Source organism: Pteropus medius, unplaced genomic scaffold (genome assembly GCF_902729225.1).
Source record: "Pteropus medius unplaced genomic scaffold, Ma_sr-lr_union100, whole genome shotgun sequence".
Classification (NCBI taxonomy): Eukaryota; Metazoa; Chordata; class Mammalia; order Chiroptera; family Pteropodidae; genus Pteropus; species Pteropus medius.
This window is the reverse complement of record NW_024342647.1, coordinates 5,383,819-5,455,907: the sequence shown is the minus strand read 5'-3', so window position 1 is coordinate 5,455,907 and position 72,089 is coordinate 5,383,819. Positions and strand designations below refer to the sequence as shown.

Here is a 72,089-nt window from a genome sequence, read left to right as displayed (position 1 = left end):
TCTACTAAGGAATTTGGGAAACTATTTCACAGAAGAGGTGCAACTCCTACCGTGTTTTGCAGGAGGAATAGGGCTCTCTGGCAGACAGAGCACGAGGGCACTACGGGCAACCGATATTGGTTGTGTAAGTTCGTAGATTCTTACACAAGCAAATTGGTTCCTGCCATACGATGATGTCAGATGATCTCAAGCAAGACAAAAAGAATACACACACATTACATGCATGACACTCTCAAGTCTGCCCATATAACTATCCATACATAGGGAGAGCTAGTCGGGGATGGAGATAGTAGGGGAGCAGTAGGGCTGGAAGGAGGGGCAGGTCAAGTGAGCTGCACTGGGAGACGAAGTCCTAGGGAGAACAATCATGAAAAGCATGGCAAACCATACAGAGAAGGTTTTATCTGTGACTCGGGGTATGTATTTTGACTTCTTTGTTTTCCAACCTATAAAATTAAAGCAATATAAGCTGCAGATGTTCAAAGATAGAAGAAATAAATGCGGTAGGTCCATATAACTCTCAAATGGCACGGTGCTTGGGGGATGAGCTTTGTGGCTTCCTCGAGAATTTCTGCCAGTTTATTAAATAAGTTGATTCGCTGAGCTCTATTGAGCACAGAATCAGAGGTTGTAGTAGTGAACTAAAATATTAAGCAAGTTTTATTCGAGGCAAAGAATTTATTGATCACAAAAGATATGCAAACCATTGTGTTGGGAATAAGGGGTAAAAAGATAAATAAGACATGGTCCCTATCTTCAAAAATCTCAGGACACAAGGTACAGGATAGAGGAGATGGAATGGCTCCAATTCCTTCAACTGCTCACTCCATTTGTTGAGTTTCTACTATGTGAGACTCACTGACTATCGAGCAGGGAAGGACACAAAAACTGCATCATTTACTAAGTAATCACTCGTCTTCAAGAAGCTCATGGTGTGTTGCCTAAATAATGTACATAAACAATAGAAATGTAAGGAAAATTATAGACAAAAGGGCTTTGAAAGTGTTTCCTTCAGAGTATTTTGAATGACGAGAGAAGATGGGATAATTATTGAGCATCCTCTATAAAGCCAGATGTTTTACAAATACAAGCCTTCATAACAATTCACCAAATTGACATTCTTATCTCCATTTTATGACTAAGAAAATAGCTTTAAAAAATAACTTGCCTAGAGATAACCATTGCTACAGATAAGGACTTGAACTCAGGTGTTTCTGGTTATGTAGTCATGTTTTCCCCTACTCTATATGGGCTATGTGGAATTACGATAAGTTAGAGAAAGATGTGACATTCAAGAAAACCTGATTCTGACATTCTCATAAAGACAGTCTTATGTCAGAGACTTGGTTCTTTTAGTAGAAGCTGATAAACCTGCTGCATTGTCCAAAGAAGTCAAATTTAGATACAATTGGCAGTGGAAACTCTCAGATTTAAAATGTTCAAATGGTCTCGTGGGCAGATGTGAGAGTGCCACGCATGTAATGTGTGTATATTCTTTCTGTCTTGCTTGAGATCATCTGGCATCATCATATGGCAGAAACCAGTTTGCAACCACTCTTATTTGCTTTTTGAACATTTATAGTAACATCAGAATAATTAATATTAGCCTATGTGCATTGTTCCTTGCCAGAGAATACATTAACAGAAATCTCCAGTACTCTAAGCACAATTTTGGTTGAGAAAACTTACTATAGTCTCTGGTATTAAAGATATTAAAATCTGAATCAGGCTTACAATGTGACAAGACAGAAAGTAAATGACTTTAGTTTGAAGGCCTGTCACTTGAAATGTGGACAGAGCCATGAGAGGCCTTAGCAAAAAAATAAACTTGGGATTGTAAATAACGTCTGACCTAACATTTCTCTTGTGCAGACTCCGTTAATGGGGCCCAGCTGCCAACATGATGTTTCATTGCATTGTAAGGAAAAATAACATTTTTTCAGGCTGATACTCTGAGTTAAGATCTACGGCTGAATGCCATTTGTTTTTGTACTTTACAACAATTCAAACCAGATTATTTTATACCAAAACCACGAAAAAACAATCTTTGCTGCCAGCCCCCATCTTTCCTCTCTCCTGACAAATCTGCTCTTTTGTTCTCAAAATATAGGTTGTAAATGGGAGCTGTGTACTAAATTTTTCTGAGATTGCATGATGAAAAGCTTTCATAACTGAGCCTGAAATGCTAGGGATGCTTTTAATCAGTGTGTAGGATTCTAATTAATTCCAGGGTTGCCCCCTCTCCCAGAAGTTCAGGTGCAAGGCTGCATTCTCTTGGAGTTATGTTTGAGCACAGGCTAAAAGACCCTTTCAGAAAAAAGGATGAAGAATGCAAAGACAGAAGACTGGATTTTATCTTGTTTCTGTTTTCATGGGGTACTTGCCCCATCTGCAAAATAAGAACATTTAAGGAAGAATGACTCCACAGCTGCTGTTTCATACAGGATCCTGTGAACATATTCAGGAAGGGTTTGAATTTAATTTTACCTGTATGCTCTGTAATCACTGAAGTCAAAGGCTAATGTTATAGTCTCTAAGATCTACTCACAGTTTTAGAATTCATAAATTCAAATCTAGACAGCTATACTTAAATGGGTCATTAGATTATTCTGTCTCAATGTCCTTATTTGTAGAATGAAAGGATGGGTCTAAGGGTCTAGATAGACTCTATGGCTTCCAGGAAAAAGTTCAAATTCCCTAGACTGGCATTCAAATCCCTTCATGATCTGGCCACATGACACCACTCCAGCTATACCTCCCTCAAGCCCTCTACACATTCCCATGCCCTCTGTCTTGACCTCAGAAATCTATACTACATTATGCTTTTGTGCCTTCTGATAAGTTACCGTCTTTGTTTAGAATTTCCTTATTTCCATATTAAGTCGGAGTAATGAAAAGCATATTCTATAGACAATGGTATTTTCTTCCGTGAACTCCATGAAACCAGAACCATAGTTGTTTTTTGTTTTTGTTTTTTTTTTTTGAGATGTTGAGCTTGTGTTTTGGGAAAAGGGTAGGAACTAAGTCTCAATAATCAAGAAATCAGGAAGAATAATGTTTATTCTACCAATCACTTGAAAAACCACAAGACAGATAAATATAATAAAAATTCTGAAAATAATAAATATATTTAAGCCTACATTTTCCAAATGCATGTGATGACAAATTCCCTCTCCTACATAAAAGCTACAAATACCTTCCATTTCTAGCACCTCATCATTTCAAAAAGTTACATGAATGGAATAATACAGTTTATAATCTTTTGAGATTGACTTTTTTTTTTTTAACCAGGAATAATTCAACCATATGCAAATTGTTGCATGTTCAATAGTTTGTTCTTTTTTACTACTGAGTAGTTGCATTCTATGGTATGGATGTATCACCACTTGTTTAAACATTCACCTGTTGAGGGATATCTGGGTTGTTTCCAGTTTTAGGTTATTATGAATTGAGCTGCTGTAAACATTAGTGTATAGGTTTTTCTGTGTGAATACAAGTCTTCATTTCTTTGGATTTAATTCCAAGAAATCCAATAGCTGGGTTATAGGGTAATACTACACCATAGCTTTTATTGTCATTATTTTTATTTAAGCTATTCTTATAGGTGAGTGGTGATACCTAATTGTGATTTTAGTTTGCATTTCCCTAATTGTTAATGATATTAAATTCTTTCCCTGTGCTTATTTGCCAAGCAAATGTATTTTTTTTTCTTTAATAAAATATCTCTTCATGACTTTTGCCCATGTTGGACTATTTCCTTTTTCACTGTTGAGTTTTTAGAGTTCTTTATATATTCTAGGTACATTGTTGCCTATGTGGCTTGCAAGTATTTTTTTTCCCCACTCTGTATCTTTTCTTTTCTGATGTATATGCTTTTTATTTCCTTTTATTGCTTTATTCCACTGGCTAGTACTTCTAGCACAATGATAGCCATCATCCCTGCTTTGTTTCTGATCTTAAAGGGAAAAGCCTTTCGGCATTAAATATACTATTGGTTATAGGTTTCTTCATAGACGCTTTTTATCAAGTTTGGAAAGTTCTCTATCTCAATTTTTAATGATTTTTTTTTAAAGTTTATGAATGGGTTTTGAGTTTTGTCAAATGTTTTTCTGCATTTATTAATATGATCATGTGATTTTTCTGTGTGACCTGTTAGTATGATAGATAACATTGATGGATTTATGAAGATTTTTCCTCTTTATTTTTAGATTGCATAGTTTTACATTTTACATCAATGTCCATTATGCATCTTGAGTTAATTCCCATATTAAGTGTAATACTTAGATTAAGGTACATTTGTTGCCTCCAGATACCCAATTGCTTCGCACACGTCATTGAAAAGTTTATCTTCCCTGCATTGGGGGCAATATTAGCTACATAAAATCAACTAGAAGTGTTCCCTCCTATTTTATTTTCATAAAGAGATGGTGTAGACTTTGTATGATTTTTTCCTTAAATGTTTGGTAGAATTCTCCTGCAAAACCATATGAACTTAGAGATTTCTTTTTGTTGAGTTCTTAAATTATAAAAGTAATTTCTGAAATATTACAAATTATTTCATATTGGATAATAATTTCTGTTTTTCAAGGAAATGGTCTATTTTATCTAAGTTATCAAATTTATGTGTCTCAAGTTTTTATAGCTTTCCTAGCTTTCCTTTATTATCTTCTTTTTTTTTTTTTAACAGCAGAAAAGAAAAGCTTTATTAGAAGGGAAAGTACACTTCCAGATGTGGAAGTGAGCCTGAGCAAGAGAAGCGTGGCTCAAGGGCCCTTTACTATCTTTTTGATGTCTGCATGTTCTCTAGTGATATCCCTATTTCATTTCTAGTATTGGTAATTTTTCTCTCTCTCTCTTTCTCTCTCTCTCTCTCAGACTTGCTAGAGGATTGTCTATTCTACTGATCTTTAAAAAGAACCCAGCTTTTTGTTTGATTTTTGTATTGTTTTCCTGTTTTCAGTTTCATTGATTTCTGTTATTATTATTCTTTTATTCCCTTCCTTCTGCTTGCTTGAGTTTAGTTTGACTTTTCTTCTTCTCTAATGTATGCATTTAATGCTATAAATTTTCTTCATGGTTCTTATTTAGCTGTGTCTCACAAATTTTGATATATTGTATTTCCATTTTAATTTAGTTCAATGTATTTTTTAAATGTCTGTAAGAGTTCTTATTTGACCCATGGACTATTCATATGTGTGCTGTTTATTTTCCAGGTGTTTGGATATTTTCTTCTCATCTTTATGTCATTGATTGCTAGTTTGATTCCACTGTGGTCAGAGAACAGTGAATAATTTTAATTATTTTAAATTTGTTGACAATTTTTTTTTTTTGTCCCAGGAGGTGATTTATCTTGGTGTATATTCCATAGACGCTTGAAAAGAATGTGTATTTTCTGTTGTTGAGTGTAATTTTTTTTAAATTAAATTATTTTTATTATGGTGAGATTCATTAATGAAATCCAGTAAGTTTCAGGGTGTAATGTTTTTTAAATGTTGATTACATCCTGTTGTTTGATGATGTTGTGAATTCTCCTGTATACTTCTTTTTATTCTGTCTAGTTGTTCTATCAATTGTTGAGAAAGGAGTGTTGAATTCTCTAACTATAATTGTTAAATTGTTAAATTGTCTTTTTCTTATTTCAGTGCCATCAGTTTTTGCCTCACATGTTTTGCAGCTCTGTTGTATGGTGCATACACATTTAACATTGCTATGTCTTCTTGGTGAATTGACACTTTTTTTATTATATAATATCCCTGAGTATCTCTGATGATTTTCTTCACCCTGAAGTCTTTACTGTACATTAACACAGCCACTCTTGCTTTCCTTTCATTAATGTTTTGTATGATATATCTTTCTATTCTTTTACTTTAAACCTGTATATATCATTATATGTGAAGTAGGTTTTTAATAGACAGCAAATAGCTGAGTCATATATTTTATGGTATTCTGCCAATCTCTGTCTTTTAATTGGTATACGTAATCCATTTACAATTAATGTAATTTTTGATATTTTAAGGCTTAAATATGCAATTTTATTTTGTTTATTTATACTGGTTTTTTCACTTCTGTTTTCTTTTTCTTACTTTCCTGGTGTTTATAGAACATATCTTAGAATTACAATTTAATTCATCTATAGTGTATTTGTGGTTTCCCCAAGTATTACATTATATACACATAAGTTATCACGGTCTAATAGGGTCATCATTTTATCAGCTTAAGTGAAGTATAGAAAACTTATTTTCCTTTAATTCACTTTACCTTCTCCTTTTAAAAATTATTTAGACTTTTTTTCAATATAAATTTAGAAACATATTAGACAGTGTTAAAAGTTTTGTTTCAACTGTTAAACTTAATTTAGAAAACAGTGGGAAAAAACCTGTTGTATTTACCCATATTTTTCATTATCGTGTTCTTTCTTTTTTTCTTATGATCTAAGGTTTAATTGTTTTCTTTCTGTTTGGAAAACTTCCTCTAGCTATTCTTTTAGGGTAAGTCTGCTGCTGACAAATTTTCTTAGTTTTTCTTTATCTGAGAATTACTTGATTTTTCCTTTATTCCTTCAGTTAGCTCTCATATATCCTGATCCTTGGATCTCTTACCATTTTTATTATTCTCTCTTTCAGTCATCAAGAATTCCCAAAACTCCAAAGATAGACCAATGGTCCTGTAGAGAGCGTAGTTTACAGTATGACTCTAAAAGTGAGTCATAAGGATATTTTCAGTACAAGTCTTTTTTTAAAGCACTTCAAAAATATTGTAGCACTTCTTTTTGACTTGTCTGATGTCTGATAAAAAAAAATTCATAGTCTTTCAATTTATTTTTTCCATATAGATAAGGTGTCATTTTTCTCTGGTTTCTTTCAAGGTTTTGTGTTGTTTTCAAAGGTTTAATAATAATATATATTGGTATGGATCTCTTTGGGTTTATCCTGTTCTGGTTTGCTCAGATTCTTTAATCTATAGGTTTCTGACCCACAGAAAATTCACAAAATTTTCAGTTGAATTTTCTTTGAATGCTTTTTCAATTCTACCCTATCTCTCCTCTCCTTCCAGTGCTCTGATGATACAACTGTCCACAATTCTCCGAGGCTCTGTTCATAATTTTTAAATTGTTCTTTGGATTGAGTAATTTCTATTGATCTCTCTTCCATTCATTGATTCTTTCCTCGATCTCCTCCATTCTACTGTCTATCCACTGAGTTTTTCATTTCAATTATTGTATTTTTCTGTTCTAATATTATCATTTGCTTCTTTAAATCTATTTCTTTGTGAAGACTTTCTATTTCTTTGATAAGGTTTTATCTTTTATCATTTGCTTCAAGACTGTTTGTAATTGTTCATAAAAGTATTTTTATTAGGTCTGCTTTAAAATCTATAATGTTAACATCTCGGTCACCTAAATTTTTCCATCTATAGATTATCATTTTTTATTCAGTTTGAGATCATCCTGGCTGTTGGCATAATGAGTAATTTTCAATTAAAAGTCAAAGATTATATTTTAAACGGTGGGTCTTATTTAAATCTCCCATTTAAAATAAGAATTGGCTTTCTCTGACATGGTTCAGACAGAGGGGAAGGAGAGTACCACCTTGTAACTGAAAGATGGAGGTAAAAGTCTGGGTTCCCCACTCGGTCTCTGTTGATATCCAAGATTGAGAGGCTCATCATTATTGCAAGGCAGGCGTCTAGCTCCCTATGTGATCTCCATGTACAACAAAGTGGGGGGCGCTTCATTATTTGAGGGTGTCAGTGAATGCCTTCACTCTCCACCAGGCTTTCTCTGACATGTTCCCATGGGGAAGGGAATGGTGGATTGGGGTAGAAATCCAGGCATCCTACATTGTCTCCAGTGACACCAATAGGATGGTTCTTTATTGGATGATGGGGATGAAAGCCTGTTTATAAATTTGGCTTTCTCTGATACACCCCTGTTTTGGGGTGTTTTATTATAGCGTCATGAGGGTGAAAGTCTAGGCTGTTCCTTGTTTGGCATTTGTTGGCATAGATGTGTGTATCACAGTTTTTCTATGGTATTTGGCTATAATAAATTGGTTATTGCCTAAAATCTTTATGTCTTGCTAGTCTGTCCCTTTACTGGCCCTTTGATTGAAGTTTCTGTTGGTGCTTTTTCCCCCCCACTCCTAGTGTTCATTGGCTTTTCTAGGTTGCTGGCTTCTTCATCTCCTGGTTTTAGATATATGATACAAAAAAGAATATCCAGGAATTCATCATCCTGCCATTCATCGAGTCCTGGTATCCTTGGTTTGTCTGCCTTCTTCTCTTCAACTTTCCAAGTCTTCTTAAGCATGTCTTGGGTATAATGTTTAGAGTTTGTAGTTGTACTTATTAGGAGAAAGTAGTGTAGTCTATCTTCTCAGAGGTGGAAATTGTTTATCAATAATTTTCAACTGGCATTTTGAATGCTTATTACCTCCAGGCATAATACAATATTCTTTTTTTAGATTTTATTTTTTAAAGCAGTCTTAGGGAATATAATATTCTTTGTATACATTATTTTATTTTATCCCTAACAAACAAGGGGTGAGATATTATTATCTCAATTTAACATATGAGGAGTGAAGTTCAGAGAGAGTAAAAGTCTTAGCTAAACAAAATACAAAATCAGGATTCAACTCTGATCTCTTGCACATATTCTTTTCTTTACAGAGCTGACTCACTTTTAGAATTGCGCTATAAACTATGCTCTCTACCGGACCGTTGGTCTACCTTTGGAGTTTTTTGGAATTTTCGATGCCTGAAAGAGAGAATAATAAAAATGGTAAGAGATTCAATGGTTACGACATATGAAAGCCAACTGAAGAAAAAATATGTATTGGAGATAAAAGACTGTATCTTCACAAATTTGAACAACTCTCAGATGGTTGACATGTTGAACAATTAAGTGGGTCTCAAGAGACCATGACCGGGACTAATGATTAAGTGTTACAAGGGTACCAAGTTCAGCTTAATTATACAGAAGAATAGTTACATATGTCTAAAATGAAAATAAATTGTTTCTGCTCATAATGAACCCATGTTTTTGAATGAGTACAAGCAGGAGCTGGATTAATGTCCTGTTGCTGAGAAGCATTCAGAGGTTTGGCAGATATGATCCCGAAGCCCTATCTACCTCTTACAGTCTTTAATGCAGGCTCTACCATGTGCCAGCTATGTGATATTGAGCTCATTACTCCTTTCTGAACTTAACTTTTCTCTTCTAGAGAATGGGGATAATATTAATATCCATCTCACAAGAAGATTTTAAGGATTAGATAAGATAGTGGGTTTAAAATGTTTAGTGCTGTGCCTGTCATGTAGAAAGCACTGAATAAACATTAGCTGTGATGATGATAATCATAATATTGTGGTTTCTAAAAGTACTGCAGTATCTTTGAAAGGTTCAAGTTATTGTTGTAGAGAAAATAAGTCTAGGAACTGATTAATAGAGTCTTAATAAAGATAGATGTAGTAATAAAAATTTTACTATACTCATCCTATCCATGGATATTTTATTGTTTTAGAACTAATTGGAACAGATCATTGGTACTTGAGATGTCTCGTGTTTGGGACACATTCCTGTATAGAGCAAGTACACGATGAATACTACTTATTTATAGGCATACAGTTATATGCTAATCTAAGTCTTTCAAACTTTGTCCATCTCGTGAGTCTACTAGTCTTCACCTTCAAATTTCTGTTTGATCTTTATCAAGTCTCTTAATATCTCCTAGATTCCAACTTTCTCTTTGATAAAATAAAATTTGGAGAAGCTCTTCTGTAAGCTGTGACTTAGCTCTGGGATTTGGTTATTTTCCATTTTGAAATGAACCCCCATATCTTGAAGGGGTCAGAAAGACTTTGTATCACTCAGTTGGCCAGTCTCTTTTCTTCCCATTGTCTGTCTCAGTCACCAATCATAGCATTTTACATTATCAGGCCATTGAAAGACTTTGCTCCAGGCAGATTTCGTTCCAATTTTGTTTCACTTTTAGAAGTAATGGCTCCGTGGGCCACTGCCATTCTCGTTGTTCTTCACTGTCTTAAATTAGTTATTCCCAGCATTTCTTCCTGCAAAATTCTTGACTCTGTGGGGAAGAAGTTAGTATTACTTATTTCACTTTCCTCTTGAGAGGAAAAAGCTTCAAGGAGATTGGGAATTGCGGCTGGTTCCAAATAGACACTTTCATGGTTAGATCACTTCTAGTGATGAAATATTTTCCAGACAATCTGTTTGAATATTTCCATCCATTGAAGCACTGTAGGCATCAAGGAGGCAACTGCTTCCTACAGAGGAGTTCTATAAGAAGTCACAGGCTGGCAATAACTACAGGGTATGCCCGATTATAAGAGTTTGTTCCAACCAACTCTATAAGTTAGTGGTGGACTACATCATTGGAGAAAGGTTTACTTCTGTTGCTTCTCATTCAGTTGATGGCATCAATGTTTCCTAGTAACTCAATCCATAAATTTCCTCCATGCTCCCCATTTCCAGTCCATTTTACTTCCTACGTTTTCCTTATATTCAGCTCCTCCTTACTGTTAACACCTCCAGTGGGCTGGACTATTGCTGGGACTATTATACGAACCTGGAATTCGGTCTTTTCACTTCACTATTCAATCTCACTGTGTCCTTTGACATCTTTCACACTTCTCAACCACACCATCATTTTTAGTTATAAATCCGGGCACAGTCATTCCATGCACCTTTTAGTGGTTGCACATCACCTACAGAACAGTTTAAACCCCAAATGTTGCATGCAGGGTTTCTCATAATCCATCCTATTCTCCTTTGCTAATTTTATTTCTCACTAAGAACCCCTTTTGCATCCAAAATGTAAAGCACTGGCATTATATAAATATGTGACCCTCTTTTATTCTTTCGTAATTCTATTGCCCTTGGCTATAATGACCTTTCCCTCAAAATTTAATACATAGAAAACTCACACCATTTTATCCTGGAGCATCACTTTAACTGCAACCTCTTCTGAAATACCTTCCCTGATTAGCTAGGCAATTTTTTTGCTTTATGTTCATTGTGCTTTTATAAATGTTTGATATTATATTTATTTGATCATTTTTTGCTTATAGACTGTGGGCGCTAGAAGGAAATAATCTCTTTTCCTCTTTTTATGCATATGTCCGGTTCCATATTAATGTTTTAAGAAAGTTAATAGATATGTATGTCTTTGCGGACAACTAGCTATCTCTTGTTTGAATGTGAGAGCATTAGAGAAGTAACATTGGCCCATTAAGAAGGCAACAGCCCATGACTGGAGTCTTTGTTAGTGGCCAGGCTGTAAAACTGCAAGGGATTATAATGAATTCAGTTGAAGGTTGATTCCAAGCTACCTGTGGACTAGAGTTTTTAGTAAAACTTGCTCTTGTGAAAGTCTGGATTGAAGTAGATTAGACATCAGGGAAGGAAACCATTCCTGTATGTGTAACATTTATCATTCTACCCTGTTTCTGACCATGGAAGGAATATTTGGGCAGAAATATATATATGCAGAATAAGACAGACCAAGAGTCAAACATCCCTCCTACTCCTGGTAGCCCAGGTGTAGCAAATACTATTAACAACTGAAACAAAGCTGCATTGGGTTTTTAATGCCAGATAATTGGGAGTCTAGGGTCTTTGGTTACTCATACTGTGATTAAGAGCAGCACCACTAGACACTGTATCATTGAGGCGAATTGAAGTAACTTTGTTTGTTGTAGCCTTGTAAAGATAAAATTACGAAGAGAAAGTGAGCAACAGAACAAAGGAGAATACAGAGGGGTAGATTCTAAAAGTAAGTGACCAGCAAAGAAAATAGCTTGAAATAAAATGAGGACTTTTTCAGGTGCCCTTATAGAGAAGGTTTACCACGTGCATCCTGGCTCTCTTGAGTTTCAATACCTGGGTAGAACCAGATACTCAGTTAAGACCTCTCCCGCCTTTCCATTTCTCTGCCTTGTTTTTGTTTTCATTTCCCCACCAGAGGTTTTTGATACTTTTTAAAGCTTTAACTCATACCCCATCTTTTCCACAAAGCTTCTCTGATAATCTTCTATAAACCCTAATCCATATTATGCCCCTACTTGCCCTACCTGGTGCAGAGGCCAGTGTTGTGGTTCTAGGAGCATCCCTCATAAAACATCCTCTCCCTTGCTAGCTGTGTCAAACTGGTAAGTTTTCTTGATCTCTCTGTATCTCAAAAACTGACTTATATTTCAATGAGAAAGCACCGAGACTCCAAATCACACAAAGGTACAAAAGACATATACCAGATCCTTTTCTGATGTCTGTTAAAGGTAGAAAGACAGATTACTTACTCAGATTAGTGTAGTAGAGGAGAGACTCCAGTCTGACCTCAACTCCAACTAAGACAAAGGTAACTAATTTTTATAAGGGAGGACAAATAAGGAACAAAAAGGGATGATAGAAAAGTGAAAAGAGGGGGGAGGAAAAAAGGGACTAACGGATATGTAGAAATGAAAAATTAAGAAGAGAGTAAGTCAGCAATCTTGAGAAAGAAGAACAAAGTTGGAGGTATCACACTACTTGATATCAAACTATACCACAAGGCTACAGTAATCAAAACAGCATGGTACTGGCATAGAAACAGATACATTGATCAATGGAATAGAATAGAGAACCCAGAAATAAATCCACACCTATATGCTCACTTAACATATGACCAAGGAGGCAAGAATATACAATGGGATAAAGACAGTCTCTTCAATAAATGATTCTGGGAAAGTTGGACAGATATATGCAAAAAAGTGAAAATGGACCACCTTCTTACACCATATGCAAAAATAGATTCAAAATGGATTAAAGAATTAAATGTAAGACCTAAAACCATAAAACTTCTAGAAGAAACCGTTGGCAGTAAACTTTCTGGTATTGCGACTAGTAATTTTTTTTCTGATATATCTCCTTGAGTAAGGGAGACAAAAGAAAAAATAAACACATGGGGCTACATACAACTTTTGCATAGCAAAGGAAATTATCAACAAAATGAAAAGGCAATCTAGTGAATTGGAGAAGATATTTGCTTATGAAGTCATACAACTCAACAACAACAACAAATAATCCAATTAAAAAATGGGCAGAAGACCTGAATGGATACTTCTCCAAATAGGAAATATGGATGGCCAATAGACTTATGAAAAGATGCTCAAGGTCACCAAACATCAGAGAAATGCAAATTAGAACCATAATGAGATATCACCTCACACCTGTCAGAGTGGCTATCATTAATAACTCAAAGAATAACAAGTGTTGGTGAAGATGTGGAGAAAAAGAAATTCTCATACACTGTTGGTAGGATTGCAAATTGGTACAGCCATTATGGAAAACAGTTTATAGGTCTTTGATAAAATTAAAAATGGATATACCTTTTGACCTAGCAATTTCACTTCTTGGTATTTATCCAAAGAAAACCAAAACAATAATTTGTAAAGACCTATGCACACCAATATTCATGGCAGCACAATTTACAATAGCTAAGATACAGAAGCAACTTAAATACCCATCAACAGATAATTGGATAAAGATGTTATGGTTCATGTACATAATGGAATATTACTCAGCCATAAAAAAAATGAAATCCTGCCATTTGTAATAACATGGATGGACCTAGAGGTTATTATGCTGAGTGAAATAAGCCAGACAGAGAAAGATAAGTACCAGGACCTAGAAGTTTTTATGCTGAGTGAAATAAGCCAGACAGAGAAAGATAAGTACCATATGATTTCACTTATATATGGAAACTAAGGAATAAAAAGAACAAACTAATGGAAAACAGACTCACAGATGTAGAGGACAATCAGGCGATGGCCAGAGGGGATGGGGGTTGGGAGGCTGGGAGAAGGCGTTGAAAAAATTAAAAAGTACAAATTAGTAGTTGATAGATGATCACGGGGATGGTGAGCACTGCATGGGGAATGCAGTCAGCAGTAATGTAATGGCTATGTACAGAACCAGAGGGAAGATAGAGTAATTGGGGGTATTGTTTCATAAACTATATAAATGTCTAACCAATGTACTGTATTACTTAAAACAAATAATAAAATAAAATGCTAAAAAAAAAAAAAGAAGGAGGCAATGGGAGAATTAATGAAAATTGTCTGGCAAGGTGGGTTGGGAAAATATACATTTTGAGGTTTGGTAGCTTTGCATTATTTTGAGCAAAGACTCAGCACTGGGGCTAGGATTATCTTTAGGGTCACAGCCAAGTGCAGGTGGAAACCAAGCTAAAATTTGTTCAGTGTTTGAGCAACGATTTTATGTTGTGTGGGGGCTCACAGTTCACAGGAGAAAGATCAGAGAATGCAGAAGGAATAAGAGAGGTACTATTGAGGTAAATATGATAGAGTAATGCTCCCAGATATGTCCAAATCCCATCATCCCTAGGACCTGTGAATATGTTGCCTTGATGGGAAAAAAGAGACTTGGCAGATGTGATTAAGTTAAAGATCTTGAGATGGGAACATTATTCTGTATCATTCAAGTGGCCCAAATACAATCACAAGGGTCCTTGTAAAGGAAGGAGGGAGGCAAGAGAGTTAAGAAAAGATGTGACAATGAAAAGAAAGGAGGGACTGATGTGGGGCCAAGAGCCAAAGAATGAGGGTAGCCTCTAGAAGTTGGGTTAGGCAAGGAGACAGGTTCTGCCCCTAGTGCCTACACAAGGAACATAGTCCTGCTGACACCTAGATTTTAGCCTTATAAGACCCATTTTGGACTTATGACATTCAAGACAGTAAGATAATTAATTTGTCACTAAAAAGTGTTTGTGTTTGTGGTCATTTGTTACAGCAGCAACAGGACAGTACAGGACAAGAAACACGGCCCTCAAGGTGCCATTTCGCCATCCCTGCCAGGCCTTGGAACCACATCCAGAGGGCCGAAGGAGAGTGTGCTCACTGGAGCTTACCCCCGGGAACATAATTTCTTGGTAGGACAGGAACATTTTTCTCAGGAGTGTCATGACATTTGCTATGTTGCTTGTGGTTTTGATATTAATATTAATGGTATTAAAGCAATCATCTTTTTATCATTTGATTGCATTTCCTTGGTGAATCAATGACTCCAAAGCTAATTAACATTGAACACTGAGTGCATGCTTGTTACATTGGTTTACTTAAATAGGAAAAGGTCAGAGTGATTAGCACAGGAGAAAGCTCATTTCTAAGCTATTTTGGTCTTTTTTTTTTTCACATCTGCCAATAATCTCTATTCCAAAAGCAATATTGGCTGGGGCACTGGAAGAATGTGCTAGTATTTTCAGACATGCTACAAACTACCAGTAAAGTTTACTGAGTAGCCTTGTTATGAAAGCCACAGGGATGATAATTCTTTTCCTCTGGAGAAATCATATGTTCCCCTTCACTGTTACTTCTCGCCTCTGATTTGCAGGATACAGTGGTTGGTGCTTAGCACGTAAAGTCCTAGAAATGTGGCACTGTGTATTTTATCAGCTTCTCTCTGAGTTCTACTACTGTTCCCCACCAGACCTCATTTTTTCACATTGATGTAACTGAGTTATAGACTCAGGTTTTAAGTAAGGTGTCAGTCATGGCGCAAATAATTGCCATGATAAGTAGTCACTGGTAATAAAGGGCATCTCATGTGCCAGAAACTGTGCTAGGCATTTTATATGTCTTTCATTTATTCAACCTGAGTTTTTGTGTATCCAGTCTGACATTTGGTTAATGCTGTTTGCACTACTGGTTGGAGTCACAGTAGGGCTTGGAAAGTAAGATTTTTAATAACTGGAAGGGTTTCAAGAGAATAATATCTTCTTCAGCTCACTTTCCCCTATGAAATAAGGCCATTTTCCTTGTTACAGAGGTAGCAGCAGGGTGAGTGCATTGCACCAAGCATACAGCATGAATAATGCCAAATGTTTATTGAATAGGATATGTGGACACTAATAGTTTGAAACACTTAAAGTAAAACATCAACAATTAGACTTTTTAAAAACATGGACTGTGAACTCTGGAATTAGACTGTCTAATTTGGTCCCATCTTCATCAATTCATCCATGCATTTATTTATTAACAAATATTTATCAGCATCTCTGAGCACACCTCTGAGTATTTGGGCTACTATGTACAAAACGAAGTTGTTTCATGATGTTTACATTCTAGATTAAAAAAAAACATGCTAAAACAACAGCAACAACAACAACAACAAAACCGTTTATATAATACATGTCAGCTGGTGATAAATATTACGTGGAAAAACAAAGCAGTGAAGGAGACAGGAAGAAATGGACAGGTGCGTTAGAGAAGGCTTCTCTGGAGGCAGCGACGTATGTGTGGAGACCCAAGTAGAGTGAGGGCAGCAGGCTGTGTTTCTCTCTGGGAGAAGAGAGTTCCAGGCTGAGGAGTCACAAATAAAAGGCAACCCGGACTTAGGAGAGTGTCTAAGGCTAGTGGCTTAGGTTAGGTTGCCCATATTCCTTCTTAAGTGATTCATTAATGAAGTGCTCCCAGGAGGAAGCTCTAAAAAAGTAGTGGAGGTAGAACAGGAAAGGATGAGAATTTAGGCAAAGTCCTGGCCTTAGCCTCATCTTTTCTAGAAATTAGACTACACTTCAGGGAGCCAGGCAGGAAGTAAACTCCCCTAGACTCTGCCAGGACAGGCAAGAGAGCTAGTTTAAGGCACCAAAGTGCAATGCTTTAAAGAAGGTCACAGGGGTCAGCCTTTAGAGGGTATGGCTCCTAGAGATGGGAGGATGAACACAGAGAACTGACAGAAGGATCCAAGGGGGTCTGAGTGGAGCATCCACTCTATCTGCTAGAACCAGTATACTGGATGAAGCACATGGGAGACAGCAGAGTGATAGAAAACTGTATCAAGGAGGTGCCCAGGGACCAGATTATAGAAGACTTTGAAATTTTGCTTTGTTGGTAATAGGAAGATTTGAAGATATTTTGGACGAGACAGTGGCATGATCTGACATACACTTTAAAAGGATAAATTAAGCTATTATTTGGATCTTAGACTCGGGAGAATAACAGCAGATTAGTTAGGAGGTTATTGTAGTATTCTAGAGAGATTATCTTGGATCTGCACTGTCCAACACAGAAGCCACTGGCCAAATATGGTTACCGAGCCCTTGGAATGTGGTTCATTCAAATTGCGATGTGCTGTAAGCGTGTTGTATGCATCATATTTTAAAAGCTTAGTAGGAAATGAAGATTGTAAAATATCACTATTATTTATATTGTATTGCTCACATGTTTAAGTGACAATATTTTACTAAAATAATTGCTCAAATAAAATGTTATTAAATATGCTAATAAAAGCCATTATTAAAATATGTATTCGACAGGTTTTTGTTTGCTTAATGTGACTACTGGAACATTTTAAATGATACATGGGCTCACATTATATTTCCACTGGACACCCCCGTTTAGACTCAGGTGGTGAAAAGTATTTAGCTGCTTTACCTGCATATGTCATGCAAATAAAGAGGATAGGATTTAATGATAGATAGTTTAGAGGGGTGTAAAAGGTAACTACTGAATGATGGTGACATTTTCTAAAATGAAAATCACTAGAGGAGTGAGGAGCATATTGGTGAGGATGAAAAATAGAATTTGGTTTTAGAAGTTGGAGATATCTAATAGAACTCAAAATTGAGGTAATGAATAGGTGGTTGTATATATGAGTCTGGAGTTCTCTGAAGAGATCCAGGATGGAGATTTAAGTTTAAGCATGTTTACTGTATACTTAAAGCTATTGAAATGGGTGCCATCACCTAAGGAGTGAGCATAAAGAGATTTGGAGACCAAACACTGGAATAGTCAGTCTTTTGGAAGATTAAGAAATAGTACAGGAACTTTAAAATGAATCTTGCTGGTTATTTGAATTTGGTCAACTCCTTTGTTGAAATCTTTGTTTTCATTACATGTAAAGGGGGTCTAATAATAGTACAAACTTCGTAGAGTGGATATAAGAAGTAACTGGGACAATATGTATCCACACTTAGCACAGTGTCTAGCAAAAAGTATGAACCCGATACATTATTATTCTCTCCTTTATAGAGGTCTTACTGGGTCAGTCACCAATAGTAAGGAAGCCTCTGATTCAAGATGTTTTCCCAGTTTTTCTAGTAGGAGAAAAAATAATATTGTTGACCACTCTAGGCCAGGCACAGAACTAGGTGCTGTATTTTCCCATCTACCTTTGATGCCATTTAGAGCTTTTCCAGATGCAAACACCATATCTACACAGGCCTGGAATGGGTCCCAATGGGGAAACCAGCTTTGTTTTTAAAGAGAATGGGAAAGAGAAGATTTAATTTGGGATCTTGAGCCAAAGGAAGTCAGGCACTCATACTGTTATGGCGGCTGGAGAGGCAGCAGAAGTGTCTTGGTAGAAATGTTAGTCTTGTTAGATAAGTACCCTAAAGGGTGGGCAGGAGGGAGCAGTGGACTGGAGATTTCTTAGGGCAATCCTCCATTAGTAACTATGGGAGGGAGAATAAAGACCTCCTAAAGATGTTCATGTCCTAACTCTTGAGATCTGTGAATGTGGTATCTTACATGGCAAAAGAGACTTTGAAGGTATGCTTAAGGATCCAAATGGGAAGGTTATCCTGATATCCTGGTGAGTCCAATATACTCATCAGAGTTGTTATAGGAGGGAGAGGCAGGAGTTTTAGAGCCATAGAATGAGATATGAAGATAGAAGCTGAGATGAGAAAGACAGAGAGGAGGAGAGAGAGAATAAGAAAGAGAAAAAGAGGAGAAGGGGAGGGGAGCAGAGCGGAGAGGAGAGGAGAGGAGAGAGAAGTTTGAATATTCATGCAGTTGACTTTGAAAATAGAGGCGAGGCCATGAGCCAAGGAATGCAGTCAGCCTCTAGAAGCTGGAAAAGGCAAGGAAACAGATTTTCCTCTAGAGCCTCTTAAAGGAATGCTGACATCTTGATTTTAGCTCAGTGAGGTCCTTTTTAGACTTCTAAACTATAAGATAATAAACCTGTTAGTTTATGGTTATTTGTTAGAGCAGCAGTAGGAAATTAACACAGTAACCCTCAAAAGTCATGGGATTTGAATCCTAATCATGGTTAAAATATATATACCCAAGACTCAGATTTTTAGTAATCTCATAAATCTGTAACACAGCTACGGAGAAAAGAAACAAAAGGGTTCAGAGCCATTCGAATAGATGTTATTTGTAAACTAAAGCCCCAAACTTTCATAGTTCCAGAGGCGTATTGCTATTTAAACACAACTTGGCCTGCCACAAATGAGAAGCGTCAAATTAGAAAGAGTGGAGAGAGTTGATCAAGGTAAGGAATGTGAAAGCAGGAAAAGGCATAACAACCCTCAGCCTCACAGCAGGGAGAGGTGTGGGGGGAGGGGTGTGAAGGGGCATCTCACAGAGCTCATTTGTGTGGGAATATTCAGTGGAGGATCAAACAGTTGCCTTGTACTGATGGGGACATCACTACATTACATACGTTAAGCGTAATAAAAATAACGTAAATGCTGTCTTTGAAAATCCAAGGGATAAAATATGTTGGAGATACTCAAGAACCCAAGAAAGAACTATATATATTTTATAAGGTCTCCCAGAAAGATAATTGTTAAATTATATATATATATATATATATATATATATATATATATATATATACATATACACACACACACACACACAAAACTTTGTTTTAAAAGTTTAAACCTAATAAGCAAGAATCTATGCATGAGAATGGTTTGTGTGTTCTTTTCAGCTGTATATACGCATGTGAGTCCATGTGTGTAGATATGCATTAGAGCTTTAGATGTCTCTTTATGCTTGGATTTGGGATAGGTTGAGAGAACAAAGTTGAAAGACTGCACAAAAGGAGAGGCAACATGAAATTACATAAATGTTGCTTTGTTCATTGCATTACACTGGATACTTTGCATGCATTACTTTACCTACTTCTCACAAATTATCTATGAAGTTGCTGTCAATATCCTAGAAGCCTTACATAACTTTTCCTGGCTCACTTTCCCCAGGAGTGGCATACTAGGGCTTGAACTTAAGTCTATCTGACTTTAAGATCCAGATGAGTTTTCCACTGCATTGTGAAGCCGAAAAATATTCCTTTTCTACATTATCCCTGAAACAGTCCAGTGATTAAAAATGGTAAACTTCTGCCCAGGGTTAGCAGGTGTGTGGGAATCCCTCTCCTAACTAATCTTTGACTTGAAAGAGGTGTGGACAATCAACTCATTTTACACAGGAGACAGTGGAAGCCCAGATGTGATTCTTACACCTAAGGTCATAGGGTTAATTAGAATGAATAGCAAAACCCAAGAACCTGCTGTCCAACACTAAATAATGTCACCTCCTGTCACTTCTCAAAATGAGGCATGTGTAAGGGGCAGAAATTTTAGGGCTCACATGTGCTTGCATGAAAATGTAGGTGGCAACTCCTTCCACAGAAGTGAACTCTGAGGGAGTTCAGCCTTTTGATATGCCCGCCCTCCCTCCTAGGCCAGAGTGGCGTATGAATTTAGGTTCTGAGCATTCATGACTTTGTTGTGTGCTTTCAGTCCAGGACGGACAGAAATTCAGAGGCAGGGTGCCCTTCTGGGAAGCACTTGTTTGCCTAGACAGATCTTTTCCTCTTGAACTGCTCTGGGGACTCTGTTCATATGTCAGAGAGAGCTGATCAAAACAGTAAATGAGAACTCTGACAAGGATTTTCAAAATTGCATGCAGATGTCTCCATTTTAGAGAGTTTGTAACAAAAATCTTTTTTGGATTGCTGTAGCAACAGGGGACAGACAAAACAACACATTGCAAGAAGCCATCCCATGGGGACTGACAGCAATTTGGGGGAGTGGATCTGGGGGATGGCAGAGTCTGGGCCAACTTGTGCTGAGGCTGGGAATCCCGCCATGGAACAAGGAGCTGTGCTCTACTGGAAACCACCAGTCTCTGGGGTGCGTTCCCCTCAGTCTGAGCTCTGATCTGAGAACGTGAAAATGGGAAAGGCAGGGGGCCAGAAGCAAGGCCTGAGCTGGAAATACTGCCTTTTGGGTTGTCTCCATTTGCCCAAACCAGTCTTCTGATTGCAGACCAGGAGAATACAACAATTCACATGTTCACAGCACTTTACCATTTGCAAAATGTTTTCCGCATTTATCATCGGAGTTGCTCATTTCACCACCTCAGTTTAGTGAATGGATAACCAGGGCTCAGGGACAGATCTAGAGTTGAGATTTTGATTTAGGCTCTTCCGGTTCTAAAGCCCTTGACAGAAACCAAGCCACAAGAACCAGGGAGCCCTTCAGCCATTTCCTTTTTCCCCTGAAATTTTATTTTGCCTGTTAGACCTCAATCTCCCACTCAGTGGCAAACTGATGCTAGTATAGGAGGCTCTAGCCTTTATTTCTGAGTTATAAAGTGGGGAAAATGAGAGACTCAAAAGCTCAGGGTCAAGCAGGTAGCCAGAGGTTGGAGTCAATTTTTAAAATCTAGTTATCTCAGTATCTAAAGTGTCTTTATGGATCTTCTCTTTTCATTCCCTAGTGAAGCGTGATTCATAAGCCGTATTCCCAAACAAGCAGAGTCCTGGTCAGAGCTCGAACATTTGCTGATTTTAAATAAAGCTAAACTGTTTAAATTAATTATCTGACTAGAGTCAATTGTACCATCATAATTATGTTTTTGACATCATGACATTAACCAATGTGTTTCACTACATGACTTTACATCATGGTCCCCTAAGTTAATAGTCATCCTATTTATACAAAACAGGGGGTTAAATGAAGAGACTGCTTTGAAGACAGAAGTGGCCAGTCCAAAGGATCTGAAAAATGTGTTTTAATGATCAAATAAACCACACAGTCTGTCCTCTGGGGTAATTGCAAAGTATATTGCCATAATGAAGGCTTTCCTCAGTTAAAAAGCAGCAGCAAAAGTGGTTAGATTTGGTTTAGCCTAGTGTTTCCCAAATGTAGTTAGTATCAAGAGGCCCCAGTGTAGATAGAAAATCTATGGACCTCATAAATATTTTCGGACCTGTCTTTAGCCAGCCACCAAAGTCTAGGAACATTAAGGCTATGACTGGGAGAGAAGGGTGACAGTTACCCATTACTCTCAGGCAAGTCAAATAGTATTCCCATTAGAAACTGCAGATTTTAAAATTGCAAGTGATTCATGCCAGCACCTCGCTACACCTCTGAAGGGAGGGATCAAACTGGTTAGAGTTTCTGATGCTTAAGCATTTGAGTCATAAGGACTGGATGTTGGTGTAGGATCTTGTGTCTTTCTGCCCTTCACCTTATTGTCCTGTGTCTTTCTCTGCATGTTCCTGCCAGCTGGACATGATTAAATCTCAGCCGTTGATACGCAGTGAGTTAAACAATTATTGCTACATGACTATTCTGAGAACTTGATGGGTGGGATTAGGGGGGCAACTTGGTGTGGTGTGGAAAGTGTGTGTAGTCCAGCACAAGACTGGGTTGACAGAGACGCTTACGGATTTCAAAATGCCAGATGGACTCGCAGATGCAGGGTTTAGACTTTGAGGTTGGGACTGCTGGATGTGACACCTCCCAGGATTCCAGGACAAATGAGGATGACTATCCTTTATTTTACATCAAGCTATACAGTGCTCACTTGTAACATCCAGTGTGGAGCCAGGGACAGGAGAGATGTCCTAACTCAAGGTCAAATTGAAATCAAAGTCGACTTTCAAGCTGGAATGGAAGAGAACTGGAACTGGGCTTAGAAGATGTGGGTTCTACTTTTTCACTAGCTTGTCTATGACTTGGCCAATGACAGATTCAACTTTAGGATGCATTTGTAGAACGCTTATTGGTGCCTAAGACTGTAGAAGTCATCAAGATGAGGAAAACATAGTTCTCAGATTCTGGGTGATCACAGTTTAAGAGGAGGGAAAATAAAAGATATGATTATTATCTGAAGAAAAATAGAGTGTAGGAGAGAAAATAGTGTGCAGACTGATTTGATTAAAATCATGAGTTCTGAGCAAATGACACAAGCTAACTGTGTACCCTCAATTCAAAATTCTTAAATAACAGAATGAGTGGCTTTGATTTTTATTTCAGCTTTATTAAGGTTCGCCCATCATTACTAACCAGTTACTTTTTATAATTTTATGAGGTGTGTGGTATCATGTTCATGGTAAAGAGTGAGGGTCAGAGAGCTGTATCCAGGATCTAAGAGCTGGGGGTGGTGAAGCCAGGGCAAGAGCCCAAGCCTTCAGTCTCTGGGTGTCTAGTCTCTTCAAACGGCAAGTAGCCATCACAAGTTTTGGTTTCAACCATCTAACTACACCCCCAATGTAAACAAGATTCTGTAAAGCAGCAATGGAACCCCACAGAGAGATCCTGGAAAAGGATGCCCAGTGTTTCTCTGTATACACAACATTGTTTCTGTAGAGATAGTAAATGTAAAATAAAAAAATTCAGCCTCCAGCAAGTCCTTCCATAAGACCACTTGAATTTTAGGATGGCTCTGCTATTCTGATATTTATAGAAAGTTGTATGAAGTTTCTGGGAGAAAATGCTCCTACTCTTGCTCAGTGACCACCTCTTAATATTTTTAATTTTAAGAAAACATACAAGAAAGCTCTGAGCATCAGGATGATGAAATATAAGGTGACTAAAGATGATTTTGCATTTTTGGTGCTCTTTAAATCAGGTGCATAACTCTCTCTCTGAGATCATTCCTTGGCAAGGCTTTGCCTCTCATAGAACAAATACCACTATAAAGTAACACTGCTTCTCCTCTGGAAAGTGAACAGAAGCCATCCCAAACCAGCCATCCTGGAATACTTTCTTGGAGAACACCTAATCCCTAGGGTAGGTCAGATTTGGTATATATTCCATTAATTGTTTTCATCTGCTCCTAGGAGTGCTAGGCTAGAGCTCTAGGATACTCCATGAGTACATTTTAATCACTATCGAATTTTCCAGAGGCTTCTAGAAGCTCGCGGTACCTCGACTGGGACACAGACATTCTGTATACTGCAGAGCAGTGTGTCAAGGAGTTAGGGTGTGACCCACAGAAATTCCAGGAAAGCAGATCTTTAACAGAGGCACTGCCTGCTTTCAGAGCTGTAGAATCATTGATTTGGCCAAATTCTAGCTCAAGGGAAAAGCAAAATAATGTAGGAATCACATTTTAGAGGAATAGGAGGTAGGGAAATCGAAGGTATCAAATGAATTCAGAGTTTTTGAACACTTTCACTCATTCTATTCATAATTATTGATTATCTACTATAGAGATCTATAGTTGGGTAGATACATAACTGGGTCCTGGAAATAGTAGAAAAGTCAGGTGGATCCTTGTTTTGGAATTTTCAATCTAGTGGCCCATCCCAGCCTATGAATCTCTTCAACAGTATTTCTGATATGGGGACATTCTACATGTTTGGCTATTTCTGGAAACTAAGGTCCAGCACTTACTGTAATTTCGGACACACAGTTGACCCTCAATAACTAGTTTCTGATTTAGATTCAACTCTCATTGATTGAAATCTACTAGGCAATTTTTCTTTATTATTTTTATTTTCAGGCGAGGAAACCCTTGGTTGACCTCACAGATTGCAAGGAGCTTGTCAGCTTATACTCCCTTATTTTTATTTTTTACGCCTACAGCACCTGATCTTCCTAGATGGTCTTCCATCCAAGTTCTAACCAGGCCAGACTCTGCTTAGCTTCCAAGATCAGACTCTACTAGGTAATTAATCTTTTATGCTTTCAAAAGATGCTACCCAGCCTGAGGCAAGTGAAATAAAGGTAAACTTCTGCAATGGTCACTTGAGAAACTTCCAGAGAGGTCAAAATACACAATTTTTAAAAGGACAAAATTTGTATTGTTCACATCTTCTGGCAACACCAAGCTGCGCCACAAATGTAGGCCACCCTCCCCATCACTGCCGCTAAACTGAGGAGTGGGGAGTGGTAGACGGCTAAGCAAAAGCACCTCAATACTTTCTCACTAAAATGTAGCAGCCTGTTTCTTCATTATGCTGTCCCCCTATTACTGTAAGATTTTTATTAGATTCTAGAGTTCTGTAAAAGTTGATTCTGTCAGTTTGAGCCCCTTGTGGTTACTTCGGTGGAAAGATCGATTCTAGGAACTCCCTCTCCTGCCATTTTCCATGATGTCCTCAAACACAATACACCTGTTGATTCCCAAATTTCCCTCCTAGGACTCTATCCCTCCGATATACTCGTGCGCATGGCAAAGTGACATTTGCCCATGCTTATTCATTTTGGCATTGCTTGTAACCACAAACGCCTAAAAAGAACTCCAAATCCACTGGTTAAACCATGTATGGCATATCTGTAAGGGGGAGTGCTCTGTATGTATAAAATACAATCAAGATTTATATACACTCACAGAGAAAAATCTCCAAGATGTGTTAACTAATAAAAAGCAAGTGACAGAACTGTGTGTATAGCATTCTATTTTGCGTATAAATTAGGAGCCATAGATGAGAAGTGTGTGGCATGTTTTCTTGTATGTGCAGGACACTTAAGAAATTAATGACAACGTTTATCTATGGAGGGCACGGTGGGGTGGGAACTGTGTCGACGGGATAGAAATAGTATGAAAAGGTATACTTTACATCGTACACCTTCTTAAATTTCTAAATGTGTGAACCATAACAGTGTACTAATCATTCAAAAGCCAAGTTAAAAATTCAGTGGTTTATCATTACCCTTAGACTAAAACCCTGACTAGCATTCATCATCTTCAAGGCTATACTTGACCTCACCTCTGCTCCATTGCTTCGTCTTTCCCCTACTGCCTCCCGATGTAGCCCGCTCCAAACACACCAGCCAGATGGTGTTTTTTCCCCTAGATCCTAGAACTTTCCAAGTTTTTTCTCCCTCAGGGCTTTTGTACAAAATGTTTTCCTCTTGCAGGCACGTTGACTGCTCTGAGATTCACATGGAGAGTTTTTTCCCATCCTACTTCTCAAGGAGACTTTCCATCAACACTTCTGTCTAGGGAGAGTTCCTTCATCCTCAATATTATCTCTTAGCACTCTGCTTTTATTTTTCCTTCCTAGTAATTACTGTACTAGGAGATTATTATTTGTTTACTTACCTTTATTTGTCTGTTACCCCTACTAAACTGTAAGAACCGAATCTGTCTTATTCACTGTTGGATCCTCAGCAGTGCCTAGACCAGGGCTTGATCCACTAACAGATCCTGAGTTGAGTGAACGAAGGTGTTAATGAAGGGCCATATTAAATCCTCACCTGTGATGGCATAACTTTTTAAAGATCATTTACTTTGCCTCTTGGTGTAGATTCTTAGTTGTTTCATTTATAAAACAGGGCTGCTGAATCTATTGGTCTCTAAGGTCCCCAGAGAGGTTGTTCACAATGGTCCTGAGCCTTCACCTTTAAACTAGCACACATGTGAACTTGACCGTGCTCTTTTCTCTAGTAAGATAGTGAGCTCCTGTTGCTAGTGAAACTGGCTCTGCTGCTGGTATCAAACAGGTGAGAAGCCAGTTGTCTCGATTAAGGGTCTCTTTTGCCACAGAACTTAGCATGTAGCACTGCCACATGGCATCTCCCTTGTCTAATTTATCTGCAGTAGGAAACCACATTTACATTTTTTCTCTACTTACCCTCTTATTCACAGGGTCCAAACAGTACCGGCTTTCAAGACCCAAATTAAAAATCTGGGCCACACCATAAACCTCTGGAGTCATTTGGCTCTGAACAGGGGTATAAGCATTGTCCAACAAACTGCTCAACCTAATGAATCTAAGAAAAGGCTAAATAAAAAAATAAATATGAAAACAGCTTAAAGTTAATACTTTTGTTTCCAAAATGCAGAGAGAAGAGACAGGCCACATAATTGTGTGTGTGTCAAGGGGTGGGGTAGGGGGTTCAGGATTCAGTTTCCTGGCAACCAAGAACAGGGGAGAGACCAGCCAAGCATCTTCTCATGACGTCCCCCAGAGGGCTAACGCTCAGGGCCCCCCTAGCCGAGGGAGACTTTGGGCACAGCAGTATGCTGGCTGGCATGGAGGGGAGGGGTACCACAAGACAGTGTGGGGCACATTGTCTTCCTTTACAGTTCAGGAGGACCCATCCCACTTCCTCCTGCCTCTGGAGCTCCTTTCAGAGTAGCCACTGAGGCGTGCTGTTCAGGCACTAGTGACAACCACATCTAGCAGATGTCTTTTTGACAAGGTAGGACAAAACCAGTTATCAAGGGGGTGGAAACCACCAGAAAATAGAATGAACCAGGCTTCTGGACTTTGCCCAAGAGGTGGGCCTGCTTGAGACTAGCAGATATCTATTTCCGACCTTGACTGGCAACTTCTTTGTCTGAGAGTATTCACTTGGAAAGCCGCTCGATTCTCTGTCTCCCTTTTGTCCTCTGCAATGAACTACAAATTCAAGGGCTTTGGAAAAAGTAAAGGGCCTTGAGAAAAGCCATCATCAATATTGGATTTTATTAAATGGCAGGAGCATAGGTTTTCAGATCTAACAGATACACATTTCAGAGCAATGTTATTTCAAGCAATAGGTTAATTTCTTTGTGAAAATTTCCACCCCAGTAGAGGAAGCAATATCTTTCTCATATATTATCATGAAAGCTAAATTAGATCATGCTTACAAAAACCTGATTCCATGCTTTACCCAGTAATTAGCTAATTTATCCTTTCTATAACGTACATATTTTCATTAACCTCTGAATTTATTTACAGTGAATATTTTGAAATATTTCTTCTGTAGATAATCGACACATATTTTCTCCACCTCACCTCCAAAACAGTAGAGAGATATTCACAGAGAATTCTAAAACTGAAATTGCTGGCCCTAGTTCAAATTTCTATCTCCAAAATTTGACACCTCTTTCACATTTTCCAATTCAAAGTAGCATTTTAAATATACTTGGGCCATGTAAGCTTCAGTCATGTTTCCGCTATTTTGAATTTTCGCATTCTTAACCTTATGGCCATTTGTACCATCCTATGACACATTGTGAATGCTATGTCTCAGTGCACAGTTGTGTAAGAGACCGATCTCCAGTTTATGGTGGAAACTAACCCAGCAACAATTAGAGTGTAATCACATTTCACCCAAATACCCTACATACAAAAGGCAGATGGATCGATAAAATCAGTAAATAAAAAGGAAATAAATAGCATTCCATACAACATGTGCAGAAGTCTATAAGGATGGAAACTATTGACCCAGGCAACCTGGTTCGGACTGATTCCACGTCTTGTCCTTATAGGCCAACATCACTGCTAAGGCATTCATATCCATCCACTTTTTTAAACATACAAAATTATATATATATATATATATATATATATATATAATAACATGACATATCTATGTACAACATGGCCAGGACAGTCAAGGAAACCATACAAGGATGTTCGGCATTTTCCTTCCCCACATGGACTTGACGGAAGAAGACAGCATGAGGAAATGGAGCAGGAAACACAAACGTTATATACAATTACAAGTGACAGTCAAGGATTTTGGGGTCCGGGAACCCAAGGACCCTGCTCTCTCCATCCCTTCCTCACCAACTTTTGCCTATCACTCTGAATGACAGCCTGAATCTGACATTCTCACCCTCCAAGTGACATTGTGAGTCTCGACGCATAGAACAATGATGAAATGATTTAAGACCAGCATCATAGGTGGGAGGGGTAGATGTGCTGAGGATCGGTGGTTCACACTCTGGGAAAAGTAGAGAAAAGGCTGTCTTGGGGAGTCAAGGGTATTGAGAAAGTCTCAAGGGTACAGTTCCCAGGATTTGGCGGCAGGGTTACAACAGATGTGAAGTGTCATCATAGTTTCTTTGCTAAAGAAACTGCACCCAAAGAGTTCACTCCCCTTGACAGGTTTCCAGTTGCTGCCTTAAGCACAAGTGGGCATGGGGAAAGGGTCTCCATCACTTCTAGTTTATGGTGCACTATGGGCAGACTGGTATTGGTGCCTGCCTAGACCTATGCTGGCCGGTGAACCAAACCACCACCAGATACACACATGCAAACTGCAGTGAGCATTCCAGATGCCATCTAACCTCCTGCAACCACATGCTCCAGTACCTGCTCATCCTCCCCATCACAGGGAGAATGTCCTCCTATCTATACACAGTCATAACTGCTGGTATGCAAAGGAAAAGTCTCAGATACGCTTTTACTTTGGAGTCAGTTGTAAAGAAATAAAGATAAACACTTACTGGGTAGTGCACAGGTGACATGACTTGAGTTAGGTGATTCATTAGTAGAAGGACCACAGAACACTGGTGTCAGGTTGTATTGGATTCAGAAGACAATCCCAGGTGTCTTCATCTGTAAATGAGTCAAATGATTATTTTCACTGGTGAAGAAAGGGAAAGTAGAGAAAGGGAGCTGGGGAGAGGATAGCAAAACAGCAAAAGAGGAGAGCACAGAGATTATGTATTATCAAGCTAATAGGCAGGAAGGTAGAGTCAGACATGCTTGGTTTGACTTTGAAGTCTGGATTCTACCACTTATGTGGTTTCCACCTTCAGGAAAGTCATGAGTCATCCTTTATTCTCGGGATTCATCAATCAAATGATTTAGTCATGATCCAATGAGAAATTATAAGTAGGTCAGGACCTAGCATACAACAGATTCTGCTCTTAACATCCTTTTATTTTTTTTTCCATTTAATGCTTTCAACCATCCTATGAGGTTAATTTGTTCTTTATCCTCTAGATGAACAAACTAAAGTTCAGAGAAGATATATTATTTGATAAAGTTTACCCGCCAAGTTCCATATGGAGTTTGAACCCTGTGTTTTCTTACTTCAAAGCCCTATTTCCTTTGTTATTAACATCTCACTTTGGGACTCACATAACTGGATTGGAAAGCAGTGGACCCTTTGGAGACTAGATTGAATTTACATTTTATGTAAAATTATGCTACTCAGTACAAGGAAGGCAGAATCAGAGCTGACTTTCTATTCCAGAATTTAAAATAAGACAGGCACAGTGCCCAGGGCCAGAGGATGCTTGGGACAGACAGATACATGACCAGATGTTTGCTTTCTGAAGGGGGCATGCCTCCCACCCCCACAGGGGCTACTTGGCCCATAGCCCTCTGATTTGCTGTCTCCTGGGCCTCCTGTCTCACATTTACAGGAGAGCAAATCTCTGCCAGATCCCACTCCAGAGTCTGAGCGCCTCAGCCAGAGTGAGATCATCTTTTCAGGTCTGGCCTTTATTAATAATGCTGGATAACATCCTGAGTGGATGAACAGGTAAATGAACAACTAAATGACTCCATGGGAATTCATGAAGAGAGTCTATGTCGACAAGCCATTTAAGTACTTAAAAGATTTATTAGTGAGCCAAGAAGATCAAAGTCACCTGCCTAAAGGCTCGGTGCCAGGGTGATTCAGTAGCTGGTGCTTGGGCTATCTCACTGACCAGTGAGTTCCTCTATTTATTTCTGCATTTGCACCTCGTTGGGAAGACTATTATGGGGCTAAAGTCTCTCTATAAACTACCTTCTGGGAATGCATATTATTAACTGCTATAGAGAGACTAATGAAAATAAAAATGGATTTGAAATTAGAGGATACTCAAGTCTATACTTCTTGGCCATGTAATGAAAAAATAACATAACTTTTTTAAAGCCTCAGTTACTTCATGCTATACATAAATATAATAAAAAAGATTACCTACTTTGCAGTGCTTTCTAAGAATCATATAAGGTGAGGATGAGAAAATTCTTTGTAAATGGAAACAAGTTTCAAAATTGTCAATTAAGTTTTTGAGTCACTTAACACTTTGACTAATAGCTATATCTTAATTTACTTAGTCATTTGCTCCATTATTTAGTCTACACATATTATGATGAAAAACTGCTATGAGTTGGGGATTAAGCCTGAGAAGAACATCAAAATCATCCCTGAAAACATGACAATTATTTTACCACTTTGGACTGTGAGATCCAAAGGGGACAGGAAAATCATCTGCTTTATTCTTGTGTTCTCACTCTTTGTCCTCGTTCTTACCTTAGCACTCAGCAAACATGCCTGTCACATAACAGGTGTTCAGAATATATCAAATCAGTGAATGTGTTGAAGGTGGAATATCAAATACCTCTACTGGTCATCTACAAACTATAACCCACATAATTGCCAGACTGATGTTTTTAAATGCGACCTAGACACATCTATTCCTTGATTAATACTCTCCAAAGATTTTCCATGCTTTGAGGATATAGTCTAGATGTCTTAACATGGTGTCAAGCTCCTACTTCTCCACCCAAATATACCTTCTCCTGCCCAATGTAGACATTTCTGCACAAACTATTCTTAAACAACAGGGCATTGGCCCATCCTCAATCTTCTCTCTCTCTCTCTCTCTCTCTCTCTCTCTCTCTCTCTCATTCCTCTCTCTCTCTCTCTCTCTCTCTCTCTCTCTCTCTCTCTCTCTCTCTCTCACACACACACACACACACACACACACACACACACACACACACACACACACTTATTATAAGGAGAGGTGAGTCACACAATTGTAGGAAGGAAGCTGAAATCTCAAGATCTGAAGTTAGCCAGCTGGAGACCTGGGTGGTGGGGGAGGGGGGCAGTCATAGTGTAATTCTGGTCTGAGTTTGAAGATTTGGGAACTAGGAGAGCAAATAGCATAATTTCCAGTCCAAAAGTCAGGATGCTTGAAATCCAAGAAGAGTTGTTTTTCAAGCTGGTAAAAATGATGCTCCTGCTCAAAGCAGTTAGAAGGGAGTTCCCTCTTAGCTTGTTTGTTCCATGAAGGCTTCAACTTATTGGTTGAGGCCCACCCACATTAGGGAGGGCAATCTGCTTTAATAATTGAAATGTTAGTCTCATCCAGACACATCCCCACAGATTCACCAAAAATAATGTCTGACCAAATATCTAGGCTTCCCATGACCCAATCGAATTGACACATAGAATTAACCATGAGACTATATTTTTGAAAACAAACTTGTTTTGTGTCAGAATTTTTACTGACTTCTAGAATCTTTTTGTTTTGGCCTCCATTTTTGCCTAAGAAGAGCTACATGATAGGAGACATAAGTGGAAACTTTGTTTTGTGGGACAGCAAGAGCTATGATTTTGACAAAATGAAGAGAGACTGACTTCACAAAATAAAAGATCTAAATGCAGTGATTTCTCAGCAAATCTGACAGAGCCACTTATTCATCACTGATGGTGTTTATGCAGATCTTGATCCACCATTGGAAGGCATACTTTAGAGTGTCTCTCAACCTCAAATCTTTTAATCCAAAACCTTGTCAGATCTCCAAGATATAGGGTGGGCCTTAGTTATATTCCAGGGAACATGTCTGCTTTGCTATCATGACAGCATACCCTTATAGGACTTGCTACATAATAAATGTTTACTTAATGAAAGGATGTGTCAATAAATGATTAATGGGTTAACTTGAAGATGTTGTAGAGTATTGTTTTTCTCTGTTGCCTCAATATTTAGATTAGTGCAAGTATTTCATTTAAGGGATTAATACTACCTGACACTAGTGTGTCACACAGCCAGAAAGTAGAGAAGTCAGGACTCAAATTTGAGTCTTCTGCCTAACACAAAAACACTAATAAATGCAGGCATGTGTGCAATTTAAGAAATATCTGCAATATAACAATTTAATTTCAGTATACCGAGTGTTAAGAACTGTGAATCATGAAGAATCTAAGGAATACCAAGGGAAGGATGTAGAATATGGAATTTTATGTACGCTTCAAGTAAAAAAAACAAGATAAACTCATTTGTAACTAGATAACAAATCTATTCCAATTAATAATTGGTTTATGTCAAATTCCAATCAATAATTTCAAAATGCCCAACGATATACTAAAGCCTTACAAAGTAATAATGAGTCGACTGCTCATTGTAATGGTCTCTTGCATCTTAAAAGGTTAGCCATAGGAAAATTTGCTAAGAGAGTAGACCTTAAGCATTTTTACCATGTTTTAAAAAATAAAGTAACTTTGTGAGGAAATGAATGTGTTCATTAGATTGTGGTATCATTGCACAAAGTATATGTATGTCAAATCATCACATTTTACACTTTCACTATATGCAATTTTATTTTTCAATTACACCTCGGTAAAGCTGGGAAAAATAAGTTAACCATAGGTAGAGCTTTGGAACAAAAGGGAAAGAAGAAAGTGGTATTTTTTCTGATAGTCACATCTTCCAATTTCATCTGATTAATAAAAATAATAATAAATTGGGTAGCTCAGGAGAAAAAGGGGAACGCTGTTTTAACTTAATATTTGCAAATTGCTACAGCATTTACAAAATCTTTCCGTAAGTGTTACCTTACTTGTCATAAGAACACTCTCAGGTGATTTATTTCCTCTCTACTAGTGGGGAAGCTGAGCTAACTGAGCATTAAGTGGTTGAGCTAAGATTTGAATTGGAGGCTACTGACTCTTGCTCCAGAGCTCTTTTCTTCCACTCGGTAAAGGACATCTGGGGATAAGCAAGAGGAAATGCTTCTTTATTCACCCTGAAACCTATTTTTAAATTAGCTTTATTAAGGTATAATTGATATATCAAAAAAGGCACGTATTTATTGTGTTCATCTTGATGCATTTGGACATGTACATACACCCATCGTACCACCACCACAGCCAAGGTGCTAAACATATCTATCCTCCTTGTGTTCGTGTATGTGTGTGTGTGTGTGTGTGTGTGTGTACGCGCATATGTGTGTGATTTTTGGTAAGAACACGGGGAGATCTATCGTCTTAATGTATTGTAAACACAATACAATATTGTTAACTATAGATACTATGTTGTACAGCGGGTCTCTAGAACTTAATCATCTTGCATAACATCATCTTTATACCCATAGAAAAAGCCTATCTTCAATTAGAGAAAGGCCAACTGTTTCTGAAATAAACCCTGACATTCTAGAATGGAAGTAAATGAGTGTTTTCTTCATTTATCCAACAAAATGTCACACCCTCACCACACTATGTATTTTATCTTCTCCTAGTTAAAATTAATTAATCATTTCAACACACATTGGAAGTCTACTGTGTGGTCATCTCTGTGTGTGGAAAATGCATTTATCACAGTTTACCTGACTAGCCCTTAGTTAAGTACCACATCCAGTGCTCTCCAGAGCTCAGTTGGGCACATGCTGAGTGTTTTGAGAGGAATCAAGTGGAGACCTTGATAGTTCTTACGTTGCACTCCAACACATGGTAGATGCTTAAAAGTAATTGGAGTGCAACGTAAGAACCATCATGATGGAGGCAGGATTGGTGTTAGTATGACAACTCTACTCATGGATATTAGGAGAAGATTCTCAGGAGGAGTGATCTGGAGGACCATTCCAAGAAGTGGCGGGATGACTCGGAGGTAAAGGGGAATTCTTTGAAGATGGAACAATTTGGAAAAAGACATGGCACATCATAGGATATCTGGGGAACTCCAAGCAGAACAATAGAGGAAGACAAGGGAAAGGCAAGGAGTTCGAGGCAAGAAGATGAAGAAAGCAGCCGTGACTACACTACAGCATATATATATGAGAGATTTCTGTGAGCATTTTCCCAGAACCTCTGAACCATTCCATTGGGAAAATAGTTTCTTTTAGTGTAAGGGAACTAATTTAAGTGGTTATCAGTGCTCTAATGGGTGTTGGTGATCTTATGGTTGAGGAATGAAGAGATGTTAACATTCTTTCCACCTAGCTTTGTTGGAACATCATGTTGCCACATTCAGAAACGAGAAAGAAAAAAACTTCACATTTTATGACAATCCCCCGAGAGCAATTAGTCTGACCCTTATATCTTCAGCTTTGCACTTACTTGTGATACTTTTTCTCAGATGGAAGAGAAGAAGAGACCATAGCAAACTGTTCTTGGGGAATAGAGACATTGTTTTAGAGCACCGAAATATTAATAGTTATATTTTAAATGGCTTCTCTCTACCGAATTGTAAAAATGCTGTTTCTGGTTTTGTTTCATTTTTGTTTCTGTTTTCGTTTGTCCACAGGAGCAATATGGAAAATGAATCAAGGAGAAGAACAGGAAGATATGCCAGAAGAATAAAGAGAACCTCAAGAAGTGGGCGAAGGCGGTGATGTTCTTTGGCTAAAAGACCAGGGGAAGATGATGCAAGCTATCAGCAAGCTCATGCTTGGGAAATTAGCTCTTCCTTAAATCAAATTCCTGGAAATTATTTAATTTTTTGAAACAAGTTGCAAGATATTCAATCTTTCTGCCAGCAATTAAAAAAAAAGTATATTGAATTTTAGTGCTAGGAAGAACCTAAAAAGCCAGCCAGTTCAATCTCTCTCACTGGAAAGATAAGAATGAAACCAAAGAAGTGGTTTGCTTGAGGTCAAACAACCTGCCTTCTACAACCTTGACCTGGGCTCCTGAAAGGTTATAACTCAATGGAACTCTCTTGAAGTTAGTGCAATATCATAATTAATTGATTTATTCTCACAAAACATAAATTTTCTTTCTGCGATCAGGACAACAAAATTTTGAAAATGAAGTGGCACGGAAGAAAACAGAGGAGAGAGAGAAAGAAGGGGAAGTTGAGTCGAATTCAAACTTCTCACTTGGGTCAATTTAAAGTTGCTTAAGAGAATTTTTCAAAATAATAGTCACTAAGATCCATCCCCATTAAAAATTTAGAGACATTCCACGATTTGTTCATCTCGTAACAAACTTCATTTTAGCAAAGAGGGTGGTCTTGGATATTTCCTGCAACCTGAGATGAAGAATTTTGCTTGGGATAACTGGAATGTTTATAGGAACTTTGACTAACAATGAGGTGTTGGAATGTAGTCTAAACATGCAAACTAAATATCTTATGCTGGCTTAGAAGTTCAGTGATTTGGAGGTCAGGAAGTTAGTGTTCTGGTTCCTGCCCTGACACTTACTCTAAAACCTTAGGCAAGTACCCCACACCTACATCTCTCTAGAGGTCGGGAATCCTACCCGTGAAATGATGGAGTCGGCCTTGGAGGAACTTAAAAACACCCTGCTGCTTTACACCATCACGCACGTGTCTAAAGCATTCTCTCTGCATGTGTCTAAAGCATTTTCTTCTGCTTGGAATATCACTCTTCTTTATGTGATCTTTCTGACTCTTCAGGCATTGCCTCCCTCAGGAGGACTTCTGTGTCACATCCTCGCTCCCTGTTCCAGACTGAATCAAGAGCTCCCCATTAGGTCCCAGCCCACCTTGTGCTTGTCATTACCTTTATCACAACACTATAAAATCGTCCGGAGAGTCAAAAAGCCGTTAAGACAATAAGTCACCCAATTAACTACCACTCAATTAAAAAGTGTTTTAAATTCATTTTTGTCATAGGATTTAAAAAGTATTATGTTGAAATTATCTCTGTACCCAGCTCAGTTCTCACTGTCTTCAAGGAAGTTTAGAAATGGAATGGAACTTTCTTGAAGTTTATGAGATATGGTAATTAAGGAATATTTTCTCCAAACTATAAACTGCCTTTCAGTGATTAAAGCAACAAAAAACTAAGAATAAAGTAGTAGAGAAAAAAACGGAGGAGGAGAGAAAGGGAAGATATGAAGGATAATGTTAAATTCATTCTGAGATTATTAGCACCAAATTCTAAGCCCAATACGTAGACACTAAATATGTATTTCTGAAAGTGATCTGAACTGCGGTCCTAGTCAGGTTCTCTAAAATAAGGAGGTTATAATAAAGGTCTAGTTTCTTAAAAGTCCAAAAGGGCAGCTCTTCAAGGATTCCTTTTCAATAACTTAAATGGACAACTTTGCAACAGTTCCATGGCAAAGCCATGACATCACTGATGGGGCTTGCGACATTTATTTAAGTAATGTTTCGGTTGTGCTGTTCCCAAAGTGCAGCCAAAACAAGCTGTCTTATTCCCTGAGGCAAAGGCCAAGGCTCGGAAACACTGAGTGTACACACACATAAATTTTAAGAAGAATCATGTTTAAACCTTTAAAGAACTTACACGTATTTAGGTCTTCGAAGTTGTTTGGTTTTAAGGTAAACAGGATAGGACTCTCCAGAGAGAGGTGAACATTTAGGGAAGGAGATGTGCGTGTATGTATTTCAACAAAGGTGGTTGAATTTTTTTAAGTACCCAGAGAGTTACGAAAGGGAACTCAGATGTTTGTGGGTCTGCTCCTCTAGAGATGAGTTCTCACCAGTGAAGAGCACATTTTACCTCTCCACATAGTCACGTGATCCTACTGAGAGAAACTGCAATCCATTAGCATTGTGCTCACTCCTGTGCAGAAGAAGGGGCCCCGGACAAGCGCGTAAGGGCTGGGATTGTCAGATGACCCACTGACTTCTGTGAAATCTTGCGCTGGTTGGTTTTCTGCTCTGGACCTGTTTCCCTATTTATTAATTTTTTATAATTCTATGATTCTATATTTATATTATGAACATTTACATTATAATTTATAATACTTATATTATAAATATTTTATATGTATACTATATATGTGTATATATATGTATAGAGAAAGAGAGAGGAGAGAGGGAGAGGGGTCGAGAGAGAGAGAGAAACACACACATGCCTAGAAAAGGGACTGGCACATCAGAGGTGTTTAACAAATCTACGCTTTCCTTTCTTATATTTGACCATAATACATATAACACCTACCTAGAAGCCGAACCAGTTCACCTATCTGGTGAACTTCAGGCAGAACAATTCACCTATTGTTAGCCTGAAAACAAACAGACAGATACCTTTATATTATGGCCTCTGAATATCTCTGTGGCTCTATTACTTGAGACAACTTCTTTGTCTGCTTATTACAAGGCATTTGTGATTCCCTAAATACATCATGCACTGGCAGGGCTCATGCTTTTCTTTATCCTGTACCCTCTGCTGGAGTGCTTTTTCCTAACTTCTCTGCCTAAAGCATTGCCAGATAATATAGGATACCCAGTATAATATGAATTTCAGATAAACAAAAGAAAATACTTTAGTATAGATTTGTCCTAAATATTGCATAAGACATACTCTTATTTCTTTTTGCTAATTCTGGAGATGGTATCAGCATGGTTAGCACTCACTCGTCTTTCGAAACGGGTCAAATATTTTAGCATCCGTGCTGCCTCCCTAATCCTGCCCTCTCTCCCTTTCCCATGGAGTTCGTAATTCTTTTTCCTGTGTTATCCACACTTCCATTATAGTGTTTACATGTTATATTAATACGTTATAACATCTGGGTCTATCTGTATCCTTATCTTCTTTTTCACTTTCCCACTTATCGCAAGAGACAAATACATCTCTCTACCTTTCACAGATCTAATCTCTCCACCTGTGCTCTGCATCCCGCCCTGCAATACCCGTTGTTTTAATACCTGTGTCAGCCAGTCCCACATCTGTATTTCCAGCCTAGACTCTCCATTCGAGTTCCAGATCTGCACATAAGATGGTCTACTTGACACTTCTGCTTAGCTATATCACAAGCGTTGCAGGCTTAATATACCAAACGGGGATCTCTTCCTCCACTCCCCTCCCTGCCTGTGTCCTCCTGCAGTTTTTATTATGTTCCCCACTCCAGGAATTTATTCCTCACTGGCACTGTGACTCAGGCCAGTACCCTGAGAGATAGTGAGAGAGAGACTTTTCCACCTATCCCCACTTATCCTCCAGGTCTTAGCCCTCCTATCACCTCCTCGAGGAGAACTTGGTTTTTGGCCACACCAGACTGGAACCTCTACACTCACCACGTACCCGCTACTTCTCCTTCATACCATTTAGCGCACTTCAAATAATACATTTGTTTGGGCGATTTTCTCTTTTTAGATCCTTGATGTGAGGATTATATCTATTCTAGGCATTATTTCCCCAATTCCTAGGAGAGTGTGTGACTCATAGTATAGTATGCTCAGTGAATATACATTGGATTTCCACATGAATGAATGAGTGACAATTTACTTAGATTTCTCCTTAGTTATGGAAAGTCCTTCTTATGCCTAATATTTTTGCTTTAGATGTCATAATGGTTAAAAATCCAGGTTTTGGAATTTAGCAGACATGGATTCAAGTTTAATGCTATATAACTAATGCAATTGTGGGCGCATTACTTCACCTTGGTAACCCTCACTTTCTGCATTTGTATATGGAAAATAATATGTATCTCATAAGGTTGTTATGAGGATAAAATTAGAGACATGTTAAATTCTTGAGAATATTGGTACATAGTTTATTAAATGTGAACTAACATTATGATTTTATTTTTTTAATTTTGCTAGAATAATGTCAAATTATTTTGAAATAAAAAATATGTAAATGAAAACAAAATCAAACAAAAAAAGATATTCATTAAAATCTCTTCAGCAGGAGGTGAAGAGAGAGGACTTCTTCTAAAATTGAAGATCTCATATTCTTTAGAAATTAATTATGTGTTAAGAATGGAGAATTCAAGAGAGATAATGATGTAACTTCTCCATAGTAACAACTCACATTTTCCCCATAACTTAAGAAGATTTATTGAAGTAAGATATTGGCCTTTTAAGGGCTTGTCTAGAAAAGACTTGCAAGGGGTGAAGCTCAATGTTAATTACCAGGCAGGGGCACATTGCATGGTTTGAAATGCAGAGCACGGTTGAAATTCTCAAAAGCCTTATCAGAATATCAGTCCATGTGAAGCCCCAGGGCCAACTATAAACACAGACAGATTTTATTGTGTTTAATATTTCGGAGCTGGCCTCAAACAGCTTTTGTTCAAGATTGTTTTATGCTTCCACATTTGGACTGCACCAGTCTATGAAAACAAAGAATAAAAAAAAAAAAAACGAGTCTTACGTATCCTTTTAAAGAACAGTTAGATTTGGGTCTAGAAATGAGTCAAAGTAGAGAACAGAAGTTACTTTATTTGGCAAATGCGTCATGTACTGAGCTTGTTGGAAACTTTCATAAGTATCTCTCTTACTTTTCTTACTATGACCTGGAACAAGTATTACTATTTACATTTTAGAGATAGAGAGGCCAAGTTTCAGAAAGGTTAAGCTCAAGACTTTCTAAATAATGGTGGGACCCAGTGAAAAGTTAAAACGCATGGCTCCTTATTCAAAAATTGTTGAGAATTTCAAGATAGTGGCAGCAGAATATTAAACCCAGTACAGTGCCCTTCTAAGTGCAAAATATTATGTGGCTACACAAGCCATATTTCTATGAATCTGTCCCTGGTCAAGCAACTCACCCAGCGTCACGAAGCTTTTAAATGGTAGAATAAAGTTAGTACTCAACCATCTAAAATTTAAGCCATTATTTTCACTCCTCTGAAACTTCCAAGTCTGTTAGTCTTCCTCTGCCCCTGCTACTCCATTTAGTGTCTGTTTCTCCTGTCCTTGTTCTATTTGATGAAAGGCCTTTCTTAGATAGTTACAGCTAATAAAATTCTTATTGGATGTCAGTTACACTATAGAACCACATATCTTTGAAACAGAAGTAATCCTACAGATTACACGATCCCATTTTTGTTTTGTGGTTTTGTTTTGTATCATTTTAATTTCTTTTTATCATAGATATACTGAGGCCCAGATGAATCAATGAGTAGCCCAAAGTCATAAAGTAAATTAATGATACATTTGGGACAAAAGTATCTTATACAAGAAGCAGATTATTTGTAAAAAGTACACAGTTGATATTTAGATCAGTGTTTCTTTTTTGGTTCATAAAGCAAATCTTTCAAGAGAAAGATATATTTTTGGATTAACAGATAACCACTTCTAAAAGAAAAATTCCCTGTGCCTAATAGCCCGGACTGTGAGAAGACTCTCACAGTTGTGTGCCTCGTGGGAAGGTGCTGCCTGGGTCTTTTTGAATGTGGTTGGCACCCTTCAAACACTGTAACATGCACTTGCATGTTTGGAATAGAGATTCAGTGGCCTGTGGAATTGTACAGCTCTTCCAAGACAGTCCAGTGTCTCTGAAACTCTCATTAACTGCTATTTGGAAAGACTTCAGTTGCTGCAAAATAAACAGAAACTGAAAAAAAGCAAGCTGTCCTCTGTTCCTGGGAAAAGCTAGCCATGCATACTGCTCCCCATCCACAAGGGACTGTATGTACAGTGCCAGGTAAAGAGTTCATTGTCTATTAAGTAATCAAGCAGTGAGGTGGTATAGAACATATTTTAGTGTCTTGTGTAGGTAATATGTTACTATTCAGAGAAGTGCTATTGCCCCTAATGACTCTACCACAAAATCCTGACTGCATTTTCATAAGAAATCTTGATACCAGTGAGATAGTAAGAGCAGGCATACAATAAGTTCATGCCGAGTATCTTGTCAGACACTAACTAATGCTATGTAAGTAGAAAGCTAATTTTTTGCTTGTATTTTTGGTTCATAATTTGTAGAGTGAATCTCAGGGACCTCTAACTCAGGTCAGGGCTCCTGGCATACTTAATTTTCTCTTAAATACTTATTGAGTTAATGCTATGCCAGTCCATGTGCTAGAATTCAGCTAGATGGTGCCGGACGACCAAAAGTTCATCCCTTTTCTCCACATTCTCACCAACATTTACCTTTTGTTTTCTGGTAACAGTCATCCTAACAGGTATTTGGTGACTTCTCACTGAGTATTTGATCTTCATTTCCCTGATGATTAGTGGTGTTGACCATTTATATGTCTTATTTGAAAAAACTATTTATTCAGGTTATTCTAGTCCTCTGCTCATTTTTTAAATTGCATTATTTGATTTTTTATTTGTTACTTTACTATTGAGTTGTATGAGTTCTTTATGTATTTTGAAAATTAATCCTTTATTAGATAGAGATTTTGCAATCATTTTTTCTCATTCCATAAATCCCCTTTTCACTCAGTTGATTAGTTTCCTTTGCTGTGCAAAGGAAAAGCTTTCCTAACAGATAAATCCACCCAGCCTGACAGGATACGTATCAGTCAGCAAATATTAGATTATGTACAGCAAGGTGACAAACCTTAAATTTCTGTGGCTCAAAATAACAAGGATCTATTTCTCATACATATTAAAATCCATTAGGAATCAATAGGGACCTCTGCTAACTGTACTTGCTTGGGGATCCAGGCTAAAGAAGTAGCAATTTTTGCTCATTATTGGTCACCATGCTAGGGAGAAAGAGCTCGGGAGGAAATGCTCTGACCTAGAAGGGACATAGATTTTTCTGCTCACTGCTCATTAGCTAGAACTAGTCACAGGGTCCTATGCAACAAGAGGCCGCCGGGAAGCTTATCCCATCCTTTGCCCCAAAGATAAGGAACTCCACATATTTGGCAAAGAGAACTAAGGAATCATGTAGGAATCTACAAAAATTGTATAACTACCTTTGTGCTTAATGGTAAAACATCAAAACATAACTCTCTTCATAATAACGAGAACCAGATAGGATTCTATAAGGTCTGGGAGATCCTAACCACCTCAGAGAGACAATAATAATTAACTCATTAATTAATTAATCAAATTAAACTAGTAAATGGGAAATAAAATTGCTCATTATATACTCTATATATGAAATCCAAAATAAATAGACAAATATAAGTGCTTTCTTATACTAGGGACAGTTATACAATTCAAATACTTGAGATCCCAAAAAATGAATCTAACAAATGATGTGCAAGACATTTTGTACAGAAATTTTAAAAAAGCTTGTATTGAAAAAGATTTTCTAAAGTCCTAAATAAGGGAGAGACATGATTTATTCATAGATAGAAATACTCACTCTATTAAAGATATTAATTCTCTCAAATTAATAGATAGATTTAATGCACTACTAATGAACATCTCTGCAGGGTTTGTGTGTGTGTGTGTGTGTGTGTGTGTGTGTGTGTGTGTGTGTGTGTAATTAACAGGTTAATTCTGACATTAATATTAAAGGGCTAAGAGAAATTAAGATACTCCCGAAAATGATAAATAAGACAGGGAACTTGACCTGGCATAGAGTGTGACTTGTTTGAAACCATAGTAATTAAGGCATTTTAAATTACTGAAGATATAGACAGATAAAGTAATGGAGTCAAGTAGAAAGCTAAGTGAAGGGACAAGCATTTATGTGTATGACAAAAATGACCTTGCAGAACAATGGAGGAAAGAATGCATAATTAATAAATAAGACTGGCTATTGGAAAAATAAAAGTACATTTTTTTCTACTACATGTAAAAGTCAATCAAACACTAAAATTTTAAGAAAGAGAAATATATATATATATATATGTGTGTGACTTGAAGTATGAAAATAAGAAAAAATACATAAGAACAAATCAAAAAGGGGAAGCAACAAATATAACTATATTTTAAAAATTATGAATCTCTGTTCATCAATAGTTATCATAAAGAGAATGAAAATATAAGCCACAAATTTGTAGAAAGTATCTGCAACATTTGACAACAACGAAAAAGTTTGGTATCTAGAATATATAAAGTACAGAGCATATAACCACATATGTAAGGGAACAAAGACAATGACAGACATTTTATGAAAGCAGAAACACAAATAACTATTAAACATTTGAAAAAAATGCTCATTCTCATCAGTCAGTCAAAGAAAATGCCAAATAAAAAGATAGGAACAAGTGTGCATCATTGAGACTGATGAAAAAGAAAGTCTAACAATACTGATTGTTGTAAACAGTATAGATCAACAGGATCTGTTTCATATCTTGCCGATGGAATGTGAACTGATCCAAATACGTTGAAAATAAATTGACATTACCTGCTAAATTTCAAATACTCGAAATTCAGCAATTATGTCCCTAAGAACACAGCCTAGACAAACTTGCACATGTACACCAGATGATCTATAAAAATGTTTCCAGCAACACTGATTTTACTCGAAACCTTGAAAAATCTCAAATTTCTATAATAAATGGAATGGACACATTGTAGTATAGTTATTACAATGGAATGCTATACGGCAGAAAGAAAATGAATGGACTCCAGTACAAATTTTGACAGATTAATTTCAAAATATAATATTGATTGAAAGTACTAATTCATGAGGAAATATGTGTAGTATAATTACCTTTATGTAATGGTATAAAACAGGCGCAATCAACGGAGGGGCATGTTTGTGGAAAAAACAAAGCTTAGAATTGTAGTCACCTCTGGAGGTTGAAAAGGGGAGGATGAAATACACATAAGGAGGTGCATAGAGACATCTTCAAAGGTTCTATTATGTTTTATTTCTGAAGCTGGGTGGAGTATACATGGTTCTTTGTTCTCTTAGTATTCTATTATCTATTTTTCTATCATCTATCTATCTATATCTATCTATCTATCTATCTATCTATCTATCTATCTATCTATCTATCTATCTACCTACCTACCTATCATCTATCAATAAATCTATCATTTATCAATCAATCATCTATCAATCAATCTATCTCTATATATTAGATATATTTTGTATACACGATATATAATATTTAATAAGAAAAAATAACAAGAAAAATTGATTAGGAGCTTGTCAGCAAATAGAAAAAAGATTAAGGAAAGGCAAGAGAAAACAGCATGGACAAAGGCATTAACATGTGAGAAGCACTTGTGAATGTCTGGACTTTTGAAGTATAACATCTAAGTCAAGCATGTATTCTTGAGGTTAGAGCAAGTTTCAGAGTCAACTAAAAACTGTTAGATAAGTGCTCTTTTCGGGGTAGTAAATTGAAGATTAGTCTGCTTGTCTTGTTTCTCCTTTTCTAAATTATCTAGGCATATGTTAAGTATGATCTATATTCTGCTCTCAGGGGAAAGGGGACATCTTAAGATAGATGGAAGTGGGCTGAGGCCCCAGGAGCTGTAGCTGGTTTGGGGGAAAACATGGAGCAAGATAAAAATGTCTTCCTTCGGTTGGCATTAATAGCATGTTGTCAATGCTAACTGAAAAGCTTGGCACACAGTTCTGCTCAATAAACATCTAGGGGGATAAATGAATAAAGGGAGCCTTTGACAATGAGAAGGCCCGGGAACATGTCTCCTTTGTTAATGTTGTCTTGTTCTCTTTTCTTTTTTTGGCTATGCTCACTGTGGCTGGAGAAACTTTATAACTTTTTCCCCTTTCCTTTTCAGTAGCTGGTAGGGGTGGGAAGACTAGAAGAGGTCCAAGACAAACTGTGAATGGCCTTGATTTCCAACGGTCCTCACAGAGTGCTGACAGATGTCTGACATGAGAGCGAGATTGGAGAAGCTGCCAGCTGGGACCAGGAGCCAAGCTCCTTTTCTGAGGAAATCTCCCTAGATGGTGGCGAATCAGATGCCCACTGCATGCAAGCTCTGTGCTCTTTCTTCTCTCTGCTTCACCCCTTATTTCTCCAGCACACATCGCATTCTGTCCCCTATCTGATCATTCTCTTTTGCTTATGTTTGTTTCCTAAGTGAGCCCTCTCTGTGCCTTTGCTATGGTTACTTTCTTCTTGTACTCTGAATTTAGTCCATTAGTTCCCCTCTTGGCCAGGAGGATGCACAAGAAACTGGGGGCATGGCTGAGGTAACATGACGTGATTATTAATTTCATGCTTTTGAGAATTCAATTAGATTTAACATCTTCTCAGTTTTGAATTTTATAATTTGTAACAGAAACATATTGCAAGTTTATTACAAATGAAACTCAGAGAGATATAAAAGAGAACAAAACTATAAAAATCATCCAGAGATAACAAGTGTTCCATGTATTTTGGGGAATACTACTCTAGTCTCTCTCTGTTTAATTTTTATAATTATTTTGCCTGTTGGAAATTAAGGGTGCTACTCATTTAATATTCTTTTCCAGGTTATAACAAGCATTGAGAAGAAGCACAAGGCGTCACATGTGGAGATAATGACAATAGAGGCTCAGTAATTTCTAACCTATGGGGATCCTTCATAAGGCAGAATTGAAGAATATAGCTGAGATCTAGAGTCAAAAAAGGGTCCTTTTATAACCTACCCACCAAACCCACGCCGTCAGATCTACTGTGGGGAGAATTACATCTGCTTGTACTCACCTACTTAGCTGCATGGAGAATGGTGCCTGCCTCACAAACAAAGAATGAAAAGCAGCTAAATAGAGAAATGTCAGGCTCATCTCTAGGAAGCTGACCCTAAGCCCTTCTCTAGGTGTTGTTAGAACTTGGAAGCAGAAATATCAATGAGAAACTCAAGGTCTTCTTTCAAATCTTTGAGGCAGGAAAGGGTGACTGCCTGTTTCTAAAGTTTGGTACAAAGTTGCCTCGCCCATCAGTACTGTAGTCATCTTTTTAACAGAGGGAATTGAATATAGAGAATTGGAGAAATAAAAAGAGAAAAAAAAAGAATAAACAAAGTAACAAAAAAAGTAACTGTAGGAGGCAGGTACCAAGGTTTGAAGAACAAAGTGAAGAGGTTGGGATGATTCGTACCAAAAAGCTTAGAGAAGTGATCCTGTGGTTACTGGCCAGCAGGTGTGGGGATATGGAGGAGGAGTTTCAACAAGCTGTGACTTACATCTCCAGGAAGGACAGAGCCTGGTTGGAGTAGGTCTTTCTAAGGGTACATGATGAAACTGGTTCTAGGTGTATGTGGAAAAGTCTGGAAGCCAGAATTAATTGCCATTATGTAAATGAGGAGTCATTACTACAGCCGGGTTGACGAGTGAAGGACACAATCCAGAAGGAACAAGTCCCTTCAGCTTCCTCCAGACCAAGGCTGTTTCTAGAGCTCAAAGGGAGGAGAAGTGCCAACTGAGATGTGGTTTGCAAAGCATGGACTCCAGAATCACAGTACAGAGTATAGATAGGTGATTTTGGAACTAAGATTCACTTAAAAATGGGATGCAGCCAAAAGGATGCTGAGGTCAGCATTTTATTTACTTGGCAGAAATGGGATGGAACACAGCCAAACTCTGGTTTAGATATAGAGACTGATGACACCATATGCACACCAAAAAGATATGAAAAGGTATATTACTCACATAATTAAGATTTCTGGGGAAAGTAGGGTAGGTTCCTCCCAAGTTCTTCTGAAGATGAGCATGGGAGTACAGGAAAAGGCCACTAACTTGGGGTTGTTATTGTGGTCTAGGGTGGGCTGGGGTGAGGGTTTCCCTGTGGACAGGGGCTTGCCCAGGTTGACTCTTCCACCAGCTGCACAGGAGGGAGAATGGGCTTTCTTATCAGCTTGCTCAGATGTGGGGCAGAAGTAGAAGAGGGAAGGCTGAGACTTAAAAGCCCTCAACAATCAAACATCAGAAAATGACGTCAGACACTTTATTACACTCAGCCAACAGAATGGCCACTTTCCCTCCTGAAAAGTTGAAGGTACTCCTGTTGGCATTCTCCACGTTGAGGACATTTATGGGTAGATGATGGAATGGGAGAAGGGGAGGGTTCCCCTTTCGGTACCCAACTTGAGTCCATGCTGTCCATGGCATCTAGGAACTTATGCTTCTTGCTTAACAGTATATTCCGAACAGTTTACCAGGTTATTCACTATTCTTATAAAACGGTATGCTATCCTATCTTTGTACATTTGGGTAAACTGTGCTTTATATTATACCTGTTCCCAAGTGATGTGCATTTAAGTTGTTTCCGGGTTTCCTTATATTTTTGAAACTAGTAGTCTATGCTGAGAAGTCACCAATCCAGTCCCCAAAGATTTACTGAGTACTATTAGGTGCCAGGCAAAGGATTAAAAAAAAAAAGCAACCTTTGGTCTCCTCTTCTCCAGCAACATGCAACATGCATGAGGTCAATCTTCATGAGAAGCTCAGCCCTGCCTTCGAGTTCCACAAAAACCCATTCCTACCAGGCAGCCACTGCCTCAGGTTGTTTAGAGCTGGGAGAGAGGTGGTCAGGCACTAACAAGACTGCCTGTTACACCCACAGACGGGAAAACAACCAGGGAGGCATCGGGTCACTTTTTTTTCCTTTTTTAAAAAATTAAATGATAAAACATGAATACATGCTCATTCAAAATATTTATCAAAATGCATAAGTGAAAAGTATAAACGTCACTTCATGCCCCCTATCTTGAATACTTTGCCTTCTGGTCTTTTTACGAAAAAAAGCATGCACACATATGGACATACACACATACATATACACACATAATGTACAGTATGTAAATATGTACTCATGTAATTTGTAGATTCTTTGGATATGAGTGGGACTAGCAAATAGAAAGATAGATTTTAGATTATAAATAGTTAACATTATATCTTGGAAATTTTCTATTTTTTTGTAAAGCTACATTGTTCTCATAGGAAGAATCTTTGCAGATTAATATAATCTTTTCTCTACTATTGGACATTCAGTTTTCTCAGTTTTGATGATTATGAAAATGCTACAATATAAGAATGTTCTTATACATATATTTGTCTGTAAGTGGGAAAATAAATCTGAGCACAGTATCTTACAAATAAAATTGTTGGCTAAGAGATGGATGAAATTTAGTATAAATTCTTCCTCTGCAAGAGTACTGATTTAAATTTTCAGCAAATGTTTCTCCTTTGAAATTATCTTGCCATGATTAGTTATTTTTTTATATTTTTAAATATTGACATTCTAATGGGAAAAAAAATCTCATTCTGCTGTTTAATTTTTAGCTCTTTAAAACATAAACTTTCACTGTTAAAGATCATGTTCATGTCATCTGTTTATAAGATTAAATGCATAATGTGTAGAAAACAGAATTTTATTTCTTTGACCTTCACGTTAAATTAGGCAGAAGGTCTCTTACCACTTTCTAAATAACATTTTGTTTCTAGAAAAAAAGTTAATGGTTTGAACAACTTTTCAAAATAATTACTTGTCAAACTTGAGCATTTTGAAACACGTAGTTAAATATAACACAAATTCAGTAAAAATCATTTTTATATTATCCATGAAGATAGATCTACAGTGAAATCTGATGGACTATTAAGAGTTATTAAATAGCTACTTAAAATGGATTGGGATGAACCAGGTTGGGTTTTTACATTACCTGAGGGCCTCTAATTTTTTGAACTTACATAGTGATCTTTAAGGCAACTCGATGCACATAGCCTGACTTCTTGATCTTCCCTGATATATTGCAATTCCCCCTGCCCAGATGAAATTTGTACTTCCTATTACGAACTCCCACAGGATCTTGACTTTTTTCATGAGACATAACCCTATGCATTAATTTGTTTTATTTCTGCAGTCTCTGCTAGACCATAAGCCTAAACAATCCTTTGTCCCCAGCACCTAGCACAAGGCATGGTGCTTGTCATAAATTTTCAAATCAGTGCTGAGTTATTGAGTTATTGCTTTGTGAAAGGAAGCAAAAGTTTCCCTTCCACTAAAGCGTTGGAGACTATCGAGCTGTTGTATATATTTCAAAACACAGCGAAATTCCACCTACGCTGTGGCAGGACGGTGATTTTAGTATTGCTCACTTTTACATTTATGTAACTCAGCTGTCATTTGGATTCCCTGCCAGAATCTCCTCCTCCCTCCCGGATTCCATGATCTGTGTATTTCTTTGCCGGTGGAGGAAGTCAAAGCCTAACCATATATTCAACAGACACCCAGCAGTCATTTCTCAAGGCCTCCTCTGACTTTTGAGCTCCTTTATTGCTGGTCTCTGTTTTTCTGACAACATGCATGACACCACACTTAATGAGTAACTCAGCCCTGCCTTCAGGTTCCACAAAATCCCATTCACACAAGTCAATCACTGACTCAGTGGAGTTTGGAGTTACTTCAAGTAACAAAATGAAAAACAGTAGTATCTCCATTTTTTAAAATTTCCTTCCACAGCACCAAGGACTTCTACTAATCTTTCCGTTTTTCCTTCCGTTTCTAAACAAACAAACAAACAAACAAACAACGGAAACCTATTCCTTCCCCATTCTTAAGAAGAGCTACTTCGCCTTTTTTTTTTTCTCTTGAGTTCTAGAATCGGCCAACATCGAGTTCCCCAATTAAAGACAACTTACTCCCAAAGAGAAAATCAGTGCTAGTTGTTAAAATAATAGTATTTTGCTGTACTAGTTTGTACTAGTTACATTTACATACATTACATCTAAAATCTGGGAACGTTTTACACGTGTGCAGTTCAGTTTGCTTTTGTAAACAAAAGAGCAGCACCGTAATGACAGAGTTCTGCTGCCGCAAACCTCGGCGCATGCGTATGCTCTTTCAGAGAAAGCAGAGCTGCTCTCTCTTTACCCTTTCAGAAGGTGGATCATGAATGCGGCCCAGAAAAACATGCCTTAACCGCCACAGTAATTTGTGAGAAGGGCGGATTCAGAAGTGTTTTGCTGAGAATTGCAAAAAAAAAAAAAGCAGCAGCATGGAAGAATGCAAGTGCAAAAGTCATTAATTTTCAAACCAGTCAGTAAGGAGTCAGGACTAGTTTGGAATTTTAAAAAAGGAGATATGAATTACAGAATTACATCACAACAGATTTATGCAATGCTCCCCCTGAGCACTGGAGAACAAGTTAGCCATCTTTTCTGAAAAACTGATGTAGGTGATTCGGGACACTGTTAATTTTTTTTTTCTTTCTTTTTTTCTTTTTAAATTAGTTTCAAGTATACAGTACATTGGTTAGACATTTATGTAGTTTTTGAAATGATCCCCCTAATTGCTCTTTCTCTCCTCTGGTTCTCCACCTAGCCATGACATTAGTGCTGGCTGCATTCCCTACGCGGTGCTCCCCATTCCTGTGACCATCTGTCAACTACTAATTTGTACTTTACTAACCCTTCACCCCATTTTCCCAACCCCACGATCCTCATCCCCTCTAGCTGTCACTAGACAGGACGATGTTAATTAAAGAGAAAAAAAAATACATTCCATTGAAGTATAAAATGCATATAGAAAAGTATACAATTCAAAAGTACTTGGCTCAATAAATTTTCATGACTTGGACACACACCCATACCCAGCATCCAGATGAGAAAAAAAAGTCATCTACCCAGGAAACCCTCCTGTTATGCCCTTCCAGCAACCCCACCAAGGGAAATCACTCTCCTGACTCCTGATAGATTCATTTTGCCTATTGTTGAACTTAATATCGGTGGAATGTTGTAGCATGCAATCTGTGGGGTCTGGCTTCCTTAGCTCAACATTATGTTTGTGAGACTCTTCTACTATTTACTGTTATCATCATTTTTATTTAATATTAACTTCACACAATAAATAGAAATTATTGACTTGCAATATTGAATTCTCTGTTCAGTGAGATCCAGCATAATAAATGGCCCAAACTAGATCTCCCTGTGGTTGGATAACGGGAAGCTAAATGAATGATAGGCTTCCTTCTCTCATCAGGACCGTACAGATTGAGGAATAATTTTGCCATAGAAAACAGGACACAGTTTCCAGACAAGGGGGGTTGTACAATCAGATTGGATAGGAGAAAAATATGGACACCCCATTATACCATGGTCAATGCACATTATAGCTGGTCTACAGATGATGTCTTAGCTTATATCATACAACAATAACATGAGTGAGGATCAGAAACTTGCAGTCAGTTCCACAGCCAATGTCTGGATCTGAGAGATGTCTCTCACTTGATGTAAATACATTTTTAGCAAAATTTACAAAAAGCTTGACATGGCTCCAATTTGATTGGCCAGGAAGTCAAGCATGTCCCCATTATACCTATAGAGAGAAGGGGGATGAGCTATGTGCTGCTGGACCAAAGCCCAAAGGGGTTAGCCAAGCCCCAGCATTGGCCTTGGACAAGGCTCAGTGCATAAATAGCTTCCCTGGATATTCATGTGCCAACAGGAGTGGGAGCCTGGGCTTGTCTACTAAAGATACACATCCAGGCTTTCCAGGTGGCAGCAGGGATGCCACGTGTCTGACACCCCTATCTCATTACAGCCTGCTGTCCCTGGGAGATAACAGCCTTAATTGGATGGATGAAGGAGTGAGAAGGATGTCTGATCAGAGTTTCTCTGGTGTCACCATCTCTGGTAGCAGATAGTCCATCATTGGTACAATCATTGTACAGGCTACTGTTCGTCCACATTTTTAGATAACCAGGTTAGGCTTTTCTTTTAAGGGGCATTGTTGTACATCTTTTGGATGCAGATAACTGGTAATATGTAGATACTTTAATACAATGGCTTGTATTGGTACTGGCTTGGCAACTTAAGTCACTGTTTCCTGGAGATTAAAATGAAATTAAGGTCTGTGATGCTGTGTTAATTTTAAGAAATATGTGATTATACTATGGCTAAAGGATGGGGTATCCTCATCTGCTCATACCTTTAATGTGATAGGTAGATAGATAGGTAGAGTGATAGGTAATTTTACGTGTCAACTTGGCTAGGCCACAGTACCTAGATATTTAGTCAAACATTATTCTAGATGTTTCTGCGAAAGTATTTTTTAGATTAGATTAACGTTAAAATCAGCAGACTTGGAGTAAAGCAGGTTATTCTTTATAATGTGGGTAGGCCTCATCCAACTTGAAGGCCTTAAGAAAAAGACTAACCTCTCCCAAGGAAGAGAGAAATCTGCCAGCAGACTGCATTTGGACTAGAGCTGCAACATCAGCTCTTCCTGGGGCTTTGGCCTCCCAGCCCACCTCCTTAAGATTTTGGACTTCCCAGTCTCCACAAACTTATGAGCCAATTCCTTAAAATCTCTGTCTCTCTCTTCCCTCTTCCCTCCTTCTTCCTATTGGTTCTATTTTTCTGGAAAACTTTGACTTGAGCGGGGTGGGGAGGGAGAGGGGAAGGGAAAAGGAGAGAGAGGAAGAAGGGAGGAGGATGGAAAGGAGAGAGAAAGAGGGAATGGGAAAGGGAGAGATTACTAAATACTCAGAACTCAAGTAAGAAACTCATGAGAATTATTTTGTCTCATCCTTAGAACATGCCTAAGAGATATTAGTCTAATTTAGAAGCCGGAGTTAGAAAACATAAATTTCTTGTCCAAGGTCTTATAGTTAGTGGCAGACCTGCATTCTAATTATGGGATGTGTGCCTTCAAATTTTAAGCTCCCTTTTCTATGGTGTCCCATTGCCTCTGAGGGACTCAACACATATTTGATTGATTCATTCTGTTTTACACTTGACCACCCTGCCTGTTCACAGCAAGAGCAAATGGCGCCTGCTGTCTCTGCATGCATTCAGAACAGCTCTGTTCACACCAGGGGAATTCTTCCCATCTGCAACTCTGGTCTACAGTTTGTTCACACAGCCTGGTGCTAATAGAAATCCCAGAAGCTCCTGGCTTCACTGACAATATCGGAGGCAAAAGAATGTAAAATAGAAGCAGCGAATACTTTCCAGAGGAAAACAGGCTCCTTGCTTGAGCAGACCTTGCTTGACCTCAAGAGAGTGAGGGCGGAATGTGGGACTATGGCTGAGAGAGACAGAGCTGAGGGGCCTCAAGTTGCCATGGAAACATGGGCAGGTATTAGAAGCATTATTACATCTTTCCTCACCTTTCTTTTTAAATTCTCACAAATTATCTGCACTAGTTTGTTTAGTCCTTCATTTATTTACTTATCCAATCGAGGTATTTTTTGAGCATGTGTCATTTGTCAAATGCCATGGTGCTAGACGTGATGGAGAATAGATAACATGCTTATGAATTACTAGAGTCTATGTTTCTGGTGAGGAACGCAGGTAAATAGTCAGGCAATTCCAATACATCGTGATAGGAGCTATGGAAGAAAGAAGTGTGTTATGAAAACGCAGGGAGGACACAAAAACAAATGCTATTCCCTGTGAATCGGGGAAGAATTTCTGGAGGAGGTGACACCTAAGCCAGTACCTGAGGAAATAACGGGACTTCTCCAGTAATAAGGATAGAAATGGAAAGAACACTTTTATGGGCGAATAGAAAATGTGCTGAGGTTGGAGGCCTGAGTTTGACGGTGCGTTGTGGTGGCTGCAAATAATTCAAGGTTATGCAGTGTGACTTAGGTGAGATAACGAGGGTGGGGCCGTATGGAATAATATCAAGAGATGAAGGGGGGCAGGCGGGGAATTGCTTGAAGCCAGATTCTGTAACAAAGCTGGGCTGAAGAGGCATAAGAAGAGCGAGGAAATGATGAAAAGCACAAGGAGAACCCAATTTGCTTTTCTCATCTGTAGGTGTTGGTACACGTTTGGTTTCTCTTCCTCACTGACTGTTATCACCCATTCAGGAGCTCACACTCATCTATCAGAGAAGAATAGCCCTTTCCCGTCTGTTCCACAGATATTTATGAAGACCAAGGCAACAGTGGCTGGGAAATGACCGTGCCCTTCCTGAATCCCCTTTCTGTGGAGGTCTCCAGCTCGGGACAGAGACACCGCTCAGTGCCCCAAACACGCAGAGATTTTATTCTTCAGTATCCGACAGTTTCTTTCGCTGACAGATTTTCCCATGGAACAGTTCGACTCTTTAACCCATTGAATAAGGCCACTAGCCTCTCCAATTCATTCTGCCGTGAATCCAATGCTCTGGCCATATGGAACTGCAGAGCTGGTGTTACAAAGATGAGACAAAGCAAACAGGATGAAATTATTCCCCCCACTAGTCTATAAGTCTGATTCCCACCCACCCCACACCCCACGATACGAGGTTAATGAAAAGGACCTGAGAGATGGGTACGATTTCAGATATCTGTGCACAGGTTGCTCCCACTGCCCAGACTTCCCCTTTTGATCATTTTCCTGAGTTCACCTATACTCATTTTTCAGGCCTGTCTCCTTAGGTAGGCTTTCCTGATCTGGTGCAACTGTAGCTGGGATCCCTCTATGTTCACAGCAAACTGCATTATCAATATTATTTAACCTCCAAGAACTGCTTCTTGAGCTCAGCGTAAAAAACTGTCACATGTGTATTTCTTTAATGTCTCGGATCCCCCTTTGCTTCATTACTGTATATTACTCCATTATATTATTTCCTTATTGCACAGTATCGTGTTTTTGGAGTACCCTTTCTCCGAAAACTGTTAAAAAAATAATAATAACAGTAACAGCAAAAAACAACATGCACTTATAAAATCCAAAAGCAAAATCAGTTCAACCTGTAAAATGAAGAGGAGTAAGATAAAAAGCCATCAGATACAGGTATTTCTGCCATTCATTGCTAACTGCCAAATTCATCACTTTGGCAATCCCTAATTCCTGCTCTGAGAGGCCACACTGGCTCATCTTTCCACAAAGCCTCACTTGTCCAGTCTCTGCGCCACCTGCTGTAGATCCTCTGAGGAGAGCAGGCTCACATCCTCTGAAGCCAGTGAGGCTAAGTGGTCCCCACTGTTGGGCATCTGGTTTGAAAGTCCACATGATTCTTTCAGGTGCATAGCCAGCCCTCTTTCGGGTTATCAGCCAGACTCGAGAATTCTGGTCAAATTATTTATGACACCTGATGTATCACTGACGTGGAACCCCTGAGCCCTCCCTTCCTGGAAACTGGTGTAAGAGGAAAGGCAGCATTTTCACGCGCACAGGATTGGATTGCCGGTCCCCTGTACGATGAGGTCACACATCCATCCTTCCAAAAGGTGTGCCCTTAGTTTCTCAGATCCCTTTTGAGTCTCCAACCTGAATAACTCAGGAGTTTTATCTCTTTAACAGCAGTTCATCAAGTTAGTCCAATCTATCTACATGTACATCCATATTTCCAAGATACTCTACTCTGCTTCTGCTCCTTGTAAGGCAGACTATAGTCGGTGAGTTGAAAGGAGAGTCCTGGCATGTACCTTGTTGAAGAAGAGGAAAACAAAAATGTACACTCTGGCATGCATTCCACCACAATAGAATTTATGATTTTATATTGCAGTTACTCAGTTCCTTGCCAGGATACATCATTAAACTGTGGATTTGTTCTGAGTAGGAATTATAACTCATGTATAGCCATAAAGTATTACATCATATTTCTATCCATGCATACCATTTCTCAAAGAAAGCCTGATTCAGCATTGGACTGTTGTGGTATGCTACTTATTATTTAAGAAAAGAAAGAATGAATGCATATATAATAACTTCCTGCTAGAATCCTCTCTGGGTTCCATGTTCAAAATGAAAAAGGCTCTTTATCTGTGTCACCAGAATTATATTCATGAAAAAGACGAAATTTCAAGTTTTCTGTTGATAAATTCACATGCATATTATCTGGCTTTCTGGCTATATTCTATTCAGAAGCAATACACCCAGACTTGTCTAATAACAATACAAATGCTATGTGCAAAGACCTCTACAGAGTCCCACTATGGAAAGATCTACTGTGAAAAAAAGTTGCAGTTTCCTATTTGACAATACCGAGTAAGGACGATATCAAAATCTTTCACACATATGGACCTACTTGTCAACATGTGAGTTTGTGTGAACACAGTGTCCACAGGTTCTGCCTCCACCAACTCACTGAGTGACCTTGGATAAGTCTCTGTCTCTCTCTTGGTCTCAGTCTCCCTTTCTCTTAAAAGCAGTGGCATTGATATACTATTTCCATGCTCACTTGGAAAAGTATATTCCTGTTTACTCAATTCCTTGAAGCTCTCCTGGGCTGCTGCCTAAAATTAGAGGTGACATGTTGTTCTGGTTCACACATCCCTCCCTTCATTGTGTACCTTCATTTGACGACTTGGCCAGACGAGACAGTAAGTATTTTCCAGGATGTTGTATCCCAAGAGAAATAGTTATCTGACAGCGGGTACTTGAAGTTTTCAACATTCTGAATAACGGCCATTTACTGCTCCCTGGTGGTTCAAGGAGGCTTCTGCAGATGTCCAAGGAAAATGCTTCTGAGATGTAGAGCCCACTCCTACCTTATTGGAAGACTAAATGAGCAAAATATGTAATGTGCCAACTACCAACTACAACAATGCCTGCTACCAAGTAGCTGCTGAATAAATTCATGTTCACTTGTCCCTTCCAAAGAGAATTGGCTTCAGAATGTTAAGTTGTACAGTAGAAGTATGGAATATGTAATAATGAAACAACAGTAAATAGAGGGCGTTTATTAGATAACATCAAAAAGTAAAAGGGATCCAAACAAAAAAGAGGTAAAGCAACTTGGGAAAAATAATGAATATTCATATATTCATTTCTTCTTTCATTTATAGTTCATGGAAGTGATAGGAATAGGGAAAGTAACACTTATTAACTTCATCTCCTATGCTTTGTAAGTTTTATTACATCTTATTCTTATCTTTATTCTGCACAGCAGGAAACTGAGGTTTAGAGGGACTAATAACTAGCTCAGTGTCCCAAGGGTAATGCCACTTGGGTAGCCAACATCTAGAATTTATTGCAAGTGTGTGCTGCTCCAAATGATGGCTTCTTCTGACATATCACTCAGGCTGATAGTGGCTTTAATATCATATAAACACAACGAACTATTATTTAGCCACAAGAAAGGAGGAAAAACTGCCATTTGTGACACCACGGATGGACCATGAGGGCATTATGCTAAGAGAGATAAGTCAGAGAAAGACAAATAATACTATATAGTCTTACTTATATATGAGATCTAAAAAGCTGAACTCATAAAAGCATAGTAAAAAGGTAGTTACCAAGGGCTGAGGGGGTAGGGAAATAGGAGTGAAATTATTTTAGGCTACAGGTTTGCAATTAGTAGATAGATGAATAAGTCCTGGAGATCTAATGCATAGTATAGCGAATATAGACAACGGTATTGTATTATAGTCATCAAACTTACTAAAAGACTAGATCTTAATTATTCCCATTACAAAAAGAAATGATATTTATGTGATGTGACGGAGGTGCTAACTATCGCTATAATGGCAATTATATTACAATATATGGATATATCAAATCAACATGTTGTACATCTTAAATGTACACCATGTTTCAATAAAAAATAATTTCGCCCTTCTCTCATTTTACATATGGAGAAACTATGAATCAGAGATTGATATTATTTGTCCAGTGGTGTTCTGGTAAGTGTTTAAATACCAGTTGTGGCAGGTTGATTTACAGTATTTGCTGCTTTCTGCGGTCCATTTATTAAATGTGGAGTCGGGAAGAAATGTGTACAATTGAGCAAATCACTGATCTAAGGCCTCACAGTGACATCTTACACTATTTATTCAGCCTAGACTGAAGTGAATAAGAGCTGAAGTGCCCGGGTTCAACTCCAGCTCTCTTATGCCTGTGGATCTGGACAATGCAGCCTGAGCGTTGCTGATGTAGCCCTGCTGAGAGTCTCACCAACAGACTGTGTTAACCTCTCATCCCTCCCATTTCCTGCTGACTCTGCCTTCATGATAGGAGGAAATTAAGTACCAAGATGAAGTGGCAAGACATTCATGGATGTTGAAATAAGTGGCCATCCATCTAGAGTATCTCCTAAGTGCAGAGAAGAGGAGACTTCCCAAGTGATGTGAGTTCAGTCAGCATCAGCCAGCCAGATCTCTGCAACATGCTTTATTCCAGTGGGCTATGTGCCCCAAGGAGGCAGAATATGTGTCTTTTTTATACACTTTGCATCCCCAGCTCATAGAACAATGGACTGCTCCACTGTGGGAACTTAATAAATACTTGCTGAGTGACTACGTCTCTGGCCATTATATTAAAATTTCACCATTAAGATGAATTCTCTACTACTCTGTGATATTGATAGGTCACTTAAATGCTCTGGAAATCAGTTTTTCTATAAAATTAAGAATATACTAGCTACTATGAGGGTTTGTTGTAGGATTAAAATGTGTATCGAATATTAGGTACACAAACAATCAACAAAGAACAATTCTCCTCCTTCTTCCTATAATATTATTTACCCTTTTCCATTATGAAGAGTCCAGTAAAATATAGCAGAATCCTTGAGAAAGGTAGATATTGATCATAATACCTTATATATATTTGGTAGATAATTTTTACATCATGTATAATAGTTAATACTTATAATCTCTCTCTGTTAAGTATAAAATATTCTGTATATTTTATAGATAAAGAAATGAGGCCCAAAGAACTAGTAGCTTCTGGGATTTTTTTCCACTAAAAAGTTTCTCTGTTTGAATAACTCTTCACTGATGAGTCATAAAGCCAAGCTTGACTGTCCTGATACCTCTTCTGACATCATAATCGTCATACATGCTCAGGAATGCATCTGTCTTGCAAGTCTGGCTTACTTGCATATCCCTCAAGCCCCAGCAGACAGCCTTCATCTCACGATCAATGCCAACCTCCAAGCCTGACCTTACTCAGTGTCCCTGGCTCCTAGTCTTCTCACTTCTAAGTCAGCTTGGGTCAAACAGCACTGACCCTTCATTTTCCCTTATGTAGCCAACAGAGACCACCTACATCGGGTTCCCAGAAGGCGACTCACACTTGTAAAGCAAAATCTACCCTCTAGTGTTTTTTCTTTATCTCCCCCCACCTTTTTTTTCTTTCTAGCTTTATGGAGATATAATTGACATATAGCATTAAGTTTAAGGTATGACAACTTGTTGATTTGACATAATTATATGTTGCAAAATGATTACCACTGTCTTGTTAGCTAACACCTCTGTATCATATCATTGCTATTTTTTGTGGGAATTATGACCTACTCTCTTAGCAACTTCCAAGGACATAAAACAGCATTATTAACTATAATCACTATACAGTATATTATAGCACCAGAATTTATTTATCTTGCAACTGGAAGTTTGTATTCTTTGACCAATATCTTCTGATTTTCCAAACTCCTGGTAATCACAATTCTAGTTTCTGTTTCTGAGTTCAAACATTTTTAGATTCCACATATAAGTGAAATCATACTATATTTAACCTACAGTGTTTTGAACTCAAAGTTTTCTATGATGTTTTATAACTCATGTATCAAGAATTGCTTTGGCTCCTAGTAGCAGAAGCCCCAGAAGAAGTATCACAAGTAAATCGGGAGTTTTGTTAGTCATCTATAATAAGAAATCTAGAGATAAGCAATCTAGGGCTTCTATAGCTATTTCGAGATGCCAACAAGAACCCAGGCTCTTTGGGTCTTTTTTGCTGAGCCCTTCTTCAGCACGTGTTTGCCACCGAAATGGCTGAATCACTTCCAGTATTACAGTCCTGGTCTAGACAAGAAGCAGTGGAAGATAATGGAATAGAAAGAATACGATGGCTGAATGAACCCTTTCAGAGACCATCCTCTGAAACCCTATCAACAGCTTTGTTTATGTCTGATTAGCTAGAACCTAGTCACACAGCCACTATCAATTGGTGACTTGAATTGAGACACCAGTTGCCTATCCCAGGACTCCTTCAAATACTCCCTTTTCCCTCCAAGAAAGTCTTTAATGAAAGACCACATCACCATTAAAGACCAGCATTCTAACTGTACTATAATTAAATTTTCCCCTGTGTAGAATCACATGGTCCCACAAGGCTAAGAACAGAGAGAGGCAGAACAAAACCCAGAGGATGTGAGCAGGCTTCAGGAAGCTGGCCTCACACCGGGGATTTGTAGTCTTTCTGTCTTCCTACCTTAGTTTCCATTTCAGCAGTTATTAAATTTAGTAACCAATCATTAGAATCAGCTGAGAACCTTTTAAAACAACATGTTTCTGAATCCCATCCAGCGAGTCTCTACTTAAGGACACTTAAGCTAGAAAACACTGCTCTACTTTTTATACAGCTTTGCAGATCTATGTGATCCTCTCTGCATGGAAACTGGCTTATATTTTCTGGGTATATAGGCTTTGCCTGGCACTTTCTGATTGTTTCGTGAATGCACAGCTTCACTGAAGCTTAATATTTGTGTGACATAGATAGCACTTGTTAGTCCCATTTTCCAGATAATGCAACCAAGGCTTATGAGGTAGAGTCACTTGATTAAGGGCACATGGCTAATTATGGTGTCTCCAGGATTCCAACCCAGATCCATCTGACTCTGAAGCTCGTGGATTTTTCCATTTAGATATGTTGCCATGTCTGAGTCTGGGAAGCTAAGGAAGAACATCCTTGAGGTATGCTAGAATCTTTCCTCACCAGCATCCCGACAGACCCCATGCTGACTAATAAATGCCTACACAAATCCTGTGTCACTGCTTCCCAGCAGTTCCTGTTTTTGTGGTTTCCCCAAATCTGTTCCAAAGGCCCCAAAGGACTGGTAAAAGTCATCTATGCAGACATATTGGGAGCAGGTTAAAGGAAGGCAAAGGGATGGATTAACATTCAAACAATTTTCAGTTGGCATAAAATCATTTTTCCTTGGGCATTTTTCCTCTTCCAATTTTGTAATTCACATTTATTTTCAGTGAAATTCTGTTCATCTGTATCTGATTCATTCACACTTAATTCATCATCTGTAAGAGAAACAGATTCCCATGTGCCTCTAGCTTTTTACTATGGAATCAGGTTATGTCTGGGATGCCAGGGCAGGGTGGCTTGTGAGAAACATATAGAAAAGCAGTGAAGTGGCTTCACACTTCTCCTTCTAAGACATACACCCCTCTGTTTTGTTTTCTATTTATTTTAGTTGGCTCTTCACAATTATTTTGTAATCAGGCTTATACACAAGTCTTCCCTTCTGCTGGCTCATCTGTCTATAAACACAACCACATTTCTCTTGTCCTAAAACAGAAACACATAACTTGCCCCCAAACAACAAGATAACAAACCACAATATCCTTCCCCACTTCCATTTGTCCATAAGCGCATTTCCGTTCAAACTTCTAAGAAAAAGTTTGCACTCTGTACTTCATCACCTCTACTTTATTTGTTATTCTTCTGTTATGTACACTTGTCTCCTGTACTTGGCTGAGACCATCTAATTAAAGTCACCATTTAATTGTCAAATTCAATGATTGTGTTTTGCTACCATTTGATTAATCTCTGTTACATTTGCTGCTATTTGCAGTTATTATCTTTCTCACAATCTCTGCTGTATTAGTTTCCTTTCATCCATCCCCTTCTCTCTCTTCCCTTCTTTTTGGGCCTATATGCCTCTATCTTTCCTTAGTCATAAAAAAAAAAAAAAAGTATGCAATATGCCCCTCAACTCCTGATTGAAGTTTCTGGAGCCAGAATATGTGAGTTGAAGCCTGCTGTTCCATATCAAAACTGTGTGACCTTGGGTAAATTTCTAAGTCTCTCTATGCCTCAGTTTCCTCAATTGAAGTTATAGTTCTTACTTCATAAGGTTAAAATAGGGATTAAATTAATTTATTTCACATAAAATTCTTTAAAAAAGCACCTAATATCTTAACTACTTAATAGATTTTGACTAATAGGAGCGGTACTAAACATGCTCTAAAGATCTGTAAATGCTTATATAGTAGAATTGATGACAGACGATAATGCATTACAAGAAAATCATTGTGATTCTTTTAAAATTATACTGGATGGAAATTTCACTCTATAGGAGATAATATCTAAACCTATAAATGTAAAAATAAGTCCATATGGTTTTACTCATGTATATATAGCTAAAGAAATAAAGTAAGGTTAAACCATTGCCTACAAATGTAATAAAAGGAAAAGCAATGAAAATCATAACTTAACACTAATTACAAGAAAGCTGGAGTGGTCATATAAATATTAGTTAAAATAGACTTCAAGGCAAAGAATATTACCAGAAGAATGCACAGACAATTTGTAATAATAAAAGGCAAAATTCATTAGAAAGACATGAACTCATATGTGTATGAATCAATTTAAAGGAAGTAATAAACAAATTCACAACCAGATTTAGAAATTTTAATTCTCTTCTCTCGGCAGTAGAAAAACAAACAAACAAACAAACAAACAAACATAGACCGAAAAATTCAGCAAAGCTATAAAAGATTTAAACATTATCCATAAACACTGTTTTAACTGACATAGAAAATTACACCTGACAACTGTATGATACACTCTCTTCAGCTTCACTTGGAATGTTCATTAAGATAGATAATGCATTGGGTCACAGAAAGCCTCAATGACCTAGAAAAATTATTTTCTTATAAACTTTCTTCATTAATAGCAAAATTAAATTTGAAAATGACAAAAATAAGGTATCTTGCAATGTATCTTATATACAGAAATTAAACAGCACATTTCTACATAACTTATGAGTCAATGGAAAAATAATGGGGAAAACTAGACATTATCATCAACTGAATGATACTGAAAAAACACATGTCAAAGTTGATGGAATGCATCTAAAGCATGACTGAGAGAAAAAAATTGTTTATTTTTATATTTTTTAATTGAATAAGCTTGACATGTAACTATGTAAGTTTAAGGAGTACAGTGACTTCCTATGATACATTTATATATTATATAAATATGATTGCAGATGTAGTGATATTTATCACATTACATAATTATTATACATTATAATTGTCTGTATTCATTATACTGTGCATTAGATCTCTACGGCTTATTTGTTACTCATTATAAGTTTATATGTTTAAACACCATCGCTTTTATCCTCCCATCCCCTAGTAACCACTATCTTACTTTCTGTTTTTGTAGAGTTTTTTGGGGGGCGGGGAGAGGGGAGTTTAAATGCCTGTATTAGAAAAGAAAAAAGCTTTAGAATCAGTTACCTAAATTTCAATCTTAAGAAAATGGACAAATAAACCCCAAATTACCTCACCTCTAAACTGCTGAACTAGAAACTCTGAAAATGATGTTCAACAATTTGTGTTTAAAAGCCCTCGAGGCAATTCTGATGCATGCCAATCTTTGACAACTACTTTTTAAAAGAAATTGAATTTACTGTCAAAAACATTGCCACAAAAAAATTTCCAGATCCAGCTATTATTACTGATGAATGTTATCAAGTATTTAAGGAATAAATAATAGTAATCACAAATTTTCAGAAAGTAAGGAATGAAAGAACACTTCATCACTACTTTTATGAGGCCACTATCCTGAGGCAAAAACCTGAAAATCTGAAAAAGATATTTGAAGTAAAGAAAATGACAGAGCAATATCTCTCATAATCTTAGTAGAAAAATCCTGAACAAAATATTAACAAATTAAATCCAATAGGATATAAAAAGGATTAAGTGACCTTTATTCCAGAAAGAAAAGGTCATTTACATATTTTAAAAATCAAGCAAATGAAGTTAATTATATCAACAGAGTAAAAGAGAAAACCATAATATCTTAATAAATTCCAAAAAAATTCATTGAAAACTTACAATATCTATTCATGATAGAAACTTTTAATGAACTAGGAATAGAAAGGAACTTTTATCAATATGATGAAAGTATCTATAACAGCAATTCTAACACAGAGTGGACTATGAATAGCCAATAACCACGTAAATGGTCTCCATTAATCACCAGAAAAATGTACACTCAAACCATAAGGAGCTACCACTGCAAGAATGGCAACACCAAATACTGGTGAGATTGAGGAGTAAGCAGATTCTAATATATTTCTAGTGGATGTGTAAAATCACACAACTACTTTGGGAAAAAAATTTTGATATTTTCTTACAAAATTAAACATACCTGTGTTGAGTGACATGGCAATTTTAGATGTTTACTCAAAGGCAATGAAAATCTTTGTTTACAAAATGACTTGTAAAAAATGTTCAAAGAAACCTTATTCATAATAACCTAAACTAGAATAGATAAGCAATAGTGATATATTTTGCATAATGGAATAATATTAAGTAATAAAAACAACAACTTAATTATAAACTCAGCAATATGGTTGGATTACGTAGACACTGTTGAGCGCAAGAAATCAGACACAAAGGAGAATGCTCTGTATGATTTCATTTGTATGACTTCCTACTATAAGCAAAACTAGTTTATACTGAAAAAAAAAAAGATTTAGAGCAGTCATGCCTCTGGGAAAATACTTTAACTAAGAAGTGGCTAGAGAAAAAAATACTAGGTTGACAGGTATATTCTATGGATAGGTATGTGGGTTGCATTGGTGGATACATTTGTCAAATCTAATGAAATCGAAACTTCAGATTGTGTATCTCCCAGAATTTTATTTTACCTTTTAAAATACCGCATTAAAAAAATCTATATGCTTCTTCGAATTGACAGCCAAATTCTTGGCTTGGTTGATGTTCAATAGCAAGATATTGAATGAAGGATTGTAAGGTTCCACAAAGTCTTCCACATGTCTACTGTATTTGGTTTTGTGTGCAGCTTTTGCTATTTTAAAGCCAGTATCAATATTTATCTGCAACTTGGGAAGCCATCTTCTTGCCAGAAGTGTGTAAATATTCTTTTTCTCTTGCAAAAAATGGAATAAGTCCTACAACTATTTTTGAAAATGAATTAAGTGGAACATTAATTTCTTGATAGCTCAACACCCTAGCTTTCCAAGAGTTAACTGTTTTCATGTGCATCATCTTTCACTGATGGAGTTAATCACTTCTGTAAATAAATCTCCTTTTTTTAATATATTAAAGAGATATATATTTTAATTTATATTGTTCCTCTAATCAATTTCAAAATTTAACGACATTCTTTTTACCTTACCATTGCTTAGCAGGAGAATGCACCTGGAATTACCTGGTGGTGCCTACAGTCAGATAAATGTATAAATGGGAACAATATCATCTTGCTTATATAAAATATTAAATATATTGGAGAATGGAACAAGGTGAGAAATAAATTCTGGTAGAATTTTAGTGTTGATTTATATTAAAATATTATTATGCATTATATAGTTTTAAAATTTGGAATTTTATCCAATACTTGCTTGCTTTACATGCCTATCAAGGTATAATGTTCTATCACTTCAACAAAGATTTCTTAAATGTATTGAGTCCGAAACCTTGAAAACACAGAGATGAAAACAAAATTCTACCTAAGTACAGTCTAGAGCAGGGGGACAGACAAGCATACTAACAGCAGCAATTTTAATAGTGTATGATAACCACTAACACGAAGAAATAGTGGGCTCAGGGTACATTATCAATGGCAGCTAACTCAATTCTGGGAAAGTATATATGGCAAGATTCCAGAATTCTTCTCTACTCTCCTTACCTTTCCCACCTATCATCTACATTTCTATCTAGCTTATTTGGATTTCATATTAAAGATCATATTTTTAGAGTCTTTTCTGAATTCTTAGACTATGAGGCATCCTTTTTATATACTTTCATAGTGCCATGTAATTTTCTTTATAACATTTATCACAAATTAAATAATTTGGGGGTAATTATTTGTCTAACATTGAAGTCATCTCCTAGAGTATAGGTACTTTTGTTTTAGTCTTGGCTCTATTGCCAGTGATTCCATGTTACTTGGTACATATTGGATGATCAAAGATCCTTTTTTAACAACAACAGCAATAACAAACACAACAGAGAATGAGCTAAGTCTTGAGGGACCAATGATTTCAGTGCAGAGCCTCCCAGAGTTCTTTTTTTCTGTTACCTAAACTACAATGTGCAGCTGGTGTGTCTATTTTCTCAGCCAAGGTATTGATTAAAAGAAGCCCACAATGAGCATGCATGCAGTGTGAGCAAAATTAAACCTGTGTCACTGCAAGCTGTTAGACTTGGGTGTTGTTTGTTATAGCAATATAACTTAAGTCATCTTAATACAGTGGTTATAACCCAAATTCACTTCTGCTAACTAACCCGGCATTGAACTTGAGCTATATTAATTAAATAATACGTATTAATTAAATGTGGCCCCTTAACTAATGCACTTTACAGTTTTACAATCCCTCATTTCTAATGAAATTGAGCCTTCCCTGAATTCATAAGGAATGCCTCCTTGATTTTTAACATGTAATCTTAGATGAATAGTGTAGTTATAAGCAAGAAGTCAGATAGATCTAAGTTATAAAACCTAGAGGTTAACAAGTTTTCTAACCTCTCTGAAATTTAGGTTTTTGCTGTTGCTGTCATTGTTAAGATGGAGATAATACTAATCATTAGGATTAACTCTTATAATTTGTCTATATTAGGCCAGGCAGATTTATAATAAAATAAGAAAAGGGAGAATCTGAGATGTTATCATTGTAAGAATTTCCTCTTAAGTTCCATATGAAATAATATCTTGTTCATATTAGAGAATAAATTTGTCTTTATGTATTCAGTATTTGGCACAGAGCTAGACATACAGTTGTCCCACGATGAATGAAAGCTGATTTGAATTCCAAGAGGATTGAGAAAAGAGAGGAAAGCATTTCAGTCTGAGGGTGTCAGAATAAATTTCAAAAAGTCAAAGAAACAGAAACATTTGAACTTAAATCTTGAAGGCTGGGCAAAATTTTGATATGCTGGAGAGATCATGATTGTCAGAGAAAATAGTAAAGCAAAGACATGAGGTAGGGCCTTCTGGCATATGTGAAGCAAATAGCGAGGGGTTCAGTTTGGGTATACGCAGGGCACATGAAATAAGAATTTTGAAAAGAACTATGCCTAGGTCAGAATACAAAGCATCTTGACAGCTAAGTAAGGACTTGAATCTTTAGTCTACTATAAGAAAGAATTATTGAAAGCAGTGGAGGAAGAATGAGAAGAAAGAGCAGTGCTTCAGGAAGCCTGTCTTATAATGCAGAGCTGTGTTAAGTGCTCTACACTTACGATGAACCTATGAGGTAGAAAACATTATGTTCATCTTATAGATGAGAAAACTGTGGCTCAGATGTTAAACAATTTGCCCAAGTTATAACCAGCCCTATATGGAAAAGCTACCATTTAAATCCAACATTTTGTTTGATATCAATCTGTATTTTTTTTCCAGTTAAGACCTAAACAGAATAAATTTTAGGTCAAGATTTTTCAAATGTACAGAAAACATCACCCTTGTAGATAATGCAGTCCTACAGTTCGTTAAGCAAGTCCAAATAAATTTTCTTAATTAATTCATTTTTAAGACGTATTTTGAAGATAACTTGTGAAGTGTAAAGTGTTAGAAGAATACAAGCTGTTAATACTAATAGTAATTAGACAAACTTTGCTTAGAACACTGTTCTTCAGACCTTCTACATCTTTCTCACTGTAGCTTGGCTGCAAAAGATATTAATTTAATTGCTTTTTAATTGATTTCTAATCTAATTTCCCAAAGTACAATGTTAACAAATGAAGAAGTTTAATGATACCACAGAATTTTATCCCAGTGACTATCTTTTGGTTTTAAGTTTTTTTAAGAACATGAAAAAGATATCTAGATTATGATAGTTGAAAAAATCAAAGGAAGGTTCTATAATGGAGATTAAAACTGAGGAACACTTCAGTGCTGTAGGATATGACTGTTTTAGTCCAAATGACACAGGACATGTGCAAAGGCTTCATTTGTTTAAAAAAATTTATTTGAAAGGATCCTTGTGTGTTGAGCACTTAGAGTATTTGCATTTAGAGGATGACTCCTACCTAGCACAGGGTAAATATAGGAGATCAGTATAATAGTAGTTGTCTTTTACTAAATGTCTGCCATGAACGGTATCTTTTGTTCATATTATTTCTAATCTTCATGACATCTTTTCAGGGTATTTATTGTTCTTCCCATATTGTACATAAACAAAATGAGGATCAGAATGCTTTAAAAAGTTGTCTAAACTCTTTATACCTAAGTGGAGATTTTTAACATATATTTTTGGAGTCATAAGCCCACATGCTCTCTATTCAATCACTTTGCCCAAGGTTCCGTAAAGTCTGAGATTCTGCGGTTCTACCTATGACCTCCAGTTCTTTCTCTTACATGGAGAAAGGATTAAATACAGATGAGTTAGCTTGTTCTAGACAAGAATGAACTCAGTGGAACATTGTATTCTTGCTCTTCCCAAGCATTGAGACACATCGATAACCCCTTTTGTTCTTCTGTTTATGGCCACTCTTTCCATTATATTTTTGATGGACAACAACTGTTGACATCGAGTTGTATTAGACAAATGGTGAGTCCTGTAAGACCTGAGAAAGTCCCTTCTCCATCCCATTTCATGCTTCCTCCTAGCAGAAAAGATCAGTATCCTGAAAATGATGGGAATTTTATCACTCAAGAGGCTAGTGACAGAAAGTATAAAAGTTTCAGTGTAGAGAACATCTCAACATAAAAAACAAGAACTATGGGGCAATTGAATCTATCACAATGGCTGAAAATTGACCCTTGGGCTCTGTGGGCTTTGCTTGACTTAATTTCACAAAAAAAATTTTTAATTGGTATTCATTATGCTGCTTTTATTTGTCTAAAGAATTAAAATACAAACTTTGAAAGAATTTAGAGTCTCGGGATACCATTTTACAGATGAGGAAACTAAGGCTCAGAGTGGCAGAGACCCTTGCTTACTTTAGTTTACCTGAAGATCTGTGTACTTCTGACTGTGTGCTATGACACAGTGCCTCTCAAATCTGTGTAACAGAGAACTAAATATTTGGATTATTAATTTTTATTTGAATTATTTTAGAAAGACTATCTGTTCTGTGAGTCACGCTTAAGTTTGTTTAAAGTGGAATATGGCAGGAAATATTTGTATTGGATTATTGAAGGTTGTCTCAGTAGGTACAAAAAATAGGACTAAAATTTCCACTGCATATTTATCTATCATGCCCTGGGGAAATAGGCCTGCTGAGAAAGTGATGCATTAGAACAGTACTTCCTTATGCAGTGAATCCTCATTCATATGTCACGGGAGATCCCTGAGGCCATAGGACATCAAAATGTAATATTTGGTAGTGGTAGTTGAAGGAAGTTTTGTTGCAGTTGTATGACTCTCTGGTGTAACCTTAGAACGTTGCAGCTGGCGTACTGAAGTCATCGTCAAAGGTCTTTGACAAATGCTATGTGGCTTTCCTAGGAACAATCACCTCATTGATTCTTTTCTTGGAAGACCACTGGCAGGAAAAATCAAAGTGAGGATTGTTAAGATTTTACTGATGCTTGTTCTGTTCAGCGTGGGCACTGTAACTCGGCCACTAGACTGTGTGTCTCTGGGACACAGGTTTTGGAGCTTATTCATCTTGATAGTTCCCACCTTCGGCGTATTGTTTGTGGGTTGCCTTTAACCCTGTTCTCCATGCCTGACAGCCAGCCATCTGAGACTCAGTTTGGGAAGACAAGGGAGGCTGGGGCACATACGGCCTTGCAGAGAAGACAATGTGGAAATTAATCTTCGAAAGAGGACAGAAGTTAATGGGCAAAGAGGAAGCGAAGATAATCATTTCAGGAAGAAAAACCAGTGCATAGAAATGCACTGAAGATGAAAGCGAGAGCACCGCACGTTTATACCTGCACGTGAAATATGGATGGGGAGTTAGTGGGAAGGACCAGGAGATAATACTAAGGAGCTTGCTGAGAACTGCTTCCTGAAAGAGTCCTTTAAGGTAGCAAAGAAATTTAGACTTTATCCTGAACACAAGGGGCAGCCACTGAAGGGTTTTAAGGTGAAGTTCAGATTTGCTTGTATACGGCAAAGACTATATAAGAAGAGTGAAATAAAGGTTGAAAATAAAGGTACTAAATATCCCTAATAGGAACAGAAATATCACAGAAGTGATCTCATTATACACTTAAGAAATCACACTTGACCTCAGTAGTCAGCTAGGAAATGCAAAATAAAACACAAGTTTAAGACATTAAAAACATCTGCTGATGAATGTGTGTATACAGTGTTGGTAAAATCACTACAGATTTTTGGTTAAGTTATTTGGTAGCATTTATAAACATTTCAAACTTTCAGAACCTTTTGAGTGACAGTCCCCAAACTAGCCATCTGTCTAACAGAGTTAAAAGCCTAGTATGCAAAGATGTACATATGATATTCACTATGGAATTGCTTATAAAAAGCCAAACAGAACAAAAAATTAGAGAGGAATAACCTCTGTTGGTTAGTCTTCTTTTCACCTTTCTAGATCCCTTCTCAGCCTCTACTGACTACATCACATGGGCTCTCGGCCCTCTTGTTTTCGGCAATCACCAGAGATGGAGGAGAGAGAGGAAGTGTTTCGTACCCCTGACGTCATCCCTGCTCCCTGCAGGTGTTGGTCTTGACAGTGATCATTATTTTTCTGCTATGGCCATGACTTTATGATAGACATCTCTCTCCCACAGCCATAGCTCTGACCAGGTTCCAGCAACTATCCTCTGTCTCTTTCCCCTTCAGGCCTCAGGGTGTAATGCCTTCTCTCCCTAAATCTTTGCTTCATTCAACTCTCTTTAATTCACTTTTTGAGTATGCCAAGTGCTCCCTGCTACAGCACAACTGAGGAGTAGAGGATGAATTGGAGACAGTCAAATAGAATAAGACAGGTAGGTTGGTCCAAATAGGATTCTTATGTGACATGAGGAAGAGATTGAGGACGCATTCTAGTATTACTTAAGACAATAGTGTGTGTAACAAAGTCAACCTGTTTCTCGGGCACTCCCCGTGATTATCCCCTTGCTGTTCTTTAGGACACTGGTTTCAGGGAAGAAGGATCAAAAGGAATGAGAGGGGTTGTCCTGTTGATGAGAAACTTTCAAGGGGACTTAACTTTCCTTAAACTTGCCCTGCCTTTGGCTCCAGGAATATTTGTTAATGATTTAAAAATTCTGGAGATCGTAGAGGCATTAGAGAGAGCTCAAGGGTTAAGCATTCAGGATCTGGCAGCCAGCTGGACTTCCTGAACCACATCCTGATTTCTCATTGTTTGGCTATTCAATCCCAGCCAGCTACTTAATCTCCCTATGCCTCAGTTTCCTCATTTTTTAAATGGGAATACTATTAGTATCTCTCTGATTTGGTAGTTATGGGGGGCAAATGAATTACCGCAAATAAAAATCTTAGAACCATGCCTGGCACATGGTAGGGACTTAATAAATATGAGAAGTCACAATTATCCACTCATCCCTGGCCATGGTAGGCCAAGTAGGTCCAGAGTCCAGCTGCAAAGATAAAGAAGAGCAAGTGAAAACGACAATGACCTCATTCTGTTTCTTTGTCTATGCCTGTGGTGGTTTGGAACCTACAACCATTTAGAAAGAGAACATGTGGAAACCATTACCCAGACAGTTTCATTTCCTTTTTTGATAGGGTTACTACACTGATGGATTGGGGGTGTCTTTGGAAGCAGAGAAGCTTGATTTTTAAAAGGCATTTGCCAGGGTTCTCCCCTGGCCCAGTTCAAATATATTCCTTTCCGGAAAGCTCCTAGAGCACCTGTCATGGGGTTATCCTCTCTCTACCTTGTATATCGTAAGCTTTTTTGCAACAGAGAGGTCTATTTGTCCTTTGTCATGGTCATTTATGTGTGTATATGACATCTCCGTAGACTGGGAACTGCTAGCGGTCAGTGCCAACAGTGTTATATAGTGGGCAGATAGCAGAGGCTGGCACAGG

The 72,089-nt window shown here is 37.6% G+C and overlaps 1 long non-coding RNA gene across 1 annotated transcript; it reads left to right on the top strand.

Annotated features, from left to right (window-relative positions):
• The first annotated feature begins 22,197 nt into the window (after positions 1–22,197).
• LOC120605787 (uncharacterized) lies at positions 22,198–35,674 on the top strand. The gene is made up of 2 exons (XR_005653707.1): positions 22,198–22,359; positions 35,020–35,674. It is a non-coding gene; the product is annotated as an uncharacterized LOC120605787 (long non-coding RNA).
• The last annotated feature ends 36,415 nt before the right edge of the window (positions 35,675–72,089 follow it).